This window comes from Primulina tabacum, chromosome 14 (assembly GCF_025594145.1).
Source record: "Primulina tabacum isolate GXHZ01 chromosome 14, ASM2559414v2, whole genome shotgun sequence".
NCBI classification, from domain to species: Eukaryota; Viridiplantae; Streptophyta; class Magnoliopsida; order Lamiales; family Gesneriaceae; genus Primulina; species Primulina tabacum.
The window spans coordinates 28471310-28542960 of record NC_134563.1 but is presented as its reverse complement, the minus strand read 5'-3'; the positions used below and the strand labels follow the sequence as shown (position 1 = coordinate 28542960).

Sequence of the window (71651 nt, the reverse complement as noted above, 5' to 3'; positions counted from 1 at the left end):
GTAAATATAATATAAAATGAAATGAACTCATACAATAATTATTAAATATAAATTTTAAACTATATATATGATTTTCAACATAAAAATTCGAAATATAACTAAAAAAATAAATTTTCAAAAAAAAGTTGTTATTTTTTGTTTTTGTTGAATTAGTTAGTTTGATTTCAAAATAATTAAATAAAGATATTAAAATATCATATGCCAAAGCTTTAATCAAGAAATTAAAATATCATATGCAAAAGCTTTAATATTGTTGTGATCGAGAAAGAGTTTAGAGAGGGGGTGAATGAACTCTTTCAAAAAAAGTTGTTTTAAAAACTTCAATAACTTGTTCTTGAAAATTGAACACCGATGAATTAAATCGAGTTTGGTTTTCAAATCAAGCGGAAGACAGTTGAAATAATCCTTCTTAGAACCAATTAAAGATTTTGTAAAGCATTTAAAATATATTGAAGTTGAATGAGTAAAAATATTTTAGTTGAAGCATTTTATCAAACACTTGGTATGCAATACTTTGGTATTTGAAGAACATATAAAATGCTTCAACAATGCATCTTTAAAACAATGAAAATAATAATTAAATGCAATAAATAAATAGACACAAATATGACTGTTTGAAAAGTTTCTGTACTGTTTCTGAAATTACAGCGGTCAAATTAGCTTTGCTGGAGCTTTTCCCGAGCTTAAACTGGTTGGTCAACGGTTGGTCAACGGTTCAAACTGGTCAGCTGATCAGCGGTTGAAAACTGATCAGCGTCTCAACCGCAGCTCCACTGGTGTGATGTGCAGAACCAGTAGCTTCATATCCATTTATCATCATCTTAAGCTTCGATTTAGACTTTGACTTCTAAATATGATTTGTAGATCATCGTCTTATCTTTCCAACGCATACTGAATCGCTTCATTCCAATAAGTGAGCCGAGAGATACGACCAAAATACCGCAGCTGTTCATTGTTGTTTTCGTGCAATCAGTTTGGTCATTCAGCAACCGGTTTGGCCTAGACACCATTCGATTTTTCCCAACTGGCATGAAATACGACTTGTTCCAAATTTGGTTTTCTGATCAGAGAAGTTGGCGGATTGTCATTTGAATGATACAACAGAGAGATATGGGCAAAATACTAACGCTGCTCGTTTTGAACCGTTTGTAGAATCCGAAATGTCTTGTCTGCACTTCAATCAGCGGTTTGACCTATATAACATTCGAATTGGTCTGACTGGCATAAAATATGACTGGTAGATAATTGAGTTGGCTTTCCGACCATTTTTGCTTAGGTCATTTTGATCTCTCTTTTGTAAGATATGCTCAAAATACTGGACCTCGCCAGAATTCAACCGTTTGAGAAATTGAAGTTCCATCTTCCACTTTGATGTTTCAACTTCACACTTGAGTAAATATGTTAGGAACACAATAACAAGTTTTTTATCGTCAAAATAAAGATTGCTAGTGTTTTTGCAACCAACTATCTCCCCTTTTTGATGATCACAAAACTTGGATAATACGAATTTTATCTAACTTATTTCTTCCCCTTTTTGTGTGAATCAAAAAGATTGATTTTAAAATTCGACATAAATATATATGATTTTCAATATAAAAATTCAAAATATAACTAAAAAAATTGTTATTTTTTGTTTTTGTTGAATTAGTTAGTTTGATTTCAAAATAATTAAATAAAGATATTAAAATATCATTTGCCAAAGCTTTAATCAAGATATTAAAATATCATATGCAAAAGCTTTAATATTGTTGGGATCGAGAAAGAGTTTAGAGAGGGGGGTGAATGAACTCTTTCAAAAAAAGTTGTTTTAAAAACTACAATAACTTGTTCTTGAAAATTGAACACCGATGAATTAAATCGAGTTTGGTTTTCAAATCAAGCGGAAGACAGTTGAAATAATCCTTCTTAGAACCGATTAAAGATTTTGTAAAGCATTTAAAATATATTGAAGTTGAATGAGTAAAAATATTTTAGTTGAAGCATTTTATCAAACACTTGGTATGCAATACTTTGGTATTTGAAGAACATATAAAATGCTTCAACAATGCATCTTTAAAACAATGAAAATAATAACTAAATGCAATAAATAAATAGACACAAATATGACTGTTTGAAAAGTTTCTGTACTGTTTCTGAAATTACAGCGGTCAAATTAGCTTTGCTGGACCTTTTCCCGAGCTTAAACTGGTTGGCCAACGGTTGGTCAATGGTTCAAACTGGTCAGCTGATCAGCGGTTCAACTGGTCTGTGGTTGAAAACTGGTCAGCGGTTCAAACTGATCAGCGGTTGAAAACTGATCAGCGTCTCAACCGCAACTCCACTGGTGTGATGTGCAGAACCAGTAGCTTCATATCCATTTATCATCATCTTAAGCTTCGATTTAGACTTTGACTTCTAAATATGATTTGTAGATCATCATCTTATCTTTCCAACGCATACTGAATCGCTTCATTCCAATAAGTGAGCCGAGAGATACGACCAAAATACCGCAGCTGCTCATTGTTGTTTTCGTGCAATCAGTTTGGTCATTCAGCAACCGGTTTGGCCTAGACACCATTCGATTTTTCCCAACTGACATGAAATACGACTTGTTCCAAATTTGGTTTTCTGATCTGAGAAGTTGGCGGATTGTCATTTGAATGATACAACAGAGAGATATGGGCAAAATACTAACGCTGCTCGTTTTGAACCGTTTGTAGAATCCGAAATGTCTTGTCTGCACTTCAATCAGCGGTTTGACCTAGATAACATTCGAATTGGTCCGACTGGCATAAAATATGACTGGTAGATAATTGAGTTGGCTTTCCGACCATTTTTGCTTAGGTCATTTTGATCTCTCTTTTGTAAGATATGCTCAAAATACTGGACCTCGCCAGAATTCAACCGTTTGAGAAATTGAAGTTCCATCTTCCACTTTGATGTTTCAACTTCACACTTGAGTAAATATGTTAGAAACACAATAACAAGTTTTTTATCGTCAAAATAAAGATTGCTAGTGTTTTTGCAACCAACTATCTCCCCTTTTTGATGATCACAAAACTTGGATAATACGAATTTTATCTAACTTATTTCTCCCCCTTTTTGTGTGAATCAAAAAGATTGATTTTAAAAATAAATTAAGCACAAACTTTGAAATTCAAACTCCCCCTTAAATTATAATTAGCTCTCTCCCTATATTTTTGAAAGTTCGAAATTGATAAAAATAGAGGGATGACTAACCAATGTAAATATTTTCAAATAATGATATTTAAAAATATGAAATGCACAAATTATCCAACACATAAATACATGAATCAATCATCTAGCTTCAACAAGAACAAGCAACTCAAACTCATTTCAAACAACAAAATCAACATATGTAATGGAATTGCTAACCAAGCTAGCATAATATAGAATATCTCATCTGCATTTTACTCGAAGAATAAATAAAATTTGGAGAGAGGGTACCGAGTTTTCTTGAAGAAGTGTGACTGAAATTTGAATGAAATTGCCTTTTTCTTGATGAGTGCAACATCCTTGAGCCCTTTTTTTTTTGGACAAAAACATCAACTTTGGCTCATGCCATGTTTTCTTCCGCAGCATACATGGTCTGCTTTTGACGAATAAACTGATTTTTCTCGTGCATGAACTGGTTGAAAATTTTATACCGTTGCAAACCCCTATGAGTCTACTTTCCAACGCAAAAAGCGGTTTGTCCTTTCAACTTGTACACATATGTTAGAAAAATCAGGAAATTCGAATTTTAAGCATAAAATTCGGTTTAAATGTTCTTTCAAGAACAACCTGCGCTGATACCACTTGTTGGGATTGAGAAAGAGTTTAGAGAGGGAGTGAATGAACTCTTTCAAAAAAAGTTGTTTTAAAAGATACAATAGCTAGTTCTTGAAAATTTGAACACCGATGAAATAAATTGAGTTTGGTTTTCAAATCAAACGGAAGACACTCGAAATAATCCTTCGTAGAAACCGATTAAAGATTTTGTAAAGCATTTAAAATATATTAAAGTTGAATGAGTAAAAATATTTTAATTGAAGTATTTTATCAAACACTTGGTATACAATATTTTGGTATTTGAATAACACATAAAATGCTTCAACAATGCATCTTTAAAACAATGAAAATGATAACTAAATGCAATAAATAAATAGACACAAATTTGTTTATGGATGTTAGGATATTAACAACTCCTACGTCACTCATTCTTCCCCTTGGAAAGGATTAACTAGAAGACTTTGATTTATAGAACACCTTGTACAAACCCATTTCAACTTAGGACTTATCTCTTGCCTAATTGAAACTCCTAGCACACTCTCGATTATAGACCGCAACCTCACAATCCGTATAATGTTTAACGTCTCTTATGCCAAGACTACAAACACAATCTTTAATGTCTTTGTGTGAAGAATCACTGAACTAAACTTTGAAGTTCAACTCTCTTGTATATGTGTGAGTGATTGTGTGTGAGGAATTATCCTTTATAGTGTACATCTCAAATGTATCCTCACACAAGGGCTTGTGATCTCAAATAGCAGATTTCTTCATGCTAGCTGCCCATGCTTTCAATCCCCTTCAAAAACTCTTGTTTGATCTTCAAGATGTTGTATTTATAGGCCCCAAAAATGATATATACATTAGACACAATAATATGATCGATTGAAAAGTTTCTGTATTGTTTATGAAATTGCAACGGTCAAATTAGCATTGCTGGACCTTTTCCCGAGCTTAAACTGGTTGTTCCACGGTTGGTCAACGGTTCAAACTGGTCAGCTGATCAGCGGTTGAACTGGTCAGCGGTTCAAACTATTCAGCGGTTGAAAATTGATCATCGTCTCAACCGCAGCTCCACTGGTGTGATGTGCAAAACCAGTAGTTTCATATTCATTTATCAACATCTTAAGCTTCGATTCAGGTTTTGACTTTTGAAGATGATTTGTAGATCATCGTCTTATCTTTTCAACGCATACTGAATTGCTTCATTCCAATAAGTGAGCTGAGAGATATGACCAAAGTACCGCAACTGCTCATTGTTGTTTTTCGTGCAATCAATTTGGTCATTCAGAAACCGGTTTGGCCTAGATACCGTTCGATTTTGCCCAACTGACATGAAATACAACTTGTTCCAAATTGAGTTTTCTGATTAAAGAAGTTGGTGGATTGTCATTTAAATGATACAACTGAGAGATATGGGCAAAATACTAACGCTGTTCGTTTTAAACCGTTTGTAGAATCCGAAATGTCTTGTCTGCACTTAAATCAGCGGTTTGACCTAGATAACATTCGAATTGGTCCGACTGGCCTGAGGTATGACTGGTAGATAATTGAGTTGGCTTTCCGACCGTTTTTTCCTTAGGTCATTTCGATCTCTCTTTGTAAGATATGATCAAAATACTGCATCTCGTCAGAATTCAACCGCTTGCTAAATTAAAGTTCCAACTTCCAGTTTGATATATTAACTTCACGCTTGAGTAAATATGTTAGAAACATAATAACAAGTTTTGTTATCATCAAAATCGAGATTGTCAGTGTTTCTGCAACAAACAAATACTTTTACAAATACTAATCAATGATCATTATAATTGATATTTATTATAAGGATTATGCCATATATTTTTTTTACAGTAGAAAAAAATTTCCGTGTTTTTTAATTACTCATTAATATGTCTTTTTCATGCATTACATATTTAAGCCTTTGATTTATGAAGATTTTTACGAATAGATGCATGTAACTTTTTGTTATACGATTTAATAAAATAATCATGTTTATATCATATACATTTGTAATAATTAATTTTTTTCAGATTTTTTCATTTTCATTATCTTTTAAAATCAAAATCAAAATTATATATGTATTACATAATAAAATTTTCATATGGATAATTATTATCTCACTTGAAAGAAAAATAGATGTCTATGCATAATTTTTTTACAATCAAGTAATTTTCATATAAATTAGTTAATGATTAATTTTTAAAAAAAGTATATAATTTATATTTTTCATCAAACCTTCATATATGAATAATTGTTATATATATACATACATATATGTATATGTATGTACAATATGTATATATATGTGTGTGTGCGCTCTTAGTGCTTATATAGGCCGACATAATTGAACATTTGAAATCATTTGTTTTTTAAGTTTTAGAGTTATATCATAGTCAAATTATATGATGTAAGGTCCAAAATGCGACAACGTAACCTAACTGCATGCGAATCTAGGGAAAAATGAAAAATCACAAAATTAAATGATTTTAATTGCATGAATTAAATATGATATGCATGATTACATGTTTAAATTAGGGATTTCTATTTGAATGCGTAAAACTGTGTTTTAAAAGTTATTCGAGACGCTATCGAAGAAAGGAGACCGGGGACCGTACGAGGGAAAATATTTTTATTAAATATTTATTTTTAATTGTTTAATATATGGTATATGTTATGTGGTAGTTTCGAAAATGAGGTGTTTTGAAGTGATTTTATATGCCGATACGTATTTTAAACCAGTAGTCGATTTTCGATGAAAATATGAACTTTTCGAGAACTCGGTTAATAATTTTTCAAACTTTCCTAAATAAAATATTTTAAATAATAACTAATGGGCTTAGTGGGTCTATTATACTTGGATAATTGACTCAAGCTTGCACCATGAGTTTTAATTAAAATAAAAGCTAACAAACCTTCCCCAAACCTCAAAATCACACATGCCTCTCACCCCCTAAGCATACTAGGACTCTCCCCTCCCCTTTGACACATGCATGCACGAGACTTGGAGAAGGCAAGTCCACGAAATTTTTTGAGGAAAAATTCAGCAAGGTCCCCTCCGTCGACGTCTCTCGCATCGCCAAGCCGTTTTTCGTGCGTAATAAATGCAAAGGCACGCCTTAATCTCTTTTTTCTCATCTATCACACCATATTATATGTTTGATACATGATTCTATGAAAAACATGATATACTTTTTATATTTTCGTTTTTATGACATGTCATGGACAAAACTTGTGTTTTTATGATCTAAAACTTATGTTAATAATGCACAAAGGGGCTGTCATGGTAGGTTTACTAGATGGGACATTTTTTCACATGTTTAAGGGTCATGAGATGCATGTTTAAGGGCTGAAAATGTTAGGGCAAGAGGATGAACGAAAATATGGGATTCTAGAGTCCTAGGGTTTCGAACTCTGGTTCTAGGTGGGCACAGCTGTTGTGGCAATTTGGGATGTGTTCAAGGGTCCCAAGGGAGTTTAGACATGGTCTTATATGGGCTGGACACAAGCTAGGAGAGGGCTGCGTGTTTTGGGGTTTGAGGGGAAGCTAGGGTTTCGGTTTTGGGTTCCTTGAATGATGGGGCTGCTGGCTGATGTAGGGTTATGTCTAGGGGCCCTAATAGGGTCTATTCATGGTCCTAGATGGCTTGAGGGAAGGCTGGTGCAAGGAGGAAGGGCTGTAGGGTGAAGGTTGGTCGTGTGAGTCCAAGGTTGCACGGGTTTGAGGGCTCTAGCATGAAAGGGCTGTAGGGCTGGTCCAATAGGCTCTAAGGGGTTTGGTTAGGGCCCCAGCAGGGTGAGTTAAAGCTGGATGGGTCGGTAGAAGCCTAGGAACGAAAAGGCATATGATTGGTTCAAGCTAAGTTTTCGGAAAAAAGAGCGTAGAAAATTCAGTAGTTGAGTTAGGCTGGTTGGGAGGTCTTAATTGGCTTGAATTTAGTTGAATATGGTTTAGCTAGGTGTTATTAAGCTTTGGTTCAAGTTTAGTTAAGTTTCGAATCAAAACGAGTCAATCGGTATGTACGTCTAAGTTTTAAAACGAATCGAGGAAATTATCAAAAAGCTAAATTTTAAGCCTAAAGAATATTTAAGGGAGTATTTTAATGTAATAGGTTAATTTTGAAATGATTTATGTCGTCTTTTTAAGTTATAAGGACAAATACGAAAAGTTACGGTTTCAGGGGCAAAACGGTCATTTTACACCTAAAAATGTTAGACGTCCTGACAATGCACTGAATGTTGTAATAAATGTTAAAACGTTTATTTTAAATGAATATAGAATTTTATGATGAAATATTATGCTAAAAGACATGTTGCATACTTGGTTTAAAAGAAAATTGATCTCTATATGCTTGAATTTTTATAATTGATGGAAATATGAAAAGTTGAAGCGGGTGAGGTGATTGCAACTAATACGATGATATGATGATTATGATGAAACGATGATATATAATATCAAGGTTCAGTTGACGGGTGAGAGTGTCGATGATGTCCCCACCGTCCAGTACTATAGTTACACGTAGATGGATCCATCGACCTTCAGTTGATACGAAAGTCACAATTAATTATCCAAATTCAATAAAAGAAAAATGTATATGTATATGATTAAAACGAGAAATGTATATGATGGAAGGAAAAATTTTTAAGCTATGCATTTCATGAAAAGTTATTTTAAGTAAAAATATTTTCGCTGTTACATGTGAATGTATATGTATTACTTGTTATCATGGTTAAGTGTTGCTGAGTCGTTAGATTCACTAGGTGTGATCGATGCAGGTGAGCTTGAATATGATGGAGGTCTTGATGGTTGAACTAGTTGGACTGAAGGTACACATAACCCGATGACCGTCGCTAGTTTTCTGCACTTATGTTTATGACTTATGCTAATGATTTAAGTTACTTTGAAGATTTTATTGCTTATGATGCTTTGAGGGGTTTTTGAGAGGATGTTAGAGTTAAGTTTATTTCTGAAACAATGTTAGTTTAGGTTGGTTGACGTTTTACGATTTATATTTTGCATTACGTTCTTTTGGATTTTCAAATAATAGTTGGTTGATTTATTTTTAAATATATTTGTATAAATGTGTACGGGTTCGGCCGAATAAAGGAATATAGAAAAGAAAAAAAATTCTAGTATATTTTTAAAAAAAACGAGTAGTTGACGTTTCATTTGCAAAATTTATGTCACTTACTTGGCAATGAAATTTTTTTTATTTTCTTAAAATTTCATAAATAATAAAAAAACATATATAAAAATTATAAATCAAAAGATCACATACTACCAAATTTTGTGTATTGAATTTATAAATTTGTCTGAGATATAAATATGTTAAAAATTGCTACTATTATATATTTTTAAATATCAAATAAAATAGTCATACAATATGTGATACAGTGAAAATAATTGTTTGAGAAATATGACTTAATTATATATAATATTAGAGCTGATTTTGGAACTGAAACAAATAAAATATTTTATTTCTGATTTTAGTTTCATTTTCTTGAAAATCATGGTCGGGTTTACTTTTAGATCTTTAATACCTAAATCTTAAATATTCTTATTAGATGTTTCAAATACTTTTATTGAATTTATAAATACGTCTTATATATAAATTTTTTTAAATGTTGTTAAAATATTTAAATTTCTAATTATAAATTAGCTCTCCGAATTCTTAAAATATATTCATATTTTATGATTTTATTAATATTTTAACATTCATAATTGATGATAAAAATTCTTAAAAATAATTTATTAAACTCTTTAATTTTAATTCTTAGTTTAAAAAACCTATAAAAAATGTTAGTATTAAACTTCATATTTATTATATATTTATAATATTATTATACTATTGCATATATAGTTATTTTTTTCATATATCTTCTGGTGATACTATAATTTATTACTTAATTAGAAACTGCACTAAAAATATAATTACAAAATTACATTAAAATTATAAAATGATATGTAGAGAAAAAATTAAAATAATAAAACATTTAAAGGTAATATAAATATAATTTATTTGAGAAAATTAATAGAAGAGTTACATTTTATTCTTGAAGAGATATAAATGACAACAATCAATGTATATTGTGGTGATAATTCATTAGCATTTGTTATATTATTAATTATATATTAGGTGGAATAATTAGAATGCTAATTAATTATATATTAGGTGAAATAAATATAAAATTTTGATATTTTATTTTTGTCCTTACGACAAATAAAATTTTACATATATATCCTTATTCAGTTTTTGGATTTATATTGATAAAAAGATCGTTTTTATCTCTTGACAATTTTAAAACATGGCCCTTGATCCACAATTTTATAAGTATATAGATATAGATATAAATATAGATAATATATATATATTTTTTATTATCAATCATATATTCATTTTTAGTGTATAATTATTATTATAAAAATTGTGTAAAAAATTTTCATACAATTAATCTAACAATACACAATTTAAGGAAATGGTAGAAAATTTACAATGAAAAAATGTCATTCTTTTTGCAATTCTACAAATATAATAGATAAATATATATTTTTTAGATATTTTTTCTTTTAATATTTTTAATGAAATTATTGTGCCTAAAAAATAATCCAAGAAGCCCACGAAAACTTGAAAGCCCATAAGCAAAAATCCAACAGATGAAAGCCCAAGAGAATTGCAGTTGACCTAGGAAAAGAACGATGAGACCAGTCAAGGCCACTACCCAACATGGAAGATCGTGGGATACATCCTAAAATAACATGCGGAGTTGAACAAAAATAGGAAGGAAGAATCAGAAAAAGGACAACAAACAGATCCAACAAAAAAAAATCTACAGCAAGCTCTGCAGAATCTTCTCAATTCTATGTTTGTTTATTTCAATTTCCAGCAGTCAATATTTGAATTTTTTACATATTCCTTCAACTTTCTTGTAAAAACGTTGATCAAGTTCATAGCAACATAATTATATTTGATGTTGTTAATGGATTCCTCCTATAATTTTGTCATATTCATCATTTTGTGTTTGCGTTTTTGAGCCATTTCGAAGGAGTTAGAACTTACAATCGAATCGAGATCTACAACGTTTGGTTAAAAAAGTCGGATCATTTCACATTTTGCATGATCACGTGCTTGGCACGCCCCGCAATTTTCGTGAGAAACAAATTGGCACATCCGGTAGGACCCAATGCCTCCAAAGCGTACTGAGAAGAACGAAGGAATTCCTCCATCACAGGGGAAAGGTCATCGCTCACAGGAAGAGATACTAATGCCGATGGAAGACGTTGTCGTTTCTAGTGGAGATGGGGCTTCAACTGTGGGGACCCGGACGCTAATCATCATCTTAATCATCTTTGGGATTTAATTATCAATTAAGATAAACAAGGTCTAAAAAATTTTTTCTTTAAAATGCGGAAGGTAATGGAGTCAATCTATTATACAAACCAGTATAATAATACAAATCTTGTACAACATGCTTCTAGTTCAAACTAATTTAAGGTTTAACTACTAAATTTCAAGTATTAAACCAAGTCTACATCCAAGTCCGGAATCACCACTCTAATCTCGATCTCTCATCATCTTCTTGACCCCGATCTTGTCCCACCTGTTGTCATGCACACATACAAACAAGACAACAGCCGGATACTCCGGTGAGAATAAATCCCAGTATAAATAATGTATACATGCAGTTAACTGAATTAACATAAAATCATGAATTATATCTTATCACATGTAGCATTATCAAACAACATGTATCAATACCAGTCTGTAAATAAAACATGAATCGTAATCTACGAAACATAAATCAATACGGATCTGTAAATCAAATTCTAGTCTCAATATCTAAGACTCGACTCATCTCTCATTCTAATCTAGTCTAGGGATTCCGGTGAATAAAAACGTAACAAGTCTCCCACCTACTACCACCAGTCGCAGTGGCGGTACGTTCTTATTTCTGGACTTTGGTCTAGCTGTATCGAATAATCTACAATAAGAACAATATATGTATCTTAAGCACATCGATACACCAAACGTCCAGTGCCTTGGCGTATCTACCAAGACTAAGCCTATTCTGACAATGTGCAATGGGTCAGTGACAAGTCTGTCAAAATCTAACCCCTCTGTCAGTGAATCTTACTTAATAGCTCTCTGTTTTCTACTTCTAATTCAATAGAATAAACATACTCATTAAGACACAAAGGTATAAAAACAATACCATACAAGTATGTGGTTTAGGGAAACTCGAGTTAAATCTAACTCAAGTCGATCTCCCAATTGACATCCATTTATACCTTTCTCTTCTCGGTCTGATGAAGACGAAGTCTTGTATTCCAATCTGTCCATATCCAAATCTGATAATGACAATCATATAAATACTATATCAGTATATAACTCAATTCAAGACATGTTCTGATCAATACTCAAATCGGTATATAATCTGATCCATATCTGAACAAGGTACAATCTAATTCATATCAATGATATCACGATACAATCGAAATCATTACTGAATCTGATCAATATCAATCTACTGATGTTTCGACGGCATAACAATACAGTCACGATAACTTCGTCTATCTCAACATCACAGATATAATACCAGAGTTCATAATCAATACCAGTACAACTCATATTTTCAATATCGGTATATTCAAAATCAGTAACAACACTACTCTGATTTCAAATCTCAATTAATATCTTTCAAAAATCATAACAATTGCATAACCAATCTATTCTTTAATCTGACATCAAATATATACTGATTAGTATATCCCGAACACATAATACTAATCAATTCTCAATTCATAGTCAATAACGATACGAATCTGATATCAAATTCCAACCAATATCTTTTGAAAATCATAATAATTCCATACTGTATTTGTTCTTCAGTCTGGTTTCGATTATACGATGTCTACTGTCTCGAGAACAACATATATGAATCACCTTCAATTCCATTAATATCATATTTTCAAGTCATCTCAAAACGTAATAAAACTTACGTCCAGTTGTAGCTGTCGCCGAGAGGATCGTAGAACTGTGCTCGGATTTAAATCCTGATAATTGATTGGTATAAAATCTCAAATCTAGCACCACATCAAACTTGGAAGATTTCTGAGGGAATTCTCGTTTCTTGCTTAAGGAAGAATGAGGATTTGGTATATATACATATATATAGATCACATTGCATGTAAGGCACATGGCAGAATGTGCTTACTGCACGTTTCACCGCGGGTGCGCTAGGCGTACTAATCATCATCCAAAATTTCAGAAACAGCGACCGCGGGTGCGCTCTGTCTTGCACCGCGGGTGCGCTGCCTCTACTGTAGTAGAACCGCGGGTGCGGTCTGTCTAGCACCGCGGGTGCGCTCAATCTCCAGTAGCAACTTTCATACCCTACTGGACATTAACCGCGGGTGCACTCCTTCTATACCGCGGGTGCGGTGACCGTACTGTAAAATTGGCCAACTTTCTGTCCATGCACCGCGGGTGCGGTATCAAAAGGGGCGCGGGTGCGGTCTCTTTCTTCAAGCAACACTTCATCTTTTCATTTAGTGCCTCTCATTACATGTCATGCATACTCATATCTTCCGAATATCACATCAATGAAGACTAATAAATCTCAAGCCTTACATCAACAAACTTCATGTTGACCATAGAGAGAAATATCCGCAGTGCTTTCAAAGAAATGACCAAAACTTTCCCTACTATCAGGATGGAATTTATGGCAGAAGTAAAGGAATGGAGAAAGTCTGCAAAAGGCGAGATTACTACACCAAAAAATGATAAACTTCAAGAAGCTGACACCAAATTGTTTAAAGATCAAGGCCAATGATCGGGGATTTCTCTAGCAGATGAAAATCGCCGCTTGGGCGAAGCACCGATTTCTGAATCTGCCAGGGAAGAAACATATACTCCTCCGCACAAAAGGGACAAGGAGTTGGGGTTAAAATACCAAAATTGCAGTAACAATAAACAAGTGGCTGATAATATATTTTTTGTGACGTCTCCTAACTTGCATCTGGGGATGTATTGTAAGGTCCAAAATTAAGACGACATAATCCAACTGGATGCGAATCTAGGGAAAATGAATAATAGTTTATTAATTGATTTTAATTGCTAAATTGATTATGTGATATGTTTATATGATGTTTTAGTAGTTTTTCTACTTAAGTGCATTAAAATGTACTTTTAAGGGTTATTCGAGTTGCGATCAAGGAACGGAGACCGATGGCTGAAAAATGAAAAATAATTTTATTATATAATTGTTCTTGATTACTTAAAATATGGTTGATGCTTGTTCTTATTTTTGAAAATAATGAGATTTGAGGTGATTTTGTACGTCGAGACGTAATTTTTATCGGTGTTGGGTTTTAAACAAAAATATGAACGTTTTGACAATCCGGCCAATAAATTCACAAACTTTTCTATTCAAAATATTTTAATTATGCACTAATAGGGCTTAATGGGCCTATTGTACCTTGTTAATGGGCCTAAGCTATCATTAGTATTTTAATTAGTATTTAAAACTCAAAATCACCCCCATAACCCCATAAACTCACGCCTCCCTCACCCAACAAAATTCAAGTCTCCTTGTTCTCCTTAAACTCGCGGCACACACCTTATTATCAAGAGGAAGTTTCGAATTTTAGCAAGGTTTTCAAGTCAACGCCCCTTCGTCGTCATTCTTCAATTCGTCAACGTAAAATCGTGCGTTAAAAATGTAAAGGCACGCCATATTCTACCTTTTACTCATCCAACACCATAGTATTTGTTTAAGTATTTTTTGCATGAAAAACAAGGGTTGCTTTTAAATATTTTTGTATATGCATCTTAGGTGATTTTTAAACATGTGTTTCGATCCAAAAATCATGAGTTACATGTTCTGAAGGGGCTGCCATGATTAGGGTATGATCAAGGGTGTCTTACACGATTACCAGAGTCCTAGAACACACATGAATCAAGCTACACACGTACATGAACAAAACTGGAACCACCGGGTGTGTTTTGAAGTCAAGGCCGCGGCTAAGGGCTTAGGCTTTGCATGGCTTGTATTGGATCACGGCTGGGGCTTGGCTTGAGTCAGGAAAGGAGGCCTAGCCACGCTAGGACTCGAGACAAGGGGCTGGGGAGGAGTCCTAGCAAGCTAGGACTCCACCCGCACACAAGCGCATGCGCGCATGGGTGCGCAACAACGCGCAGGGGAAGGGGCTCGGCCAGGGGGCTCTGTGTTGGGCTAGGTCGAGTTACTAGGGTCCTAAGAGGGTGCACAAGGGTCTGGTTCAGGGGCTGGTCCGGTGGCTAGGTCCTAGGCGCGATTTCAAGGAGTCCATGTTGTGGCTTTCGGTTGGGGCTAGGGTCAAGTCCTATATAAGGGTCCAGTAGGGTCCATAGGGGGTCTGGCTCAAAGATGGTCCAGCATGGTTCGAGCATGGCTCGATGAAAAATCAAGTTGGCTCGTGGGGTTAGTGCTTGGTTCGGTTAGGGTTTTCTTTCTTGGTTTTAAATTCGAAACATGGCTCACGGGGTCGATTCATGGTTCACGAGGGCTAAATTAAATATAAAAAGTCTAAGTTTTAATTTTTGGAATTTTATATTAAAATTTGATTTAATCCGGGATTAAAACACAGTAATATGTTATAATTAAATATTAAATTAAAATTCATCGATTTAAGCTAAATAAAAATACAATAAAATTAATGTAAGCTTAAATAATTATTTGGGATGGTCTAGAATCGACGAAATTAAGAAAATGTCAAAATTGTGAAATTTTACGTCTAGGGGTAAAACGGTAATTTTACATCCAAAAATTAGTAAACGTCATGTCAGTGCTCTAAATTTTGTTTTATATGTTAATATGATTATTTTACATGTTTATGGAATTTTATGATGAAACGATAACGTTAAAATACATGTTGAATGCTTGGTTTACAAGAAAAACGTTATATGCATGTTTAATTTTTATTAAGTGATGAGAATACGAAACATTGAAGGAAGTGAAGTAATCGTGACTGATACGATGATATGATTGGAGATGTCGTGAGGAAAAAGTCCCTAGAGGGAGCCCGTTTATGGGAGAAGGCCCTAGAGGGAGCCCGACGATCATATTTCCGATGACATGATATGTTAATACGTAGGCCAAGGCTCAGTTGACGGGTGAGAGTGTCGCTGATGTCCCTGCTGCCCAGTACTGTGATTACATGTAGATGGATCCCTCGCCCAATACGAATAAGAATACGAATACGAATACGAAGGTCACAATTAACGATCTGAATTCAACGTTTAATATGAATATGAATACGAATATGAATATGAATATGATGAATATGGATATGTTTATGTTAATATGAAAATGTTATTGTTTAAAGTTTATGCATCTTCATGAAAATGTTATTTTACGTACAAGTATTTTCACTGTTGCATGTGAACTGTATATGTAGTACTTGTTATCAAGATTATGGTGTATTGAGTCTTTAGATTCACTAGGTGTGATTGATGCAGGTGATTATGATAATAATGATAATGGAGGTTTTGATGGTTGACTTTGCTGGACTGAAGGTGCACATAACCCGAGGACCAGCGCTAGTTTTCCGCACTAGTTATGATGTATTATTTTAAGTTGATGATAAAGATACTTTTACGACTTTTATTATCATTTGGGTGGTTTTTTTAGAGGTTGTTAGTATTAACAATTTTGCTAAGTTAGGATATACAAACGATTGACGATTTTACGATTTAAACTATTTCCTTTGATTTTTATATGTTAGTTGGATGTTTATAATAAAAATGGTGCAAAATATTTTATAAATAAATATGAGTATTTCGGCCGAATTAATGGAGGGTAAAGAAATTCTAGTACTTTTTAAGAAAACAAGTAGTGGACGTTTCATGTATGGTGATGGGGGAATGCGCGGGTATGCAGTACCAAATTCGTGGAATAACACCCAAGGGGAAATTTATCCCCCACACCAGTTATGACAAACTCCAGTATTGGATTTGAGACGGTACGTGATGTTATTCGAGAGTTGTATGGCCTAGGAGTGAGGCCAATCAACCGACCAGAGTTTCACAAACCGTATCCTAACATCGTTGATCGTGACAACCATTATCCACAAGGATACCGCATACCAGACTTCACTTTATACTCTGGGAAAGATGGTCAATCTAGCGTGGAACATGTAGCAAGATTTACAATCCAATGTGGGAAGTTAGCAAATTTGGAGAATTTTTTAAATTAAAAATTACGATTATTCTCCAATTCTTTGACTAGCACTTCTTTAACGTGGTATGTGACGCTGCCTCGAAATTCTATTATGACTTGACATGATATGGAACGCCAATTTCATACACAATTCTTACGAACAGTACCTGATATTAGTATAGCGGAATTGTCAATAGGTGGTCCAAAAACCGAGGGAATCCGCTAATGATTTCATTTGTAAATTCATGAAAGTGAGAAGTCGATGACAAGTGTTCTTTCCTGAATCAGAGTATATGAAGATGGCACAGAGAGGGCTTGATTTTGAACTTAGAAAAAGTTCCAAGGGATGGAATTCCGCGATTTTTATGAGATTTCTGCCAAAGTATCATAATATGAAGAATTATTGCAGGAGGAGAGTCATAAAAAGAAATCTACATAATGCTCTTACTTCCAAGAAGTTGAGGAAGTCGCTTTGGCGGAAGTGGCAAATTCCGTATCACGCACCGTCCCTTTCTTGAGACGCAAGAGCGAATAACTTTCCAAGAAAAACATACCTCCAGTTCAAATGTCATATACTTTCGATGCGTCAAAGACAGAAGAAATATTTGATCACTTGGTGAAGGAAAGTTTATAACATTTCCCCCAGATCATAAGCTACCTACCAGGGAGGAGATGAAAGACAGAGATTACTGTAAGTATCACAATTCCTTCAACCATGGTACTAATGCTCGTTGGGCTTTCAAAAATATCTTGCGGGAAAGAATCAACAAGGGTGTCCTAAAATTTTCCGAGAAAAAAGAAACAATGATAGTGGATGAAGATCATTTTTCCCCGATAGTCAATGTGAGTATGAGCAGTACTGACTTGCGTTTCTCGATCAATGAGAGAAGGAGTGAAGGTGAGGATAAGTCCATTAGGCCGGGATTTACTTTATTTATTTTAAAGAAGTGATGGGTGCCTCGAAAAATGATATTTGAGGTAAAGGAGAAGAAAACATAAATTTTTCATGAAAAAAACCGCTATTACAACGGGGTTGGTTTGCATTATAGTGGAAGGAATATGAGGTATGATAGGGAATCTATGGCTAAAACACCAGAGAACCAGTACCTCAGAATGTGCTTGTTTCCTGGGTTGTTGAATGGCGAGAGAAGAAATAACCCATAGGTATTCCAGAAGATAATACAGAGGCCAACACCTCTAGGCTCTGATGGAAAATATGAAAGGAAACCCCGTTTTGTTGTCCCTCCCAGAGTAACCCTCGACAGCGTATGGAAGCGGGTAGAACATCCAAAGTTCCCAAAACCTCTTTCTCGGACCCAAAAACGACATTTGTCGAGAGAAAAAGACGATGATCGCAGGTCTAAGATGGAAGAGTCATTCAAAGAGAGAAAAAAATTTGGGAGGAAGGCTACTGAAGATAATGAGGAAGAACGTGACGATTTGTTATCAGAGGAAGACCGTGAACTAGTCAAAAAGATTACTTTCAAGGTGTACAGATTCTCGTTTCATTCAAGTGTATCACTGGCTCGTTAATGTTGTCAAGGAGTTTAAATGCAAAAAGATGTTCGAACCCGATGTATCCACTGGAAACCAAAGTGTTACACCAATATTTTGAATGATTGCATTGGTGTTCTTGTAGATGAAGAAAAAATTGTGTTGATGAAGCGACCTACCAATGGGATGACTAAACATATCAAACCACTCTATATCATAGCGCATGTTAATGGAAAGTCGTTGTCTAGGGTATTGATAGATAATGGGTATGCTGTGAATATTTTGCCACATAGAATCCTTCAGAAGTTGGGGGAGAATGTAAAAGACTTGATTTCTACCGAAGTCTCTATGGTGGTTTTTACTGGGGAATCTACAAAAACTTTTGGAGTGTTGCCAGCAAATGTTACTGTGGGGTCTCGATCCTCGCTGTCAGCTTTTTTCATGGTCAATTCCAGTGCTAGCTTCTATGCTTTGTTAGGGAGGGATTGGATTCACTCCAATCATTGTGTGACATCCTCCATGCACCAATTATTGTTGATGTGGAAAGGGGATGAGGTGGAAGTGGTACAGGCTGATTCGTAGCCGTATCAATCTAATTCCAATGCTGTAGAAGCTAGATATTATGATGGAGCTTTTGGTCCAATTAAGTTTCGTAACTACAAGGTGCATGGACAACCAGGAGCAGTGTACATGGACACTCAAAAGGTTAAAGAAGAAGTTGAAAAGGTTCTCAAACCTACTGCAATGGTCTCTCCTAGACCCATGGTCCGACCTATTATCGAGGAGGTCAATGACTAAGTTTACTAAAAAAGAGATGGAAGTCGCTGCAACTTCCGAGTGGAAAGCCAAAATGCAGCAGCTGCTGAACGAAGTGCAGTCTCAAGAGTTGTGGGATATCGATGGAGCTGAAGTAATATTTGAGGAGGAATGTGGAGGTAGCGAGGAAGAAGAGTTACAAATAGAGGATTAAATATTAGCTCTGACTCAGATGAAAGATTGACAGCCTGAGATAGACGGTTCATAAAGATGAAATAGATGAGAAGTATTGTACAAAGTAGGCTAGATGGCCACTTTAGTAAGTTTTGTCATATTGACTCATAAGAATTTTCTATAAATATGTGAGGAATAGGCTTTTAAGTCATTCTTTGCTGAAATTGTTTGTAAATAATGATGAAGCATTGTGAATAAATAAAATGATTGTTCATGGAATCCGATGTAGTTGATATATTTTGATAGGAATATTTGTTGTGTTGGTTGGTCAAATTGATAAAAAAAATGAAGTTTGTTTATGACATATCTTAAAACCTTGGGGAGTATTGTTTGAAAAATGTTGTTTAACAGTTGATTGGCAACAAGCAGTATTGACCCGCCATGTTTGCGTCAATGTTGAAAAAAACAGGCTTTTTGCCGTTTGTTTAATTTTTAGAAAATTTTGATAGAGTTTCCCTTGTAAATATGAAAATCCAAAAATACAAATACATGTAAACAAATCCCAAGCAACATGTATAATGTAAACAACATGTTTCCAATAACAAAGTAAGCCACTTTTTCAAGTCTACACATTGAAAAAGACACTTGTCAAACAATGACAAACAAGTGCAAAAGGTAACACCTACTGTCCCTAGCCTACATATTTTATTTCTTTTCAATGTATATGACATTCCATACATATATGCTCAGTCAGTTGCAAAGATATTCATCCAAGCTTGAAAATTTAATTTGGGTTGGCCGGCGGCACTCCCAAGAGGCAAGATTTTCCATCTCCATTGGTATTTAAGATACTGCTTTCATTGGCTTTTGAGATAAATTCTCGATTTCTCCAACTATGTTCTTGTGAAATAAATGGTACCACATGAGAAATAATGGAGTGTTTATCAACAAAACTATGCTTTGTGTGTGCTATATATTGTCATTGATGTGGCACACGTCACTTCTTTGTGAGATGGAATGAATCTTGTCATTTTTGAATTTATGACTTGCCAAAATTCTAGAAAATGGGACCTCATCCTCAATGAATTTGGTGGAGCATCTCAATTCCTTGTACTGGTGCATTTCTTGTAAGCATATGGAAGATTACATAAGTTGCACAAGCCATAGACCAAGCTCCGAATATGCACACCAAGGGAGCCACTCTGTTGAGGTGCAAGCAGTGGGTGTTTCAAGGTGTTACTCATCAAAAACTCATTCAGACATATGCACAAACACCTTGAGTGCAGCATGAAATGTGACATATTCTATAATGTTTTTGTGATGGAGGATTGAGAAAAATGGTGAAATATACCTACCGTGAGAAGGTGTGGCTTGATGTAAAGGAGATTGTGATGGCAATTTTCAGAAACTTGGATAGCATCACAAACGCGATGTAATTGGCAGTTTCTATTGGAAGATCGGTGGGTGCCGATGGAGATTTGGGGGAAAGAAATGAGGAAGAAAGAGATAAGGATGTGGTTCAGGGAATGCACACTCGGATTTAACCTGTTGGAGGAAGAACGTACGCTTCAGCTGTCAATTTTTCTTTAAGTCCGTAGAACCATTCCTTTCAACCATGTGATTATACGCTGAGCTCTGAATAGTTAGAAGACTGAACAAAGCAAATACATAGCCAACTTGGCCCACTGGGCCGAATTGGTCAAATTAACCAAAATGAGCCAAACTGGCCATTGGCCCAAATTGGCTAGAGGGCAATTGTTATGCCTAATAATAATCCGAGAAGCCCACGAAAACTTGAAAGCTCATAAGCAAAAGTCAAACAGATGAAAGCCCAAGAGAATTGCAGTTGGCCCAGGAAAAGAACGATACGACTAGTTAAGGCCACTACCCAACATGGAAGATCGTGGAGAGATCGTAGAATACAGCCTAAACTAACATGCGGAGTTGAACAAAAACAGGAATGAAGAATTAGAAAAAGGACAACAAACAGATCCAACAAAAAAAATCTACAACAAGCTCTGCAGAATTCTCTCAATTCTATGTCATTTATTTCAATTTCCATCAGTTAAGTATTTGAATTTTTTACATATTCTTTCAACTTTCTTGTAAAAATGTTGATCAAGTTCATAGCAAAATAATTATATTTGATGTTGTTAATGGATTCCTCCTGTAATTTTATCATATTCCTCATTTTGTGTTTGTGTTTTTGAGCCATTTCAAAGAAGTTAGAATTTACGATCGAATCGAGACCTACAACGTTTGGTTAAAGGAGTCGGATCATTTCACATTTGACACGATTTAGTGTCTGACACGTCTCGCAATTTTCGTGAGAAACAGAAATATATAAGTTTTATTCAAAAATTTATTCTTTTAATATTTTTCTAAGAATTATGTATCAATAAATTCGAATATCTATTCAATTTTTACGTAACATTATTGTAGAAGTTTTTTATATTGTAATTTTCTATTAAAAAAATAAAAAATACTATTATGATGCTAATGTGTTTAATGAGTTCAAAAAAATAAATACACAAATTAAATGAATAAGCAATACACTGACTTCTATAAATTCAATATCCTAAATTTGACCCCAAATTTTATTTATTTTTTCTACCAATGCCCATGCAATTAATCCAAATAATACATAAGTTTTTGACAATATAATAAAATCACAATATAAAAACTTTACTCATCATCTGTAATTTTTAAAGATAGATATAGATTACAAAAAAGTTCAAAATAAAACCATCTGTCACATACGTCGGTTCTCATCACTGCCAACTTATTTCATTTCTATGGGATGCTTGTCGTCGTCACCGCCGCCAAACATTGAATTTTACTATTAATTTTGTTGCTTCATGAAGCTTCTGGCTGAGCTATTTAACATCCTCGCAACACGGTTATTTTATGTACATGAATGATTGGGAAAAGAATACTCTTCATTTTACCAGTACCATTATTCAATTAGGCAAGGCACCAATTTCTTAATTTAAATCACTATTTAGCATTTATTTTGACTGACGAAACTGGCAAAAGATGCATTAGAATATGATTCAAGAGCAAAAATGAAATATTTTGAATAAAATATAATTTGACTAGCATTTATTCGTTCTGAGGACTTTTTGGGCCCTCGGCAAGGGAAATATAACAACTATAAACTGGCATTTACCAATTAGTCAGTCATATGTGCTATTGCAGTTGCTCGTTTTCGAAGGCCACATATTATACACTCAAAATAAAATGCTACAACCTTATTAGTAAACAGAATGTCATTACATGTTTGGCCAGATGCACACTAAACCATCGCCTATACCCTACTTAACGAGAATATCTACAGAGAAAGGTTACAATGGAAGGAACCGCATCTAGGAGTCGGGTTGCTCGGATTTCAAAGAAACGTTACCATTCTTAAGGTAAAGGCTATTGGCAACCATGGAGTCGGTAACCAATCCAACATCTACATCAACCTTGTCAAAATTAAGTGTTCCTCTGAGCTTCCGAGTTCTGAAAATTGCACAAAAACACGGCGTTGATCAAATATGTGTACAGATGTATATTAAAGATTCAATGAAGTTTTGTTTTAGTCGACTTTACCCGTTCAAATGCTTGTTGATGGCAGTAAGGTCTTTTGAAGGACTCTGGTAAGCATGCGTACTTTCTCCAACACAAGCATAATAGCTTTTAGAGCTATGTGAAATTAATGCATCCATCTGTCAACATAATCAGGCATTTATTAAAAAAAGAAATAAGTCCATTCCGCTACTTCTTTTGTTCTTTTGAAGCTAAGCAAAGAGTCTGTGCATGTTGATGCAAAATGCAATCCTAACTAAACATCCTCTAATATATACTACCATTGAAGCATGGAAATCCTAACCATGTTCTTTCGGACGATATCCACGAAGACATATTCGGAGAGTAATGAAGCAAGTTTAATAGGTTTTTCTACCGCATAAGTTTCCAGCTTCCCAACTCCTTAGAAAGACCACACTAACTCCAAGCCACTGGCCATGAAGTCTACCCACACCCTCAAATTAACGACTCTCTCGACTGTTAGAAAACCAACATCAGCTTTCACCCTAATCGAGGATATTAAAACTAACCAAAGAAAAAAATAATATGTAGCTTTGCCGTAATCACTGTTCACAGCCTCTAGGGCCATCTCAAGCAGTCTATAAATTACAGCTCGTGTGCTGCTCTTCCAGAAATTTTTACCTCTTAGATAAAGAGCAGAATAAACCCAAACTGTGAAGTAAAGATCTCAAAAGTGTTTAAAAAAGAATCTTACATCGAAGTACCATGCCATGCATCTCAAAAGTGTAGTCACAAATATTAACTTCAAGGAATAATACTTGATTATTTTGCTGATATCGGGGTGCTTAGTCATCATTCTCACAAAAACGTATGGGCAATTGGCCAAAATGGTTCAACTATCCTAACTTTCCGAATTATAGGTCGTAGAGATTGGCAGCTCAATGCCTCACCTTCTGTAATTTAAACAGGATTGGCTTAACATGAAGAAGACTCAAAAATTACTTAAACCATGATTAGACTAATGTGAGAAAAGGTGTTGGAACTTTTCAAGTTCGCAATCTTGATTTTGACGTTAACAAAACTTGTTATTATGTTTCTAACATATTTACTCAAGTGTGAAGTTGTTAACACAAGAAGCAAGCTGAAACTGAATTCTGCACAAACTGAATTTCTGGCGAGCTTCGGTGTTGTGAAGATATCTCTCAACTGGATAATCCAAATGACAATCCACCAACTGAACTGATTAGAAAACTCAATTTGGAACAAGTCGTTTTTCACGTCAGTTGGGCAAAATCGGATATTATCTAGGTCAAACTGATCGCAACTGATCGTAACTGATCACACGAAAACAACAATCAGTTGGGTTTGAGTAGCTGCGGTATTTTGGTCATATCTCTCAGCTCGGTTATCGAAATAAAGCGATTCAGTATGCATTGGAAAGATAAGACGATGATCTACAAATCATCTTGTAGATCATCTTCAGAAGTCAAAGTCTGAATCGAAGCTTAAGATGCTGATAAATGACGATGAAGTTACTGGTTCTGCACAAACTGAAATCAGCCTGGTTCAGTTCAGTTGGTCTTGTTCAGTTTCAGTTGGTGTGCTGAAATCAGCCTAGCTGATTTCAGCACACCAACTGAAACTGAACAAGACCAACTGAACTGAACCAGTTGCTGATCAACTGAACCAGACCAACTGAACCAGCTTGAACTGAACGACCAGTTGAGTTGACCAGAGTTGACCAGTCGGGAAAATGTCTAGCAAGGCGAATTTGATCGTTGCAATTCCAGAAACAGTACAGAAACTTTTCAAACGGTCATATTCTTATGCCTAACGTATATATCATTGTTGGAGCTTATAAATACAATATCTTGAAGATCAAACAAGAGCTTTTGAAGTGGTTTCAAAGCATGGGCAGTTAGCATGAATATATTAGCTAGTTGAGAGAACAAACCCTCGTGTGAGGATACATTTAAGATGTACACTGTAAAGAAAATTCCTCAAACACAATCACACATACATATACAAGAGAGTTGAACTTCAAAGTTTAGTTGAGTGAGTCTTGCACAAAGACAATAAACTTGTGTATGTAGTCTTTGCATATGAGACATTAAACAATATGCTGATTGTGAGGTGATGCCTACAATCAGTAGTTCAGTTTAGGCAGTGGGTAAGTCCTACCTGAACGGGTTTGTACAAAGAGTTGTATAAATCAAAGTCTTCTAGTGAATCCTTCCCAAGGGTAAGAAGGGGTGACGTAGGAGCATTTGAAGTCTCCGAACATCCATAAACAAATTCGTGTCTATTTGTTTATTGCATTTACTTATCATTTTCATCGTTTTAAAGATGCATTGTTGAAGCATTTTATATGTTCTTCAAATACCAAAATATTGCATACCAAGTGTTAGATAAAATGCTTCCACCAAAACATTTTCACTCATTCAACTTGCATAATTTTTAAATGCTTTACAAAATATTTAATCGGTTTCTACGAAGGATTATTTCGAGTGTTTTCCGCTTGGTTTGAACACCAAACTCGATTTAATTCATCGGTGTTCAATATTTCAAGAACCGAGCTATTGTAGCTCAACGGTGATCCCCCTAACCGATCCTGTCAAAAGGAATATAAGTGGAAACTTCATACCTTTGAGGATTGCAAAGGAGAAACGTAGACGTTATGTGCCGAGGATACTTTCCTCGGTGACATGTCTGGTATACTTGGAAAAGAAGACGGCTTTGGTGATGCAGGACATGGACCTGATTGGAAATAAAAATAAAAGACATGTTTCTGACAAATAAAGTTGTCGTATAAAAGAATAGGGATCCGAAAGAAAACCATGAAAACCTGAACCATTGCCCTGATGGGTCATTCATAACAAATGAAACAAAACCAATAACACTAACCATAATTATTATTCCTGGCCTCTTGGGCACAACTACTACTTTGTGCTGATCCAGTAGACGCAAACTCAACTAAAAGAGGCTTGACAGCAGGTACAAATATTTCATTGTAAAATGTGATGATATCAATGTGATCCGGACCACTTTTCTGTTTCATGGAAGAAACAAAATACGATTAGGTTCCTTTCCATTTCATAAAAAAAAAAAACTAATGCTTACAGGTAGTTACAAACAATAAAGAAAGATTAATACCCCATTGAGGCGCACCGCTGTCCAATCAACATAGACACTACGAAAAACTTGTGGTTTGCATTGAGGCTGCTTTCTGTAATTGAAAATGATTTCTTTGAAGGTTAAGTTCCGCTGGGAAATCTGCATATATAATAATCAGATGTCAGCGAACCGCCAATACTTGGCGAATATCTACCTCAAAATCAGTTAGGCGGACCTTGGTAACTCCATAAAAGCAACAGAGAATAATTTGGTCAATATGTCTGTTAAAGAATAGAGAAGTCCTTTGACCAATAATCTTCTGAAACAGACAGTAGATGGACTCCCTTAACTGATGTGACAGCTGTAGCCTCTCAACCATGCCATTAATTCTGACAGCGGCTAACTTTATAGTCTGAATAGAGCCACCCCACGTGAAAATATGTGAAATCACTAAATGTTAAATAAGTGCGTTAAGGAACAAATCTTCAATAAGACAGACCATCCAGCATGTACGAAAAAAATTTGCCACAGAAAATATGATTTATGAGATAGCTCATAGTCCTGATGAGAAACAGAAAAAGATTTTTAAAAAAACGTAACCACTTTTTACACAATCATTGAGCAAAATTACAGCCCAGACAAAATCTATGGCAATAATGAATTGGGAAACAAAATATATTCACAACATGACTAGACCGAGCCCATGACTAACAAGGGAAATCGCATTGAATATACCATACCTTGTTAAAAAACACATTAATTGCTGTTTCTGCAATAGTTTCACCTCCGTCACCTGGATTTGGTCTTGTTGGACTGAAAAATATGCATGAAGAAAACCGCTTAGCACGATGCAAAAACAAATCAAGTTTCCTGTCTCCTGGGCTGTTCACGAAATACCTTGCGAAAACAGACTGTAGAGCAGGGGGTGGAAATTTTGACTTCGTATTATTAAGAGCCATGAGGCGATCCTTCACAGGAGAAGTGAAAGAATTCCGTTCAACTAATACACTTCGGTACTCAGAGGATGCTTTTTTTGGGGAACGGATATCTCCATTCTGACCTGAGGCGATTATTTTCAAGCATGTTGGAGCACAAGAAATATATACCATTCCAAAGCATAAACAATAATTAAAGAATGATAATACTGAATATTAGTTAGTCTTCTATTAACATCTTAAAAAGAAATGACTTTCACTATGAAATATCTTGCAGCCAAAATGCAAAATGCAAAATCAAATAAATAAGTACCATGTTTTTCTTGCTTTGGCACAGCGGGAGGGACTCCACAAGACATATCAATGTGTGTGGCAATAGCATCAAGAGATGGCATAGGCTCAGCCAACAAGCCTAGTCGGCTAATTTCTGCAGAAAGGGCTGGTCTTGCAACAATCAAGGTGTTGTACATTGATGAACCTTTTTCCCAGACCATGCTCTCCAAGAGTCGTTCTTCTAATGAGTTTAAATGCCTTCTAAGCTCCCTAGGAAGACTTTCTTCATGCCTGATGAAACTTTCTATAACCTTACTGAGATCAAAAGCAGTAATTCCAGTTCTCTCCAACACAGTTGGAAATAACATTGTCACAGTTTTATGCGTAGCGAGAACGAGTTCAGCTGAGCAGGCAAGCATACATCTGTGAAACCTCTCATTGGTCAGCAAAGATGTTAAATTGATTGCGTGCAAAATCTGAGATTCCGCTGTGCACATTGCTTGCAGAACCCTGTAGTAAAGCTTCATTGCTTCCAGTCGACGTTGTTCAGCCCATATGTTATCCATCAAACTTGCACTTTGCCCTAGTCCACTGCTTGGAAAGATGGCCTCAAGTATTATGTGAGCTCTTCTAATAACATCAGTTGTCACATCCCTATCACAAGATGATAGGAATCTCTCCAGTTCTGCTGGAGGTTTTGATGGAAGAGGAGCTACAACAGTTCGTAGCCATTTAGCAGTAGTCATAGCTGTGCTGACAGGTGTAGCAACCATTCTGTACAAGCCAACAGTAGGAATTTCGTACGAATGACTTAGAGGAGATGTGTGGCAAGAAAGTGGACTTGTGACCGTCTTTGTCGGGGATGATACTAAGTCGAATTTTCTCTAAGCATGAGAAAAAGTAAAATTTGTAGACAAAGAAGATTGAAGTTTATGGAAACAGAGGAATAATTAATTAGAAAGTAACCTTGGTTCCATTTCCTCTAATATTTATTGCATCCCCAGATAGACTGCTCGAACCTAGCAAGCTGTCATCTTCATCGATGAATATTCTCTCATCCAGTTCACCCTTATTGAGAATCATATCATAATCCTTTTCTAATAACATCATATTCGTAGACAAAGATGATTCATTCATCAAATCTTCAAAATAGATCAACCCATCTGCACTTAGACATAACAACATTAAATACTACACAGTTCAAAGGACAGTATCCTTGGAAGAAAGCTGTTGAAATGCCAACTAAATAGACCAACCTGTGACAATATTTTCCAAATTTTGGGGTGTGCATTCAGCAGCCAAGTAAGACTTTTTCTTCAATATAGTAGTTATCAAGCTATTTGCTTTTTCCAGCATTTTCTTCAACTCATCTTCCGAGGTCTCATACATTTTGCAAAGTGATGCAAGTATGTCAGCCTTGCCATTTGTCATAACTGTATACAAAGGAACAAATGGAAAGATGCCTTAACCTACAAAGTAATTCCATTTAGTTCTAGCTTTTAGGTGAAATACGCCAAAGAAAGATTACCAAAGCGTTCTGAGTCATAAATATCAAATTTTCTGAACTTTACAGGTACATGTATAACAAGTAATGCCTGCCAAAAAATTCACATGAAGCATTGTAAAACTACCAGATTCAACAAAAAAATTAAGATAAGAAGACTACACTGTCCCCAGAGGTTAGGGCCAAAGCACACAAATTTGTTAATCAACGTCTACTAATACATATTACAGTTCTTGTTTGTATGAGTAAAAGAACCAACAGAATTGGAATTAAGTAAATTTCACAAAATTAAACATTAAACTCTACCAACCACTACTGAGACTAGACCATTGGTGCATGTTACAAGGTCCTTGAAACGGCCGAGCATATGCTCACGCAGCGCTAGGAAAAGCAACCATCCAAAGCGATAATAGTCTGAGACGCAGCCAGGGTTGTTGTCACCAGCTGAATGCTTGTCATCACTAGCATCAACTGTCAAGAAAAATTGCTGATATGCACGCTTGTAATGCCTGGAATCATAGTACAAATATTGAATCAACTCAGGGCATCTAACTAACAAAGCTAAATGTGTGATATTGTCTGTGAAAAAGAGTATTGATTTAACAAAAGAGTATAACACCCAGTCTCTATGATAATATGGTCCTAATTCGCGATTATTTTACTTTTTAACTTTGTTTGGAATTTTATTCTCTTGGGAAAGGGCAGGGGTTGTGCAGGGAAAACACCAAAGCTTCCAATGCTGCTGATGATTGAGAAGCAGTACCATATAAGGAAAGAAATTTTAGCTTATTTAATTTATGTCAAATAACTAATAAGTTATAATGCAATGTTTAAATGATATCGACTTCATTTTATAAAATATTTAGAAGACAAATGTAAGACTAAAATAATAAAGGAAACAATAAGGAATACTTTTGAAGATAATGAAATCATTCTCCGGAAACATGTAGAAAAATAATTCAACCAGACAATGCAACCAACTGAAACTTTGAAAATTGCCATAAATGCAAAAGAAAAGAAATATAACATACTAAATGAAAACTCACTTGCTCAAAAGGATCAAGTGCACAAAATTGGTTTGTATTTCCTTTGCCTAATACCATAAAGCAGGAATGAGTCATTAAAACATAGTACCATAATTATAAGGTGAGGGTGTGAAACACGTTAAACAAATAGAATAACTAGGTAAAAAAGGTAAGACAATCTGAGATACAAGACAAGTACCTCAATTCTCTTCTCCCAATCCCCACCATACAGGTTACTTAAAATTGATCCGACCTTGATCAAGAATTGAGGAAGTTCTTTAAAGAAGTCAACGATGCTGCAGGCAAAGAAATAAATGTTTCCTATTATCTAAAACTTCTAATTTCCACAACACAAAAAAAAATATCAAGCAAGTAAAAGAAAAATGAAAAATACTTGAGCCTGGCCTTTCGCAGTATCTGGCATAAAGTAGGTGCCTTTTCTGTGATCCCACCATTGTTCGTCAGTCTTCTAACCGTGAAAAGCACAAATGCAAACCAATACCGTTCTGCTTCTTCCGGCTAATAATGTAAAAACATCATTCAACTATTAGTGTGTTAATCTGACAGTAAATCACCCATTCATGATAAGGCGTAATCCATTAAGTTTTCATGCAATCAGTGGCGATAATGAGACAAGCAAAACGGCTAAGGTCGCTGCATACCAGCCCAGTCCCAACAGCGGATATATTGGCCAACAAAATACTCTTGGTCTCGGCAAACAGCTTGGTGGCTTGTGTCATAAAAATTTCCTCGTTCAACTGTAAATCATTCTGTTTATAGGATAGGGGCATATGTGAATCAACAAATCATTCAAAATCGAATGCATGTAAATTCAAATCTATTAACATGTAATGTCAAAAGAAAAGAATCTGATTTACATTGAGTAATTGCAGCAAAACAAAACGAAAATCCTATTATTTAGCAAGTAATAAAACAGACAAAACCTGAACAGCACAGCCCGTGGCATGGGCTATTACTGATTTACAGCATGCTTGTTGAAATAATTAATAATTTTATCTAAGAGCAGATCAGCAGTAAATAATAGTATAAAATCAAAAGCTTTTAAACCGTACACAACTTCATTAAAACGGAAAAAAAGAAAGAAAGAAACCGAAATTAAGCTCGTTGTCAATAACAAGAAAGAATGACAGCAGCAGCGGTGAAACAAAAGATAAAATGGCAAAGGAAAACAGCGCAGCGTCAGAAATTGAAAGGAGAAAGAAAAAAAAGTAAAACCTTGAAAAAAAAATCGAATCGAGCTTCAATTGTGGTCTCCGACACATCTTCGGGATGGAAATTCTTCCGCTCGTCCATATCTTTCAGATCCCCGATTTAACGAATCGACAGGTCTCAGAAGAATCGGGATGGGGAAAAATCAAATCAAGAAGCTCCCGACAGTAGACGAGGTTGAATATTACAAAATTACACAAGCGAGAGCTGGCCGTGTCACTGCCAGTCGGCGGTCGCCCACTCACTCAGGCGAGAAGGCGGTGGGTGGGGGACGACTCGGTAATTGTTTTAAAGTACAGGTAGTATTATTATTATTATTCGGATGGTTTTTTGTTTTGCGGGAAAATAAACCCTCTCCTGCTTGCGCGGGAAAACACATGGCAATGGCACGCCGCATCTTCACACATACATGCATGGAAACCAATGACCGTTCGCCACGTGTTCAGATGGGTCTTCATGCTGCTGCTTTGCACTTGCAACGCATTTCTGTTGTCGTTTCATACAACAAACCATCGATCGACGTACAAATTACATGATCATCTATCGTCCGAGAGTTTATCTAATACACATCTTAATTTAGAGATTATAAAAAAAATACGACGACTGACGAGAAAATTATCATTATTATTCGTATTGGAGAACTCTTCACCGTAAAACATATAGTCTCTATATGAAACTGTGATTCAAACGTTATACAATAGACTTATGTAAAATTTCCATGTGTCCGTACGCACGAGATTCATTCGACTATGCAACACAATTGGCCTGATTTTGTTTTCATGTGGTGGGATAACACATGGTCCCATGCTTTATAATTTATTTTGCTAAATATTTTAAATAGAAATTTTGATTGTACGGGGCCACGTGGAAAAGTGTTATTGGATATATTTGACAGGCGTGTCAGCGGAGTATTGTTCCGCTTGTTAATGTTTATTTTACTAGTTTAGTGGTTAGTTACCACTACCTCCTTTTATTTTGGGTTTTGTTATTTGTTGACTTGGTATTTTCAGCATTGTTGGTCTGTTTAGACGTTAGCTATTTTCAAGTTTGTTCAGTTATTTCTATTTGCTTTGTAAGGCTATATAATAGCCAAGTTTGTGATTCAATAAATGTGGATTTCCTCCTGATTCATCTGTACTCTCTCTTCTGCTTTTGTTTTCCAACATTTGGTATCAGAGCTCCATTATAGGGGCCTGATTAGCTAGAAGCAGCAGTCTTCTACGTGTGTTTTACTTCAATAATGACAACAGAGAGTTCGTTTGTCCAGCCAGCTGTTCCGAAGTTTGATGGCTACTATGATCATTGGGCAATGCTCATGGAAAACATCTTGCGTGCAAAGGAATATTGGGGACTTGTAGAGAATGGAGTTCCGGCAATGGCTGAAGGTGCTGTTCTAACAAAGGCACAGAGAAAGCAGATTGAAGATCAGCAGTTAAAGGATTTGAAGGCTAAGAACTATCTGTTTCAGGCATTAGATCGTTCTATCCTAGAAACAATCCTAAACAAAACAACTGCGAAAGACATATGGGATTCTATGAAGCGGAAATATCAGGGTACCACACGGGTGAAGCGTGGAAATTTGCAAGCTCTGAGGAAGGAATTTGAAATTCTTCACATGAAGCAGGGAGAATCTGTGAACGAATATTTCTCTCGTACTCTTGCTATTGCCAACAAAATGAAAGTCAATGGTGAAGATAAAGGAAATACTGCAATTGTTGAAAAGATTTTACGATCTATGACTTCCAAATTTGATTATGTTGTCTGCTCTATTGAAGAGTCTAACGATTTAGACACTCTAACCATAGATGAGTTACAGAGTAGTCTTCTGGTACAGGAACAACGCATGAACTCTCATGTGTTAGAAGAAGAACAAGCCTTGAAAGTTACTCATGGAGATCACTCTGGAAGCAGAGGTCGTGGTCGTGGAAATTATAGAGGACGAGGAAGAGGACGTAGCAGGAGATCTTTTGATAAAGCCACAGTGGAGTGCTATAATTGTCACAAGCTAGGGCATTTTGAATGGGAATGTCCAACCCGAGAGACAGAGGCAAACTATGCAGGAAATCAAGAGGAGATGTTGTTAATGACGTATGTGGATCTGAGTAACACCAATAGAGAAGATACGCGGTTTCTTGACTCTGGATGCAACAATCATATGTGTGGAAAAAAGGATTATTTCTCAGAATTCAATGAAAATTTTCGAGATTCAGTGAAGCTTGGGAACAACACAAAAATGTCCGTATTAGGAAAGGGGAATGTAAGGCTGAAAACAAATGAAATGACACAGATCATCACTGGAGTCTTTTATGTTCCTGAGTTGAGGAATAATCTGCTGAGTATTGGACTATTACAAGAAAAAGGGCTTACCATTTTGTTTCAACATGGCAAGTGTAAGGTGTTTCATTCACAAAAAGGTTTGATTATGGACACCAAAATTTCAGCAAATCGGATGTTCGTGTTGCATGCTCTATCCCAACCTATTTCATCTACTTGTTTTAACACAATCACAGAAGACATTTTGCAGCTTTGGCACTGTCGATATGGCCACTTGAGCTAACGGCTTAAAGACTCTTCAACAGAGGAAGATGGTGAATGGATTACCAAAATTTCAGCCTCCCTCTAAACTATGCAAAGATTGTTTGGTAGGAAAACAACACAGGGCTTCAATTCCAAAGAAAAGCAATTGGCGAGCTGCTGAAATTTTACAGTTAGTACATGCAGACATTTGTGGACCGATTAATCCAATCTCAAACAACAGGAAAAGGTACTTGCTCACTTTCACTGATGATTTTAGTCGAAAAACATGGGTCTATTTTTTGGTTGAAAAATCAGAAGCGCTTGCTGTTTTCAAAAGATTTAAGATTCATGTTGAGAAGGAAACAAACTCATTTATTAAAAGTTTGCGTACTAATCGAGGAGGTGAGTTCACATCCCAAGAATTTGCAAATTTCTGTGATGTTCATGGCATACGACGACAGTTAACAGCTGCATACACGCCACAACAGAATGGAGTTGCAGAACGCAAGAATAGAACCATTATGAATATGGTTCGTAGTATGCTATCAGAAAAAAAGATTCCAAAGAACTTCTGGCCTGAAGCTGTAAATTAGACCGTGCATATCTTGAATCGAAGTCCAACTTTTGTAGTACAAAACAAAACTCCAGAAGAAGCTTGGGGTAAACTCAAACCTTCAGTTGACTATTTTAGAGTTTTTGGATGCATTTCACATGCTCATGTGCCTGACAGCAAAAGAACAAAGCTTGATGATAAATGTTTCAGTTGTGTATTGTTGGGAGTTAGTGAAGAATCAAAGGCTTACAGACTCTATGGCCCCATTTCACAAAAGATCATAATCAATAGGGATGTTGTGTTTGAAGAAGAGAAGAATTGGGATTGGGATAAGAAGTATGAAGAAGCTATTGTTTGTGATCTAGAATGGGGTGATGATGGGATAGAAGCAATTGAACATGAAGAAGAAAGTGATAATGATGCCATTGAACATGAAGAAGAAAGTGATGTTGCAGCCACTGAATCTGATTTAGCCACTGAATCAGATTTATTGATACAAAACAGAGACAATACTTCCCCTTCAAATGCAGTAGCCAGAAATAGAAGACCACCTGTTTGGATGAGAAATTATGAGACAGGTGAAGGACTTTCTGAGGAGGAGCATGAAGCCCAACTTGCTATGTTTGCAGCTGCCGATCCAGTTTATTTTGAAGAAGCTGTTAAAAGTAAGAGATGGAGAACAGCTATGGATACTGAAATGGAATCAATAAAGAAAAATGGTACATGGGAATTGACAGAATTACCAAAGGGAGGAAAAACAATTGGAGTAAAGTGGGTCTACAAGGACTAAGTTTAATGAAAATGGAGAAGTAGAAAAACACAAAGCTCGGCTTGTGGCAAAGGGTTACACACAGCAATATGGGATAGATTATACTGAGGTTTTTGCACCTGTGGCACGTATGGAAACAATTCGGTTGGTAGTCGCACTTGCAGCTCAAAGAGGGTGGTCCATTCATCAGTTAGACATGAAATCTGCATTCTTACATGGCGAATTGAATGAAGAAGTCTTTGTCGAACAACCTTGTGGTTATGTGCAAAAAGGAAATGAGCAAAAAGTTTATAAGTTAAAGAAAGCCCTCTACGGGCTCAAGCAAGCACCACGTGCTTGGTACAGTCGTATAGAAGCATATTTCATGAAGGAAGCTTTTGAAAAATGTGACTATGAGCATACTTTGTTCATCAAAACTAACAAGGAAGGTAAAGTTTTGATTGTGAGTTTATATGTTGATGATCTAATCTTTACAGGAAATGATGAAACAATGTCTGCTGAGTTTAAACATTCCATGAAGCATGAGTTTGATATGACTGATCTTGGAAGGATGAGGTATTTTCTTGGACTTGAAGTTTTGCAAAAATCTAATGGTATTTTTATAAGTCAAAAAAAATATGCCTTAGAGGTACTCAACAGATTTGGAATGGATAAAAGTAATTATGTTCTTAATCCTATTGTTCCTGGTTGTAAGCTTGTGAAAGATGAAGGGGGAGCTAAAGTAGACAAGACTTACTATAAACAGGTAGTAGGGAGTCTCATGTATCTCACAGCTACTCGACCAGATCTAATGTTTGTAGTAAGTATAATTAGCAGACATATGGAGAATCATACTGAGTTACATTTACAAGCAGCAAAAAGAGTGCTACGGTATCTAAAAGGAACAACTGATTTTGGGATATTCTACAATAAGGGAGGAGAAGATGAACTTGTTGCTTACACTGACAGTGATTATGCAGGAGACTTGGAAGATCGAAAGAGCACCTCAGGTTATGTTTTTTTATTAAGTTCAGGGGCAATTTCTTGGTCATCAAAGAAACAACCAGTAGTGAGTTTATCCACCACAGAGGCAGAATTCATTGCAGCAACTTCATGTGCATGTAAGGCAGTATGGTTAAAAGGGGTGTTGGGAAAGCTAGATCACAATCAAAGCAGGTCATGTATTATTCAATGTGACAGTAGCTCTGCAATCAAACTTTCAAAGACTCCAGTAATGCATGGTCGAAGTAAGCACATAGATGTGCGTTTTCATTTTCTTCGAGATCTTACAAAGGATGGTATTGTGGAATTAGTATATTGTGATACACAAGAACAACTAGCTGACATAATGACTAAGCCGCTCAAGTTGAATACTTTTGTCAAACTACGAGAACAATTGGGAATCTGCTCTGAAAATGATGTAAACTGAAGCTTGTACTCTTCAGTTTAAGGGAGGAAATGTTAATGTTTATTTTACTAGTTTAGTGGTTAGTTACCACTACTTCCTTTTATTTTGGGTTTTGTTATTTGTTGACTTTGTATTTTCAGCATTGTTGGTCTGTTTAGACGTTAGCTATTTTCAAGTTTGTTCAGTTATTTCTATTTGCTTTGTAAGGCTATATAATAGCCAAGTTTGTGATTCAATAAATGTGGATTTCCTCCTGATTCATCTGTACTCTCTCTTCTGCTTTTGTTTTCCAACACCGCTGAGGTAGAGAACAATGATGAGTTGCGTGTGCAAGCCGCCGCCGCCTCTTTATCTTCGATTGTCCAATTTCAGCTGTACCCTTCGTTTCAGTCAACCGCATCGTCTTCCCCGTTTCCCACTCGCGTTTATCGGTATCCTTTGTTCTGCTCGTGGAACCAGTAGACTGCGAAGCAACTCCGACCTGAACAATCAGACAGAAACAGTGGGAATTCAGCTTTACCGAGATAACGACGGGTTCGATACTTTATTTTTTGGTGTTTTTTTCTTCTATTGTTGTTTGAATGTTGAAGCTTATTTTAATTCTTTTTTTTTCTTAGCTTCATTCTTTCCTTTTCTTTTTCTGGCAGCATAGATATGGGGAAATTTAGGGAAATGGGGCTGTACTGTGACTAATTTTAGAAAAAAGATCTAAAAGTCAATTTACATAAATATAATGCATCATTAATTTAACTCTTTTAACATTAAATACATCAATCTCATTCCGGGTGATTCCAAACCAAGTTTCTCTTCACTCGACCCTGTTTCATTTCTTTTCCGACGACAATTCTCAATGCAAATCGTCTTTCTCTTCCCGGCAATTCTCCACGCATATCCTGCAATCTAAGCAAACTCAATCGGACAAATGACTGACAAAAATCTGGTAATGTTAAAGTTTATTTCGATTTATTGCTTATGTTTTTTCGACTCGCTTGGAGAAGAAAGAGTATCGACACAAGCTTGTGTTGACCAAAAAATGTGTTGACCCAACCGGTCGAGCCAAGTGCTTGGTTCGACCCAATATTTTTTGGTCGACCCACAAGCTACCGAGCGCTTGATCGACCCAACTTTTGGGTCTACCAACCAAGACTTGGGTCTTGGTAGACCCAACTTTTGGGTCTACTTGGGTCTACCAACCAATATTTGGGTCGACGCAATGTTTTTTGATTGAACCCAATGCTTGGTAGCTTGGGCGACCCATGCTTGGGTCGACCCAATGTCCATCACGAAGAATTCTCATCCTTGTCCACACAGATGAGCGCTGGTTTTTGCTAAAACTCGTGGCAGTGGTCAGTCAATAAGTGCATTATATTTGACTTGCAGCGAAGACATGACCCTAACTACAAAGCTCTGATGACCGTGTCGACCATGATGATTTCTGGATCGATCATGTTGCTTCTGGGTCGACCGTGTTGATCCATGTCTGGGTCGACCCATGTTGATTCTGGGTCGACCAAGGTTGTTTTTGGGTCGACCCTTTTTCTAACACACGAATCCATGGATTTGACAAATATGACCGATAATTACTTAATTTTGACGGATAATTACACAATTTTGACCAATGTTGCATGTTTTTAACATATGAATCACATAATTTCACAAGTATGCTCTATAATGTTACATGATTATGTTATATATTTTGACATATGAATCACAATTTCACAATTATGTTACATGTTTTAACATATGAATCACAATTTCACAATTTTGTTACATGTTTTAACACATGAATCACAATTTCACTTTCACAAGTATGTTATAAATTATTACATGTTTTAACATATAAATCACATATTTAGCTAGGTCGACACAAAGTAGCATTTATGTAGCAAACAAGGGTCGACCAAGGACTTTGTTGTTTTTGGGTCGACCAAGGGCTTTGTTGTTTTTGGGTCGACCCAAAGGCTGAAACTTTGGGTCGACCCTTGTTGCTTTGCTTTTGGGTCGACCAAAAGTAATATCCTACAAAATTCAACAAAAATTAAGAGAAATGAGAACATACAAAAATTAATTAAAAAAAACAAACGTGTCACACAAGATAATTATGGTCGACCAAGAAGAATTCTTCTCGGTCAACCAAAATTATGATGGTCGACCAAGAAGAATTTCTTCTTGGTCGACCAACAAAATTTTGGTCAACCAAGAAAATTAATCTTGGTCGACCCATAATAATTGGTCGACCAACTTAATTTTGGTCGACTAATTCTTCTAGGTAGACTCTTACTTTTTCTCAAAATAGATTCTGGGTCGACAGATCACGATTTGGGAAAAAAGAGGTAGATGACTCGTAAATTTTAATTAGGGGAAGATGTGTGTCGACCGAGAAGAGGAGAATTAATTAAGTTAAAAAGTTTAATTATAGATAATGTAATAATCAAAAGTCAACTCCTTGTTACTTTACTTTCTGTCTCACTCCTACTTTTTTAATTAGCCCCGTAGATATGGATATAGCACAAAGACTCTTTAGAATCTGCATGATACTTCATTCACCAGTCTTGTTAAATAAGCTATTTTCCCCGTAATATTCAGATTACTTACAGAGACCGTGAAACAATCTCGAGGTGGTTGGGGTGCTTCAGGAGACTGGAGTGAAATTGAGGTATACACGAGTTGTGCAGCTCGTCTATCTTATGAATTTATTATTCTTATATAAAGAGTTGTCAGCTGTTCTTTAGACTGGGCTATATTTTGGGTCTTTTAGATTTCTTTTGCTAGCCCCTTAAAAACGCTAAAACTACTTGGTGGAGCACCTATGTTGTTGAACGAATGGAGGAATTTTTAATGTGCAAAGACAGAGATTGATGATAATATTTCTATGTAATATTCAGGGAGCTTGGGTACTGAGACCAAAAACTTCTAAGGTTACATCTATTGTACATTTTGTCGGTGGTATATTTGTCGGGGCTGCCCCACAGCTTACTTATCGCTTGTTCTTGAAACGCCTTGCAGATAGGTGAGGTTTTTTTACTTCTGAAAATGTTTACTGATTCTTTAATTTAACCAGTTCTTACATGTGTGATATTCATTTCCATTAACTACTGCTTTAAATATGGAATATTTTACTACTACGCCTTTGACCTTCATTCATCTTCTTTATTTGTTGTTAACTGTTATCAACTCTTTCTAGGAGAAGCTGGACCATTTTTTCGAGCATCACTTTTTCGAAGCTCCCTCTGTCTATTTAGGATTTTCCTTTTCTTTTTCCTTTCATTATTTTTTTATTTGTCTTTTGGGCTTTGGTTGGGGGAAGGCGGGCCTGGAAGAAGAGGGGAGACTAGAATAAATAATCTTGTTCTAGCATCATTGAAAACTTGAATACATGACTTGTATCTTTTGCCCTGTTTGATTCAGGGGTATATTATTTATAGCCACACCTTTTGCCAGTGGTTTTGACCACTTCCTCATAGCTGATGAATTGCAGTTTAAATTTGAGAGGTGTCTTCGCTGTCTCCAAGACACAGCAAGTTTTAGCTTAGAACGTGTAGAAGTAGCTAGCTTCCTATACTAGTAGTTGTTTGTTGTTGAGTTGTTTACTTGCACAGGTGGAAGATATCCCTACTTTTGGCATTGGGCATTCATTGGGATCTGTGGTTCATCTTCTCATAGGTTGACATATTATGCACCTGTTTATTAGTTTTGTATTGTAATCTTGACGAAGACTGCTATCAGTTGATTTGGCGTTGCTGATCATCAGGCTCAAGGTATGCTGTGCAAAGGAACGGGAATATACTGATGGCATTTAACAACAAGGTAAGATGAATCAGATTATCTTATGTTTGTCTCTGAATTTGTGAAATGGAAAACTTCTTTGATTGCCCTATTCATGGGTTTTGAGGGGCCAATATACAAACAGTGAGATCAAGTTATTGCTGGCTATTCCACATTCCTTCTTCTTATAAAATTTTGCCATTTTGGGACTCCAACTGCTTTTAACCAGTTTGTAAGTTGATGTCCACGTGTCTTAGTAGAAGAAGGGCAATTTAACTATTCATGTTCGAAATGTAAAATTTAGTTACAAGTCATCCAGACTTGAGAACTTGGCAATTTCATCAAGCCACAAATCCAACTTACTTTTCTTCAGGTAAAATGGAAGCTTTCTTTTAAAAACTGAATACCATTTGATAACTCTTTTCATTTGAAGGTTTGAAAAATAATTAAAACCGCTGAAAGGATTTTGCACATAACAGATTCCTAAGTGCTAGAATTACATCCCTAAAGCTTTTTTATTATTATTAAAACAGATTCCTTTGTTTACTTAATAGGATGCACGTTCATTATGCCCCAGTTCTTCTGATATTCCTAAAGTTGTTTTTGAAGGAAGAGTTGGGACAAATGGAAGAGTGAGAAACACCATTTAATAAGGTGCACATACGTGTGTGTTGTGCAAACAGTTGCACATTTTAACACACAAATCTGACGCTAGCAAGGAAAATGACAATTTCTTATGCTTTTTCACTTATATTGCTTTCACCAATAGTAATATGTGTTATTCTCTGGCGCTTTCGTATAATGGATATATGGCTTGGACTAAATTTAAAAGACAAATGTTGTTACTCGCTTAGTGGGCTTGGATTGGATACTCATTCTTGTTCAACTAGAGCACGTTCATGCACGTATGAAAATTACACAATTTCTCTTACTTAATATATATAAAGTACGTGGGATTTTTTGTAATTTGGAATGATAATCATCTAATGGCAGTGCACATAAGTTCCTCAAGTTTCACTTAATCTCTTGGTTGTCCCTTTTTGGCATGTGTTTTTTGACTAAGTTATTTACATACTAATATATGATTAATTGACATTGAACTAAGGAAAAAGTGTGATTGCATGTATTTAAAGTTAGGTTCTTTACGTGTTTATTCTACTTTCAGGAAGCAAGCCTGGCCATTCCTTTACTTTCACCTGTTCTTGTTCCAATGGCTCAGAGCATTGGGCCATTTTTGTCACAAATAGTATCATCACCAACAATTCGGCTTGGGGTGAGTTTAACTTCCATCTTATGCATTTTCAGATGTTAGTTTACTATAGCAGGCAGCTGCTTTGTTAGCTTCATAATTTATGATGAACGAAGATTGCAATCTTGGAAAATTAACTAGCTTTATGTCCTATCAATACTTGTTCCTTTATGGCTTTTTTACTTTGCAATTGAGCATCATTGGTGAAGATTTAGCATTTCTCCTACTTAACTAATCCGAGAGTATAATGTGATTGTGCGCCTTCTATCAACACTTCTATTTTTCTGCAATCACTCAGGTGATGTTTAGTAACAGTTCCTAAATATTATGGAAATTATTTTGGGATAAATGTGTTCTGGAAGATTGTTGGACAATGTGATGTCTGTTTGATATTTATTTCAAAATAGGCATATTTTACCATAACTGACATGTTATATAAGATTTTGGTAGGTTAATGAATCACATGTATTTAGTTATTTTATTGTTGGGTTAGAGGTATTTTAAAAGTTTTGAGTTAAAATATGGTATTATAAAAGTCTCTTTTTGGAGAATGATCTTCCATCAGCCACCAACCCATATCTCCAGGCAACTCCTTGTATAAGTATGACCCAGTCATATGGTCTGATGCTCCCGTGTCAATTATCCAGCATTTGTTTGATAATGATTATGATTTTGATGAAAAGTGAGTGGTTGTATCACCGTTGGTCCATTAAAAATTATCATAATCAGCGCCATGAGGATAGGAGACACTATTCATGCCAGCTGAAATCCAATTGAAGGCTCACTTGAGATCTTTTAATGATTTAACCACCTTTGTAACAGACCCACCATTTGCTTAATTTGAGAAATTCAGCCCACTCTCCATCACAATTTCATTTTCTGCTATGAGATCTCTGCAATTTTGCCCATTTTCTTCTTTTTTTTTTTTAATGAGACAGAGTTCCCATCATGTTTCTTGGAGTTCCATGGTTTGACATAAAATCCTGGGCTCCTACTTCTATGAGTATGTTATAATACCGGTTGACAGTCATGACCTTGGTTGGTGTTTTTGATTTTTTACCAGACTATATGAAATTGTGATTTGTGATCTTGGCCATGATCCATATATCTTTAACCTTTGAGTGGAATCTGTTTGTTCTTCAGATACTTGGCTCCATAGAATAGATGACCAAGCCATTACAATGACATTCTCAGCCTCCACGCAGAATAACCTGTGATGTCTCTGGTGTTCCTTTCCTTGTTTTAGGCAAAATATTATCTTTAATGGATCCTCTCTCTCTATGGGTGGGGCACGCAACTCTTTTTTCATGTTAGATTTACATTCGAATTTGTATTAGTTCTTGCTATTATTTACTGCTAAAATTTCAGACTTGCAAACTATATTTGAAACTTGCAAGCGGATATGACCAGGAAGCAATTTGAGAACCTCAGTCCTGCCATTTTGAAGCAAGTTCTTCCTTTGGTTGAGCAGCTTCCTCCGTTGTACATGGACTTGGCTAAAGGGAGGTTAAATTTCTCACCGAAGCCAGAAGAAACTCAACGTCTGGTAAACCAAGTTTCCTGTTGGTAGAGTCCGAGTTTTTATTATTCTTTCCAATATCATGGCGGTAAACATTAATAATCATGAGATGCTACCTTTCTATTATTGCTGGTGTGTTGTATTAATTTCAGGTGCTGTGAGGGTTAAATATTATTAAATCTAGTTTATTCTCGTCGGAAATTAGTTTGGGTTGGATTCTGGCTGGGTATTGTGAAATTTGGGGGAAAATTATAGATAAAAAGTTTTCAGATCAAAATTCATTATTTGGTTGCAAACTAACACCCGATAATCATGGCAAGGTTAATGACTACAAGTTTTTTCATTTGGTTGTGTAAATGACAGATCAGGTCTTACTATGGCATCTCAAGGAATCTACTAATAAACTTCAAAGATGGTACCATTGATGAGACTTCAGTACTACCCCAGGTTCTTAGTGCAGAGTCTGCTATCAGTTTGATGCTGGACATGTCTATCCGCTTGTTACCCTGGGATCACAGGATGCATCTGCAACAGGTGAACCATGATTTAAAATGTTCATGATATGTAGGAGTAAGAGTTATGCTTTCTTTTATTATTTTGGTGCATAATTTTTGGAGAAGGCATGTTCCCGGGTAAGATGTTGAAAACCAAACTCTATGTTTTGATATCTCCAATTTCAGGCTCTCGATGTTCCCCCAGCAATGGCAGATGCTGTCAGCCGGAGTGGAGAGTTTTTGGTGACACTAACCGCTGGTACACCCTGGGAGGCCGTAGCCAAAGAAGTGGGCAACACATTCAGCAGAGACTCAAAATTCCAAGGAAATTGATGGGCTTGTCGATGTGATTGCAACATGGATTGCCTCCAATCCTTGTCCAACGAGACTTTTAAGGCCATAGGGGAGTGAGAGAGATAGATGAACAGAGAGAACGTAAACAAGAATAATAGCCTGTATATGTTGTATCTAGTACAAATTGTATGTAATATTTGTTGTAGTTTGTGTACGAAACAAGATTATCAACTGCTTCTGTTTTTTTTTTTTTTTTTTTTTTTTCCATTTGTGAAATAAGGGTTAGGCCCATTGAAAATTGATGATTATGGTTCAAATGGGAAGTGAAACTAAAATCTAACAGTTTGGGGATGCTTTGACTCCCTTTTGGTTTGAATATGGCTCGAAAATATTAAAGTCAAAGTCTACTCTTTTAGTGTAAGTTATACAAATTAAGATGTTTACATATCGGACTTGGAAAATTAAGGACTGGCAATTTTTACTACAGTTTCACATAATTTTATTTCAAGTTCTCTATTTCTATAAACCTGAAACAAATTGTTAGTCATCTATTTCACTTATGGTTCTGAAAACAAGGCTCGATTCTCGTACTTTCGAGTCACAGTTCGAACCGAACCGAACCGTAATCAGGTCTAGTCTAAGCCTAGTTAGCATGCAAAAGCAGGTCGTCATTGTTCTTGTCATCTGTCATGCAGCCCACGCCTTCATCAATAGCAAGGTTTTATAAATTGTGACTATGATGAATGATGAACCTTGGGAATTTGTTTATTATCCAATATCACGTAGATCAAAACCTTGTAAAAACACAAGTTTCTACAAGCAGAGTTCAAAATCAGGACAGAACATAAATAGCACCAATATGTACATTATATTAAAAGGAACAAAACATACATGACCTGTGAGATCTTCCGTCACCGATTAAAGTTTCTATCTAAACATCGTGATAAAGATATAAGCCAAGCCCAAACCGAGCACAAGCTCTGCAAAAAGCTATTTCCTCCGCTTTGGCAACAACATCTGTTGAACTGCCATCGTCCGCTGATACGGTCCCAGTCGATTCCCGATGTGCCTGCATCGTCCAACACATTTACTCACTTTCCAAACATCATAAGACAAGCATAACCATAAATATACCTCTCCATCCGAACCTCGTACAGTGACACGGTAAACCACTGTGACGCTTCCATTCTCCGAAAATATAACATCGCGAATTTCTCCACACCAACCTACGGAAAGAAATATCAGTAATAACCTTTTTGGCGCTCGAACTGACGAAGCGATACACAAATCCAAGTTCTTGGGCAACACTTGGGATATATATTAATCGCATTATTTGACATTTGTCTATTTTTCCAAAATATAACCCACAAATTATTTATTTTACCACAATATATTTCCAAAAACCTTCACCCAAAATGCTAGCATTTCGGACATGGTCAACAATTATATTTTGACTGTATCTAACACGGTTGTGATCGTTCTCTCTTGGATTTTCCTTTGCTACGTCGAGAAATCTCCTCCAGACGCAAAGTCGTGTAGCAGTTGGCAGAAAACAGAAGTGAGTCAACAAAGGGAACTTTCATGTAAATTTCTCTAACTTCAATATACTGTAAAGAACAATCACAAAGCACAACTCTACAGACATTCGTTTGATTCCCAAATGCAAGAAGGAAAGGAACATTCGAAAAACAGCCGATCATTTAAAGAAATAGTCGAGCAAAATAATCTTGTACAAAAAAAGAAGAAGAAGCTTTAAGCAAAAGGATAGGAGACAATTAAAATTTAAATTTTATTATAAACACGGGATCTGAAAACATTAACTTCCAATTGGGGCAAAACCCATTGACAAGAAATATAATCAAAATCAGGCAAGAGCCAGAGAGGGGAGAATTAATCAGCATAAATCACCTGGAGCATAAAAACTGAGCATACGATTCGCCTGGTACCTGGGCGTAGACAGTTAGGAATTGGAAGAGTTTAAAAAAACTCGAAATTGGTTTCAAACAAGAGATTTTTGACAGTAAATTAGTTACCAGGGGATGAAGGTGGATTGATGATCCTGAGTGTTGATGATATTGTCGGGGATCCTCTTGTTGAGGTCACGTAGAATCTCGGCGAGGGGGCGAGTGATGCTGGAAGACTTGTCCAGAGGCACAACGTAATTTGAACTCGGGGCGGGGGCGGCACTCCCCTTCTTACCGCTGCTGCTATTTCCGCCGGAGACGGCTGAAATGCGAAAATTGAGGTGGGTGGGGACGTGGCGGAGCAGCATCGGCAGCTCCGACGGGAGGAGAAAGAGTTTATGGGTTGGGAGGGCCATCCGGACAGGGTTGTTTGATGATGTCCGTGCGATATAGAGAGAGAGTGGAATGGTAGTTGGGTTGCTCATTATGTATTTGCTATTTGGGTCCTTTCTTACGTATATTCAAACGTCTTTTATTTTCTATCACATCAGGTCTTTAGTGAAATTATTTCACGGATTTTTATACGTGAAATGGATCAAACCACCGATATTCATAATAAAAAGTAATATTCTTAATATAAAAGGTAATATTTTTTCATGAATGATACAAATAAGATATATTGCTCATAAAATACGACCCGTAAAACCGTCTCACACAAATTTTTGTCTTTTATTATTACTAGTAAATTACACATGTAAAATAAATAAATATTAAATATTATATGTGCTTATTAAATTAAAATATTAAAAAATAATTTCTATGTAAAAGTTGTTAATTATTTTTTTAAAAAAATAAGAAATCAATCTCAAACAATCATACATGGGTAAGAGTTATTTTTAAAAATTATAAATAAATTTAAAATATGACGGGTGAAATATTGGGAAAATTATATGAAAAATAAATTGAAATTACTAAATTACATGTTTGATCTGATATTTAATTGATTGGATAGGGTGATTTTTGGAACTTCATATAAAATACCAAAAGTCATTACTATGTCACCCTTTTGTTTTATGAAATAATAATATATTATGAATTATAATACTAGCTGATATTGTATAATTACAAGATAATTTATTTGTTTAAAGAATTGATAATAAAATATATGAATCGTGGGTTGATATATAAGAATATAGATTAATAAGTGATAATTTGTACACAAATTTTGAGAAACTAAAAGTTTAAAAGTAAAAAATAATAATAAAAGAAATAGTTTTATTTATTAAAAATATATATATCACTTTGGTCAAGCATTTATCCTCTCCCATTTATAATAAGTTGCTAAAAAAACCATTTCTAGGAAGTAGACTATGTACAATAAATTATAAATTATTATGTGCACACAAATCACGTGTCTAGCGTATCTAGCTGTAATATATCTCCTATGAGATGATTTCACGATTTTATAATCGTCAGACAGGTCGATCATGTTTATATATTGAGTTAAAAGTATTTTTTTGCATAAAAAATAATGTTTTTCATGGATCAAGTCGGGTAAAAAACTTATCTCACAAAAGTAATCCGTAAAACGATCTCATCTGAAGTATCATGTACTTGGATCCATGAACTCAATTAATCGAGGGATGAAAATAATTTTTTCTTAAAAAAATAATCATGTAAAAATTTAAAACTATGTTAATACATAATAAAAATTAATAAAAATTTAATTATTTTAATTCAATTAATTATATATAAATTAGAATCACAAAAATCAGAGTTTTTGATTTTTTTAAAAAAACTAATATTAATAATAAATGAAGTGTGATCATCAAAATGTACAATAAAATAAAATAAATCTTGGAACTACAAAGAATCCATTTGATCTAAAATTAATAAATAAATTATAATATACCGGTTTAAAATTTATATATAAATTATTATTTTTATCTTTAATTTTCATATATTATTTAAATTAAAAAATATATTATCACCCCTCCCCCACCCATCCCAAGCTCAAAAGTTTGTTCTTGTTCAGCTACCTGATACATCCTTGTAGTTGTACCTATCAAAATCAATTCGTGTGTGTATTATAAATTTTGAGGCAATTATCCCTTTGACATTCATATTTAGGAAAAAATATAATAATGTTTAAAAATATTAATATATATATATATATTCCTTGAGTATTGTGAAATTTAGATAGCACTTTGTAATGCATTTTTTTTTTTTATTACAACACACGCGGAGAAGAGGATTGAATCCGAAGAATCGACTAATCAGACAGGAGATGAGACCATTGGTCTACAAGCCCGGTCTCTTGGAATGCACTTTTATTATCTCACTTTGAATTACATTTTACTGTTCAAGAATAGCAGTTTTCGTATTTAAAAATATCCAACAAATGTTGCATCGTTTTACATAAATAAATAAATTCCTGGTAATTGATTTTTCTCTCTCTCAAAAATTAAGTTGGTTTCACGTTAGAATCGTTTGTCAACTCCAAAATTTAATTGTTTTACGAAGAAAAAGCAACACATACAGGTCGTAATAAAATTCAGAATCAAATTCTTAAAATTATCATTAACAGTTTAGGTATTATTATTACATTTTAATCTTATGATATCATCAAGAGGTTAAATATTGGTACTTTAAGATAATCACTGAAATATTTTAGTAAATTCCAGCTATTTATATAGCATATTTTGTGTTTTATGTCATGTAGACATGGCCACGTTAGGTTCGGTTCGGTTCGGTTCGGTTCTGAATCGAGCTTAACCAGTCTATTTGTGGCCGGTTATGGTCTGGTCGTGAACCTGGCTGTTCGAGTCCCGGTCCAAGCTCGGTTAACCGCTCGTTCGAGTCCAGTTATGCCCTTATTTTTTTAAAAAAAATTATTGTTTGTTAATAAACATTTTAATAATAAAAAAATATAAATTAATAAAAGAGGGTTTGTACTTATAAAAACTCTTGTTTGCTACCTACATTGAGTTTCTTCCGAGATTGGTTAGAAGGGACACACCCACTTTCGAAAGGTGGAAATGGAAGCCAATGAGTTTAGGGTGCCTTCGTGATAACCACACCTTCTTGGTGTCTTTTCGTCATCTCAACCTCGTACCTAAGCATCACGTTCTTAGGGACAGAGTCCCTAAATCTCTAAGGCTCTCATAGTAATGCCATCAAATATTTTTTTACAAAAATATATCTCAATAAAAAAACTCTCCAAAAATCTTCAGTGAATCAAATCATAATCAGGACTCTTAAAATATGGTATTATCACAAATCTCGAGCTCAAATCATCATAATTTTCACTAATCTTTGACATCTGCAGTCACAGGACGTACCTACACCTAGTGCCTACACCTTACTACAAGACTTTTTTTGTTTTGTTTATTCTTTCAAGGCTTCATCTTGCTCAATCACTTGGATTTCCTCCTGTCGTTCCGGATGTTCCCTCAGTTTCTTCTTGGTCTTCTTTATCATTTTTAATATGTTTTGCTTGGCTTGCGGCTTTTGACCAATCATTGAACACACACTGGGCTTCCAAATTTTTCGGCCTTAAGCTAGAACATCTTTCATCCATTGTATTTTCTTCGATACTAAAAGTTTTTTCCATTGCAGCCGTTCAAACCTGGCAAGCTAGAATTTTTTTTGTCATTATAGAAAAATTTTGAAATATTTATTTTTTTGAAACCACCATCGCAAAATATATGAAGTTACCTCAACTTGCATCACTAAAATCAAAAGTATAATTCTCAAGTTCCAGACTGAAGGAGTTGTTAGCAGTTGTACATTGCCTATGAGTATAGAGGCATTATCTCTTGGAAGGATGATAGATGAAATCGTTTCCGTACTAGAGCGAGCCTAAATAATGTTAACATTTTTTATAAACCGTCAAATTTAAATCTAGCAACTAAAATAAAAGTACATAAAAATATTTTTTCCATTTTTCTTTCATGACATAAATACATACATTGAACTAAAGCATCACTATATGTAATATGTTCATTAAAAATACATGCAATGTAGCAACAATATGTTAGAACTAAATTAAAAGTAGGATAACAAATACCGGATAATTGTTCATTAACATCGTTAAATTTTATTAAAATTTCATAAATATTAATGCATATGTTCCATTGATTCAAAAACAAGTAAATATCACGAGCTTGACATGTTGATGAAAAATATATATAATAAATATTTATATTCAAAAGACGATAATAACAATTTATTTATTGAATTTCAATGAGTTGGAACGTCTTGTGCAAACCGTTTGAGATTCATACCATTTATTTTGTTAAATTTGTATCATTATTTCATAACTTTGGGACAAGTCCATAGATGAATTACGCTCCTAATTGGTCGAATATATGATTCTAAATTTTTAGTTCATCTGGAACATACAAATTTAAAATATGACGTGTGCACCTAATATTAAAAAATTTACTACCTAGTGGTCATTTAAATATTTAAATAATCTTACTGACACTAGAAGTATTTGTACTAACATTATCAAAAGAAATTGAAAAACTTAAGAAGTGAGAATATATTTTTGTAAAATAATAAATATAAGTTGAGAAATATTTTGAGTTGTATGTGATTCATTAAAACAATATGCAATCAATATTTTTTTAATGTTTCAAGAACTATCAATCCAATGAAATGTAATAGCCACATATGAACAATATTGTCAATGATCACTTCAAATATTCGAACACAAAAAAAAGTTATTATTTAAACTAGGAAATTCTTTAATTAATATTTTTGTTCAAGAGTTAATTTTTTAAGTATGTGTTTGAATGTATTTCATGTGATATGTCTGATAAAATGATTTGTATTTGTAGAAAACCAATTTTCAAAAAATGATTTATCAATAAAACTAAAAGAAAGTTGTTTAACCACACAGAATTTAGTAAATAAATTTAATTTCGAAATTTTTTAAAAGTTGAGATTTGTTACCCAATTGAGAAGGGAATATCAAAATTTGAGTTTGAGAACTATCAATAACAATTTTCATCAAATTATTTTTCTCGATACGTCGCGTTAAAGTTCCATAATCACCTTCTTGTTGAAATTTATAACTTTTTTTTAACAATATTTGCATTTGATTTGCAAATCACCGGATGGAAGCGTCACCTTTTCGAAATGTTTGGTGAACATATCAGATGTCAGGCAAAGCACCGCTCGAGTTTTACTTTTAGATACTGTCGGATTGCTCATACTTTTATGACTTTGATGATGATGTGTTTATTGAGTCTCTTGTTCTCGTTTTTTATATTCATCACGAGAAAAATAAAGATCATAGTCGTTGACATTGAATGAAGGAAAATCGCGATACTCGAACTGGGGTTGCATGATGCCCTTTCTCTTTCCTTTGCCACCCCTACGATTTGATCTGGCTCCGACGATTTGTATAAATATGAAATTTAAGTAATTATGAAAACACATCAACAATTGTCAATAAATCAATAATCAAAACATGATATTTTGATAATCAAGAAAGAAATTGAAAACTAGATATTGAGAGAAAATTGTGTGAAAAAACTGAAAGAGATGACGAGTATATATAAGGGAAAGTTGGGCAAATAAATTTTTAATCAGTCAACTTGCCAGACCGCCTTTGGACGGTTCCCGTCACCATTCCAAGTCAAACCCATTGACCCGCTTAACCCAGCCCGTTGACCATGAGTTGGTATCGGTTTGCGTCGGAGTCAGCCCTGCGCACGGCTAGGTCTGGTGTCATGAGTACTTGCCTAACTGTTTTTTTGATAGATACTTTAGTTACATCCCGTTGCATATCACTTTTTTTTTTTTTTTTTATATATAACACATATTTACTTTCGGATTGTCATAACCTTTGACTGAATTCCAACTCTATAAAAATGATTCAATGACAACCCGCATCTCCAATTATTTACCAGAATTAATTTTCCAATACACAATGGGAAACTCTTTAGCCAAAGCTCTCTTATTTTTTGTCTTTGTGTTGACAAGCCATCTCCCAACCTTTTCCTTCAGGGAAGCCCGTATTTGTGTTTTCACCGAGTGATTATACTGTTTACGCCACAAATAAACTACCTCCAAACTCGGATCCATGACAGATTCATTGTGCGTCGAGGAACAACAAATTGGGTTACCACAACCTGACCACAAATCAACATTTCCATCGGAGTTTCTCCACATCAGCTTTCGACCGTAATCTATACTTGTGTCATTTATGTTAGGGTACAAAAGACGGAAGTTTTGATTTTCTTAAAGATTCGTGGGCTAAAAGGGCAGTGGTGATGAATGTTATCGGGCAGCACAAAGTGACAGTATTTATTTATCAGGTTATAAAAGACATAGCTGGAATCAAAATTGACAGCGATTATGTCTTCGCTTATAAAATTTCAAAGAACCAGTTTGGACACATCTCCTTGTAAATTCACAGTTACAAATTACTTGTAAGCATTACAACTTTCTCAGTCCTGCAAATCAAGTAGGAAATTATTTCATACCGTCCTGCGCGTATTTTCATTATCTAAAAATTTCTAATTTTATAGGAACCGATTTAACTTTTTATCATCATTTGTAACATTTTATAAGCTCGTTTCAGAAAAAAAGAGAGCTGATTTAACAAATAAAACAATGAACTCCAAAAACATTTTATATTTTTCAGAAAAGTACTCAGCATCTTACCATTCATCTCATCCAAATATCATTGTAGGTTGAATCAACAGAATGACTGAAACAATACAGCTCCAAGTCTCCAACTCATTAACTAACAAGTACGGTACTTCACAACAGCGCCTTATTTAAGAAAACTACAATTTGATCGCAATAAACTCTACCAAAAATTTGAACTAGCCTATTGCTTCATCTAACGTAATCTCAGCAAATGATCTGCAACTACTACACCAGCATATTCATAGAATAATAATACCCGGGAACTCAAATACAAAGAAAAAAATAATAAGCTTACGTACCTAGCACGGCTGTGCTACGCCTCCTCTTTTGGTCTTGAAACAGATAAGGCCTCCAATATATCATAATGACCATAGCCATGAAACAAAACATTAATGGGATTTTCTTCATCTTTCTTATATTGTTCACCGTAATCTGCAATTTTGATCAAGTCACCGGTGCTTTTCTCTGCCATGAAGACTGAAATGGGCTTCCTGTAATCCGAAAAGTTTGACTGATTATAACAGCAAATCAACCTAGAGGCGTGGGGAATGCATAGTTAAAAGCAGACAAGGCAAGTAAGTTGGAAGGATAGCTTAAACGCTTGAAGCATGCTGTTCATGGTCTCATCTCTACATGATAATATATTTTATATTTCATCGAACTTTCATATGTTTACTATACATTTAAGTTTTCAAATATTAAGACATATACCGTGCGACTGACCGAGGGGCAAGGCATCCTCAAGCCTTAGCGTGTCTTGCCCTCTTGATCACTAGAGTTAACATATAAAGTCATCATAAATAATCAATAATTGTTATGACAGATTTCACTTAATATGCCATGACATGTGAAAAACGTATCACAATTGAGTATGAACATGTCACACACATTCTACTGCACTCGAATTCACACATTTAAAAGGCCAAGTAAATCAAATTGGAAATGAAACTCAAAATGAAATAGATATCCATTTATGAACCTTTTAGTATTTTGTGAAGAAAACTTTTTCGTTCCCTAAAATATCAAGGCTGCAAAGCTATTTAGAACCAGGATTATAATGCATATCTCCTCTTGAATCTTGATTATATATGAATATAATCCCACCATAAAATTTTACAAGGGAAACGTACCAACTTGCTGCATTCAAGTACGGAACAAGGCGAGGGGAAATCCCAAAAAATCGCAATGCTTTATACACAGAAAACATTCAGTCACGAGAGGTTAAAACTCTAATGTTGCCCTGATTTGCTTGAAATAAATGCACTCATGCCCAAAAGGCACTCATGCCCAAAAGGCACAACAAACGAATAAATATAATTCATTGAGAAGTTTCTGAAACAAAAACTAGCAGAACAAAAAACAAATTAGAACTAAGATTTCTTTCAACTACCTAAGCACATGTGAAGACATGAGCAACTCGGGTTCTCCACCCCACACATAAGGCTGCTGAATTCTTTTTACATACACATCAAAATCTTCTTCGATGAACCTGTACCAGTAATAATGCTAATAAACAAACATGTATCTACTAAACCAAATTTGTCAATGCAAATGTGAATAAACAAATGTAAATGTGAATAAAACATAAAAATCACCACTGCACTTCTTTTCTTCTCTTTAACAGCTCTTCAACAACCTGTAAATTCTCATATAATTCTGGATTAAGAAAATAATTGCACCAAGAAGCGAGTAATTTCAATTTTTTTAAAAAAGGAATTATGAAAAATTGGAAAAGATAGATTCAGTACTTGTGCTCTTAATTCATCAGCAAGCTCCGTTTGACGATTTTCATCAGGAATATTTTCTCCATCTATCAAGCATGACATGTGTGCAATTGCTCTAAACAAACACCTCCCATCAGCCACCACTCCTACACATTTTCATAAATTTTTCTTTTATCAATCAAATGTCCATACTAATGATTAGGACATAAACACGACTTGAGAATCATCTTAAAGGAATGATCATTACAATCTAATACTGGAAGTGCTTCTTGAGCTTAAACCCTAGCAGAAGGATTATATGCGGTACATGTAAAATTGTCAGAAGCTGCTACTTCCGTCTGCCAACAATGGAAGTTTGGTGTCCGTAAATCTTACTCTAGCATGGACACTAACTGCATCATCAACATCACTGAACTGATACGAGAATTCATCTAAAAGAATAGTCTATGAGGTGCGATTACGAAAAAACTACTACTTTTTATAGCTTCGAAACCACCTTTTTAAATCAGACACTGCTGTAATCAAACAATTCCAATGTGAAGCATATATGGACATTGATTGGCACTCAAACCATAATTATTCCTTGGGAGCCTTAAACCAATCAGAGCATAAATACTACCCCACGCTACCAATACCACAGCAGCTCTTTACAAATCGTCATTTCCACAATCGATAGAAAAGTATATTGTGCAATACAAAACATTAACGTCACATCACATCTACTTATAAAACCTTTGAAAACAATTTACCATTAAAAGTTGAGACAAGTACAATTTCACCTGTGACCCTGTAATTAGAACGCCCGCATTCAGGTGTATCAGAAACCACTACACCATCGTCGAAGTCAGCGATTGAATCTGAATCTGCGGTCGAATCTGGCAGGGGCGTGGCTAAGCCGGTGCAGACACCGAAAATGAGCCAGACCAAGTCTGGATGGTGGAGCCACCTCGCAGGCCTAGCGTCCCACGCGACGTTCCACGACCCCTCGCACCTCCTCAGAGCCTCGTTCTCGTACCCATCGAATGCCGCCGTTCTCCGCCTCCTCTGCCTCCATACAGATGGGATGATCGCATGCCATACCGAAGAGGCGCCACAGCGGTGGGGGTGGGTGTTGATCGAGTGGTCTATCCGATCGGGAAACGGCTGCGCAGGAGTCCTATCATACGCCGAGCCGTGGGCGTATGATAAGGAGAGTGACGTCAGCTGCCAATGCCTGGGGCGTACGCAGAGTTCACTGAGCATTACTTGCTGGAATTGTTGTGTGTGACTGATTGTGTGTGTATTTTGACGACGGCGATTGCTTTTTTGCTTTAAACACCAATCTGCCTATTCGAATATTCCTTTTACTTGTAATATTATTAATTAAATTAAATTATTCAAATACATTATTTTTTAAAAAAATACCCCATAAAATATTAAGTTGTTAATTGCTTAATTTATGAAACAAGCAAGTCTTCTATAAAACATGACCCCTTCAAAATTTTATATATAAAAAAAGTTGCAAATGAGACTTAAACGATTTTATTTTGCTCGTACATAGGAGAAAATGGGATTTTGTTCGTGTTATCCACATGAGTAATGTCTTTATCCACTCAACATATTATACGTGTCTTGAGTTGATAAATTATAATCATTCATTCAATCATAATTTATAAATAAATGACAAAAACTTGTGTGATACGGTTTCGCGAGTCGTATTTTGTGAGACGGATATCTTATTTGGATCGTTCATGAAAAAATATTAATTTTTATGCTACAAGTATTACTTTTTATTGTGAACATCGATAGAGTTGACCCATCTCACAAATAAAAATTCGTGAGATCGTATCATAAAAAAACTTACGTTAAATAAATTATCATGAATCATCGCTCAGTACACACACGTATCACTTGCCTTCGTGAGTATCAGAAAATGGATATCTTGTCACGCTCTCAATTAAAGCGAATTTCACAGTGTGTTTAAATGGGAAAAGTATTTGGTAACGTACCCAACTTTAATATTAATATTGAAATAGAACAGACTCTATACTGCAAATGGGTTGCCGGTGGATCAATGTGGCACACAAGTGTGGGTTAAATGGCCTACATACGTGTCAGAAAAATTGTTGCTTTGTGCCATGCTACTCTTGTCAGTATAGACTCGTGAAAAAAAATGATTCCAATTTTATCATGTAATATAAAAAGAATATATCTTTTGTGAGATGGTCTCACGAATATTTATTTATGACATGAGTCAATCCTATCAATATTCACAATAAAAAATAATACTCTTAGCATAAAAAAGTAATACTTTTTCATGGATGACCCAATAAGAGATCTTATCACAAAATACGACTCGTGAGATCGTCTCACACAAGTTTTTGTCATATAAAAATATCTTTAAAATAAATAAGTTTCAACACCATGTCAAATATTTATTTTCGATCATAAACATATTTGAATTTTTCAAACTGAACTCGAATCCGAGTTTTGATTCGAATTGAACTTGAACCGAAAATTTAATAAAATTCGAACTTCAAATCGAGCTCGAGCTCGAATATATCTATTTTGAACAAAATGCAAAACTTAAAAATTTTTATCGTATTAGACTCAATTCGATTTGTTTACATACCTACTCTTAACACCACCACAAATAAAGATGTAAATGAATCAAACCAGTTGTTAGCTATTCGAAAATCATTTTGAAAAAAAAATCGATTAAATAAATGCCCGTTAAAATTAACAGGATCAAACTCAAACTTTATAACATTCGATTGTCAGTTAATGAACATAGTTCTTGGTAGGGTAATGAATTAGCTCTTAAATAAAAATAATAATATTTGATATTGATTTATTGATTTTACCCTTTATGAAAAGCTAGGTATGGATACCTCAATTCTTGAGGTGTCCTATCTAGATTTACTAGTATAACATTTGAATATTTATAGTTTTTTTCAGAGTAAATAATCATGTGTTTATATTTGTGTAGGTCTTATTTAATAATATAAATTTAAAAGCTATAACTATCATGAACATAGTATTGTTTTTATGTTCTTCCTATATCCGTACTCAAATGATTAATATTTCAAGTTGATACTCAGTTTAACAAAGTGATAAATATGAAAAAAAGAATTTATAAAAGTGAAAATAGTTAGGAAAAAGATTGAATTGAGGTTCAAGTAGAAGAAATTTAATAACAAGTTGTAAATTGAATATAATGTATTGCTTTATCTTAAAATATAATGAGAGATCTACTCCATAAATAAGTTATTATAAATTCGAAAATAGAGTATCCGTATTTTGACATTAGTTGTAAGGGTGCTATATTTAATGATGTTGTTGACCCTAATGAATATATGAATGTGGTAACTTTAACTTAAATATAAGTTGTAATAATGAGCTAGTAAACAATCGATAAGAGCCCAAAAAATTTTAGGGTGATCAAAGAAATTTGAAAAAATGTTAATGTAGACATGATTTCAATATGTTTAACCTTTTTTTTTTTAGAATTTAGTTGACGGATTTATGAATTTTGTAACCTATGGTTTTTTTATGACATATAAACATGAGAGTTAGTATTAATTCATAAGACAGCCTGAATAAAAGATAACAATGATGGCCAAATAAAAGAATTAAAATATATAAATAAAAATTGTTTGGAGCTCGTATTAATCTAAAGTTTATAATTAATTTACGCACATGTACAACAACTAAACATTTTCGATGGCGTAAGATAAAAATTTTATTTTTCATTTAATGTACATTGTTGTTTTGATGGAGTTCGTTGGTTTTTAAGATTGCCTCAATGTTTATTGTATAGTTTAGTAGGAGCAATAGTTTTGATTTCATGTTAGGCATGATTCGCAAGATGATGTCCCATATTGGGCTGGAGTAAAATCTTACTATTAGTTCGTTCACATCTTTCTGAAATAGATAGTTATATTGATAGTGTTCACATCAAACACATGTATAATAAGGATTGTTTTCCATTGAATTTGATTCATATACTGAATTTGTAGTTAGCAAATGATGGCTAATGAAAATTTATACCATAACAAGTATGATAAACGTTAGATAATTAATCATATAAGTATGTATGTGGTAAGAGGAATTAGAAACAAAAGTTGTTGTGAAGATTACATGCACCAAAGTTGGACATGTTTGCGTGCAATAGATGTAAGTGCTAAACGTTTTAATTTCATATTTAAAGTACCATTATTATAGCTTTAATTAGCAGAGCATCTTTAATTTTTTCTCAAAACGACAAAAATGTAGGCATATCACACAATATTTTGTAAAGTAACGTAACCGCATCATAATTCACACAAAATTACATTATGTTTTCCAAAAGCATAGTTGAACCCTTGTAGCTAACTGTTGATTCGAACCTGAGGAAAAAAGCCAAATACCATATAAAAACAAGCTAACGTGTAGTGTATGATGTGTCACCAAATATAGGAATTTAAGCAATTGTAAAGAGAATCATATAACCTTAATTCATTGCAAGACAAACAAAAAAATAATAATTAAAAAAAACAATTCACAACATTTAGCTCTTTTATTCTAATTAATAAGCAGAAATTAATGCTTGCAGCTGAGCATATGATTGTCAAGACTTGTGGATCCAATACACAATCTACTAAATATTATTGACCACATTTGAAAAGAAAATGTCGGTTGTTTTGGCAGCCCAGTAATTCTGCGGAAAAATAGCGAGACATCTTCTGTTGGTAGATCAACATTCGTAATTTAAAATGAGACAAACTATAACACTGGGTTTAATTTATTTGTTTGACTCCTAAATATAGGTGAGAGAGACATTAAAAGCGCTTAGAGTTTGAATGAGATGAACTTAATGATTCGTAACACTAAATGAATTTTAACATGAGCACTTCTTGTTTGTTTAAGTATATATTCCAAATTTTTTAAATATCGTATTACTATAACGTAACCCACAACATTAAAAAATTTACTATTTCCATCCTAGTTCATTTACTTTTCCTAAGTTATCCATAAAATTTTTAAGAATCTATGAGCTTTTTTTAGTTTATCAACAACTGATCTAGCATCCCTAGTGTTATTCTGGCTAACCTAGCTTAAATATCCATAATATCTCCAGGTAATATAATCAGACAACAATTGAACTTATGAGGCCTTACGTCAGTTAAAGTTTAAAAAAAAAAAATGATTCAGTCAGCTAACCAAGAGAAGACATGTTATTTCCACTAAATTCTGTGAGGTTGTGTTTGTTATAAGGTAAGTAGTAGATGCATTTTATATATACAAACCAATTTTTTTGATTCATTCCACTTTCCGCAGAGCCTGGACATGTAACTTATACACAATTCTTGTAAACAAGCATTCTTCCTTTTATGAAGCTTTGTGGTCGTATTGATTTCCGAGATATGTTCGTTAATTTTACAGGGCATTAGCACCGAACCGAGTGATGAAACAACAAGAAAATAGTAAAACCTAAACATGGATAAGTTTACTCAGGACCAAAGATACAAAATAAAGCACATTGCTACGAGGAAACAAGTTGAGCTGTTGGATATTTACAATGGCTAAACAAGAAACTGTATGGCAAAACAAGCCGACATAGACATGCCTAAATTACTCATGTACAAAACTATAAAGTGTAGCACATGGTAAAACGAAACAAATTTTAATAGTCTAGTGTTGCTAAGCTTAGGTTGAAGCTGAACGAAACATGGAGTTACAAAATAACAAGTATTAAAGAAGTTGTAATAAACAGACGGACCTGTATGGTTAGCGAGCCGAAGCGTTACACATTTTTTAGCAATATATGCGGTGCAGCTGCAACACGTACATGCTGATATAGTGGAGCCCTATGCGGACGAAGATGGAAACGATATAGACATGCAACAAAATAAAAATCAATATCCAGTGAGATGAGCCCGTTTAAAATTTGAGACAACAAACGTAAAAAAAAATTAGTTAGTGGGAGTTTTGGATTTGGAACATTTTCCTTTCGAAGCAATTTAATTTTGTGGTTGTCAGCACATAGGGTACATATACAAATAAATATGCAACACTAATCAGACAAAGTGTATGCACAACCCAGTTGTCTCTCGGACAACCAAAACATATCTTAATGTCATCGACAAATAGTAAACCTTTGTTTTGTGCAGTAGCCGTTGCTGGATTAGTTTGTTGAGGGTTTTGCACTTTGCTTTCTTATTTCGGACCACACGTTAACGGTTTTGTTACGTTATATTGGGTGGTGCATCGAGTCTTAAAAATAACAATTATACTCTTACGTTTATATATTAAGTTGTGTAACTCCACTAAGTAAAAAAATTGAATATGCAAAAAGCAGCCGACTATTTCATAAAATTTAAATAAGCATTTTATTAAAAAGAAAATTAAGGGAAGAAAGAACAAGGAAGCAAGCAAACCGAAACCAAGGTGGCTGTGTTAGGCAGACATGTCGAACAAGAGCAAAGGAGGAGCAAACACAAAAGTTTAGGGTAAACTGAGGAAAACGTGGGAACATAGTGGGCACAGTAGAAGCTTACCAACGGGAAGAAGAGGGAAGGCACGCAGCAGATGCAGAATTGAGAAACCGAAAGAAGAGGCGGGACACCGACAACGCACCGAACGAATCTTTTTGTTGGGCGCCTCTCGCGGCAAGGCGGAGGAGACGAAAACCAAGGCAAGCTGAGGGGCAAAAGAAGTATGTCAAAGAGAGCAAAATAAACGATGCGGAAGGAGGACAAAGAAGCTGGCCAACCGAAGAAGAAGCAGCTCTGAAACACAGGCGCACAAGACAGGAGGAGAAGAGAGCAGACCAAAGAGACGTAAGAAGCCTACCGATCTGTAGAAGTAGAGAAGAAGCGCAGCAAAGACGACACCGAAGAGCTGGAGAAAAGAGGACGCAAACAACGTGACAAGCGGGGCGTTTTGTCGACGCTGCTCTCTGAAATGGGGGAAAGACAAAAGCCAAGGCAAGAGGAAAAAGGAGGAGGAGGGAATTGAAGAGATGCAGACAGCTATTGCAACCGGAAGCTCAAGGGTGAGGTGGAAAAAAGAGCGTATCGCACGTGGTTTTGGCAATATGCGATGATGTTTTGGAGGAGACACCTGTAGGGGCATAACCTGGAACCGGAAGAAAACTGACCATTTTGAGAGGATGCACACTTTAATACAAGTAGATATAAAAAAATTTATTAAATTTATTATTTGAATAAAAATTACAAATTTTAATAAGAATAATATTTTTTTATATGGATAAATTAGTTTTTAATAAATTTAATGAATATTTAAATTTATAACTTATATTTATTAAATTCGTTTAAGATCAGAGTGATAAATATATTCGTTAAACAAAACTCAAGTTCGGCGGGTTTTTTTTAAAAATAATTCAAATTTTAAAATTTATTTCAAAACTAATTTGAAAAAAAAAGATTTACAAAAGTAATGCAATCCGCGCTTGGTAAGCGCGGACGCTGCCGACGTGGAGCAGCGCGGACGCTCCCACGGGGAGCAGCGTCCGCGCTTGGTAAGCGCGGACGCTCCCACGTGGAGCGCCACGTGTCCCTCCATTCATCAAATCCTTATCCTACCGCGCCTACGTGTCCCTACTCCATTCATCCAATCCTTATCTTACCCGGATTCCTTCTTCGTTCCTTCCCTCCTATTCTTTCCTCCTCTTATCTTTACTCTCTCATTCTCTCGTTCATCGGTTTCTCAATTCCTCACCGAAATTTTTTTGACAAAGTTGAGAAGATTTAGAGCATAGTTCAGAATGGCAGATAATCGAAATCCAGAAGATCCCAGTGTTCTCTATTTACAAGCGACACATATGTCATCAAGCGTGTCTTCGTTAACAGTTGATGATATTGTCAAAGTGAAGAGGTCAGACCATTTGATTTGGAAGTTGTATACTGATAATTATTTACACAGACGTGTACTCGCATATTTAAATCATATGGGTTTTTATGGAGTTTTAGAATGTGGCTCTCAAGTTCTTGATAATCATTTGATTACTGCGCTTGTTGAACGTTGGCGACGCGAGACACATACGTTTCATTTTACATGTGGTGAAACAACAGTGACATTACAAGATGTTTCAATAATTTGGGGTCTACCAATTGATGGTGAAGCAGTAACTGGAGTAGATGTGTCACATAAAGTTGAGGAATGGCAACACATATGTTTGGATATGTTGGGATTTTTGCCAGCTTCAAATTATTTGAAAGGTGGTCATCTATCTATGACTGCACTACACGATCATTGTATATATAACCTTGTTAATGATGAAACTTCAGAAGTAGATGTTGTGAAATTTACTCGTTGTGTTGCGTTAATGATTATTGGAGGAATAATGTTCCCTGACTACCAAGGAGGGTCAGCTAGACTTATATTTTTGCAACTGCTACGAGATATTGATAACGTGAAGTCTTATAGTTGGGGTAGTGCAGTTTTAGCATTTCTATACCGTGAGTTGTGTAACGCATCACGTATAGAGAAGAGTACAATGGCTGGACCTTTATATATCCTGCATGTATCATTAATGTGATGTGAATATTTAACATAATATTTTGAATAAATTTTTTAATTTTTTTAATTATTATAAATAGGTATGGGCATGGAGCAGGATTAAATGTGTTAACCCCGATCGAAATATGTTAACATTAGTTGTACCTCCCGTTGATCCGGATGCTTTCATTCCAGTTTCTCCATATGGTGCACGGTAATCTTTAAAATTTATGGTGGTAATATCATATATATTTTGTCTATTTTGTTGATATGTATTTGTTTTTTTTTTTATAATTGTAGGTGGAAATATGGATTTAGTTACACACATTCGCCAACACATTCTGTGAGAATTATAAGGGATTCTCTAGATCTTATGAATAATAATGAGGTATTATAAAATGTTAATACGTAATATTGATGACACGAAGACTATTTTGTTTTGATTTATCACCTCTATCCGGATTGTAATAGCTTGATTGCACTCCACAAGGAACATCGACATAATCATGAGGCTCTTCACCAAAATATTTATTGAAAAATGATGGCATCTCAGAAGTGTTTGACAGAAATGGTACGGTCTGCCTCTGTAATGTGTCACGTGGTGGTTGTCGAGATGATGTACCCTCATCAGGATTTGTAAAAGTATTCACTTCATCATCAACATTCACTTCTTCTTCTTCAGACTCGCTGTATGACATATCGGGTTCGGAATCAGTCCTCCAAATATCATCATTGTTGACCTGATCCGGACAACGAGCGCTCGTATCTAATGTTGGATTCGGCCAATATGGAGCATTATTTTGTTCCGACGAGACATTTATATATTGATCCCAAGGCCCACTTACATCATCGAAACTCATATTACCGAGTCCTTCAGTAACCAGTGGAACATAAGATTCTTGCTCCTGGAAACCACCATATGTAGACGTACCGGGTTGGTTATAAATACCTGAATCGGATGCATGTGGAACGTAAGATTCAGGATCATCAAATCCAACATTATGCTCAATTGAATTTGCTTCCACGTACAGATGCAAAACATGCATGTTGTCACATTGCATTATGAACTGTAAAGCATCGTCATCAACGAGATTGACTTCAATTTCATGCCAAGATGCTCTCTCCATGCATGAATACTTTGTTGACATCTTCAGAGAAAAATTCGTTGGATCGATTGCTAACATTTTATGCACAACTTCAACTAACTCCATCAAATTAGTAGATCGTAATACTCGTATCGGTCTAACAAATGGAATGCTATATTCAATCGATCCATTATCGCTAATTACATGACCACCAAAATATAATAGTACGTTGATGTTAGACATTTTGTCAATAAAAATTGAGAAAAAATTTAAGAGAAAGTTGATACCTCATTCCTCGAATTTTTCATCAATTATATAGGAGAATAAAATGTGAAGACTGTATAGCTTCGAGTCTTATTTGAATTATTGGTCTTCACGTGATTTTTCAGAATCTCATCTTTCACGTGAAGTTGTCAGGTATCGACTTAATGAACGTCTTTCACGTGAAGTTGTCAGGCATGATAATGAATGAACGGATATTAAAAATCGAAAAAATATATAAAAAAAAATACAAAATACACCATCCGCGCTTACAGCTCCACGTGGGAGCGTCCGCGCTTCGTCCTACCTCCTACGTTGAGCACCGTCCGCGCTAAGCGCGGATGCTCCCACATGGAGCGGCGTCCGCGCATGGTAAGCGCGGACGCTGCCAAGCACGGATTGCATTACTTTTGCAACACCTTTTTTTTTTTTAAATTAGTTTTGAAATAAATTTTAAAATTTGAATTATTTTTTAAAAAAAACCCCAAGTTCGGCTGAATTATGAATCGTCTTAGCTCCATTACATCTCTGACCACAAAGACACATTCAAGAGTGTCATCATATTAAGAACGTGGGAGTAAGTTGACGACGGAATGTTGGCAAAGTGAGCAAAATAATGAGAGACCACGAAAAACAGATTTAAAGAGGGCCTTTTAAGTTCCCATTTTTTCTTCGACTGTTGAACATAACAACAAGCCCAATAAAAAGCATACAGATTATAAATCATTGACAATCATTCTGTACAAGAACCAACGCCTAGACAGGCTCCATTTATTTTCTCCATAGGCTAGAAACCAGAAGATCACAAGTCTTTACATAGCAGGGTACCCACACTTCAGCTTTTTTGAGCCTGTTCTTCAGCATTCTGGTAAAAGACGAGTAAACTAACTAAATTGACTTTGTAAACATGGAGGTTAGAAATAAGTCAACAAGGCAGCAATTTAAGCAATCAACACGCATCGGGTTCATGTCGGAAGAAGCAAATCGGTAATTCTGGCTGACTAATGTTCATGATGCAGATAAAACAAACATCACTGCTTGAAACACGTTGATCTACTACACAGCATTTGCTCAAGTCATCGCATCATTTCTCCTTTCAAAGTATCTTTTAATGCTATATGGTCAATAAATCTAATTCCCTATCTGGCAAGTGGGTAAAATGTTCTTTATCATTTATACAATCTTATTTTACTCGGAGAACAACCCTCAGCTCCTACTACTACAGGAACTAAGCTTTAAAATTGCCAATTTTGTCGAATTTTCACCAAATAACTAACAGCCTCATTTTATTGTTGATTCATGGTATGATTGTTACATATTTATGAGTGGTTTTACTATTCGATTTATGATTTGTGATTATATTTTACACTGATTAACCGAGTAATCATGTTTCACAAAGCTCAATATAGACATATCAGAGTTCATTTTTATACAACCTGTGATGACGTTATCTCTTTATATTCTCCAAAAAAATACCATGTTTGGACAAGAGATCATTAATTAGTTCCTAGTCTCTCCACATGCATATATATGGTCTGAAAGGCCAGATACGAGGTAATGATGTTTTAAAGTCACCAAACCTCAACATCAAGAGGTGATCATGGGTTTAAAACTACGATTCACAATTTTATGATATTTGAGATTCATAATTCCAACCCAAAATTTACAGATTTACGATTTTACAAGTACAACTTAAACTATATCAAAACCATGACTCAAAGACTCCTGAAAACGAGCACATCATACCTAGTCTCAAAGACTCTATCAGTAATCACATGAATGATACTGGATCTGAAAATAGAGAGTCTACAAACATCTTTCAAAAATAACAAAAAACAATGGCAGAAATACCACATTTAAAAAGTTAAAATTTGTTTTCAAGGGCCATTGCAGATAATCTAGAACAAATCTACGGGGCATCGATGCCAGAAATGAAATTAACACAAGGATGTCCATGCTATGTTCACAACGTTTCAAGATGAGGAACAATCAAAAACCTAAAACTAATAACGTTGATTCACTTCCATCCCATGATTTGTGAGCGTCACAATACACAACAACACAATGAAAAAAAATCATTGTCATGTAACAAATCCTAGCGCAAATTTGATCTTAAATTATATTTCAAAAATCTAAATGGTCTCAAATCATAGTGATAGACACATATGCTCTTCAATTCACGTCGCAGGAACACATTACAGCTACAAATCAATCTGCAGCTAGGAGGTAAGCAGGAATAGTTTATCTGGGAACTTGATGCATTGCGGGCGAAATTAACAATATTTCAGAAACGAAACAAACAATTTTTAATAAAATACACAAAATCTCGATCGCCCGTACAATCATCCTTATCCACAAAAAATGGGATATAAACTGTGAAAAGAATCAGAACATAGCATCCTTCACAAAACTTTACAGATTAATTACCTTGCCAGCTTTCTCCTTCTCAGCTTTCTCAAGCTCAGCCTTCCTCTTCAACTTTTCCGCTCTCTCCCTCTCCATTCTCTTTCACATAAAACCCAACAACATAAATGTCGTTTCAAAAGTCTGCTACATGAACTGTGAAAAGAAAAGAAAAATAACCTGAATGTAGACGGTCTCCTGGGCGCGTTCTTCCTCACTGAGTACACGGCCTTTTCCATCACTGAAATAGCGGCCCGAGAGCCCATGTTCCCCGGCTGCCTTCCATTAAACCACGAACTCCACTGCGTGTAATCACAGATCTCATCGCCATCAACACAACCCACTAATTAACCCTAAGTTACTGAAATAGCTCTAGCTTAACCCTAATCAACCAGCATGAATTATACATAGACCACAAAAATGAGAAAATGATGAAACAGGGGCTCCCAGAAGTGTTTATTAAAAAGAGAGAGATGTAATTTACTCTTTTTTTTTTTCAATCTTTTATTTAAATTTATTTAAAACTTAATTTTTTAAGGGCAATTTTACAATAAATCCGCATTTTTACTCCTCATCTCCTCAAATCTTTATTTTAACTCCCCAATTTTTTAAAATTGCCAAAGATATCCTTAATCTTCAAATTATAGTACGTGTAATTGTTTTACATATCGAGCATGTTCTTAAAGGCATATATCCTAAAAACATGCAACTACGCAAGGTTTCCAACCTGTATATCGTGTTCAAATAATCGATTTTTTTTAATAAATGGCCCATCATGCTTCCGTATAATAAATTGTACAGTTTACCTCTTTGACCGGAGTGTCGTCGGGTTATATCTAGGGGTGGGCGCAGGTCGGATTTTCGGGTTCGGGTACCTGAGATTTCGGGTACACGACAAGTCGGGTAGTAAATTTTACTACCCGACACCAACCCGATCATGTCAGGTACCCGAATTTAGGGTACCCGAAAAAAAAAAGATTTTTTTAATTTTTTTTAAATTGTTTTTGAAAAATATATGTATTTTTCACATTTCACAAAAAATCATGTCATTATATCATATTATGGCTAGTAAATTAAAAAACTTATGTATTTTTCACATTTAACAAACCCATAAAAAAAGTAAAAAAACAAAAAAACAAAAAAATTTGGGTACCCGATACCCGATCGGGTATCGGTCAAATTACCCGAACCCGAACCCAATAATGTCGGGTACCCGACAAACCCAATTTTTATTAAAAATACCCAAACCCGATCGGGTCGGATTGGGTACCCGATACCCGAGAATAAATGCCCACCCCTAGTTATATCCACCGGGTTTTAATCATCGTACATATGTGTTGAGTCTTTAGACTCACTAGACGTGTGTGATGCAGGTGATCATGATTTTGAGGGGGAGTGGAGGGGCGAACTCTGAGTAGGCAGGCCTGAATGTGTGCAAGACCCGAGGACCACACTTTTCCGCATATCATGATTTTAGGAGAGATGAGAGGACTTGGATATTTTAGTCACTGTTTTCGATATATTGACGATTACTAGTATCTTTATTTGATCATGCTTGCAATTAGCTACTTGGAGGAGTCCGATCATTTTAAATTGTAGCATGTCTTTTAATTTTTAAATGATTACGATTATTTTTAAATGGTATTTTTCTTTAGTAGGGTTGCATGAGAAAATTATTTCAGTGTTTTGTTGCGTATTTTCACTACCGCAAGTATACGGTGTCAAGTTTTAGTACTGGTTTGAGTACAAAGTATCGATCCCACGAAGAGTAATTATTTAAAATTGTAAATTAATTACCATAATTGACATAACTCAACTTTATTTAGACAAATCAAATGGTTGGTTTATAATCAATTCACAGAAAATAACAATTTTCCTGTAATTCTAGCACGCAGTAGAGATTCACTGAGTAAATAAATCTAGAGATATGATTTCGTCTGGTTTCCCCTATGATAAATTAAAATTGACTAACATTTAATTAAATTGCACCATATTTATTAACCAAGAACTCACAATATTTTATATTCTATTTTTCAAGTGATAAATAGAACTGTATTACCTATTACCGATTTTAATATGTCTATTCAAAATCGTGTAACAAGTAATAAATGCAAACAAGGTTCTTTTATGAACTCGCCAAAGTTATACGTCTTTTGCATGTTATAAACATCTGACGATGCGATTTCCCCTGTCCTAATTTCGATCACCTCTCTCGAGTATTAGATCTCAAGTATTAGATCATTCGAATTATGGCCAGTAATCCAAAAGCATTAATGACAAGAAATCACTAATAAACACGATAAATTGATTAGATGAAAAGTCAAAACGTCAATAACATAGGGTAACCCAAGACTACATCAATCTCTAGAAAATGGAATTAGTTCACACTCGAATTTAAATCAATACAAAACCTGTTTGTAATCATTAAAAACGTAAAAGTAAAGAACCGAATTAGGAACGTGTTTAGGAGAGATGAAAGTGCGTCTCCGTGTCCGGATTCAGCATCTTCTATCTCTGTTCTTTGCGTCTCGTGCTCCGTGCTCTAACTTTTTCCAATGATATGTCGGCTGCCCTAGAATATTTTCGTAACCCCTTTCTAAACCCACGTCGTAACCTATTTAATTCTGAGATTCGCGTCGCGCGCGCCCTTAACTCGCGCATATGCGCGGGTTCTTCAGTACGTGAGTTTCTTCTTGCTGCGCGCACCTGCGCGGAGCCTTCTGCCTTAGTGGCGCATGTGCGCGATAATCAGTCGCGCATATGCGCTGGTCTTACTGCCCAGCATGCTTGCTTTTCTCACACTTCTTCTCCTAAGCGCCATTTTAGTTCATTTTCACGCCCATGTCGTAGTCGTGCCTAAATTCCTGCAATCACAACAAAAATAACATAAACGCATAATTCTGTCCAAGAAAATAAACAATCTATATGAATTGTAAGGATAATTTAAGTGCACAAAATGCACTTATCAAACCCCCCCAAACTTAAAGTTTTGCTAGTCCCGAGCAAAATAAAATAAAACATTAACTAAACTAGACTCAACATATTCTAAAGAAAATAACTGAACGAAGAAGAATTGTGGAATAAAATGATAACCACTAGCCTCAGATATTATAGTCCCCATCATATTGAATCAAACACATGCCACATTACTTACATTTCACGTGTGTGTGTGTTCTGCTATTCTCGTTTACCCACTCCAAACACCAAGATAAGTTCATAACTTGTCATCTCATAAAATTTTGTACTCCTCAACACACATGTAATTAGCAAAATCATTAAGACACACATTCACCTTCACAAATCAACATGACTTATAGGGTAACATTTGGCTAAACAAAGTGGTAATATGAGGACAATCATTAACCAAACAAAGTCCAATATCATGAGATGCGCACATGTACACAATCAAATTCTATGTCTATCGACGGCATTTCTCAAGTGTCCATAGGCTTAACTTTGGCAACTCTTCTCCACTAGTATATTGGGTACGCGTGACTCGGTTAATAGGTCTTTTAAGCTTATAACGTTAGGCTATGGCTAATGGCTACAAATGAGGATAGGGAATCAAAAGTGAGAGAAAACAAACCAATTTATTTTTCAACATGCGTCTCCTTCCTTTTGTTTCACTTCCACTTGCCTTGCCACAACATATTCACCATTTTGTCTTCTTTTTCACATCACATGTCATACTCTTTTACTCTTTATTCAACTTTTTTTTTCCTTCTCCCCCTTTTTTTCAACATATCTTTTTTTTTTCATAGAAATTTATTTCTTTCTTTTCATCTTTTTCCTCTTTTTTCGATGATAATATTATACGCACACAAGGGAGAAGAACTTTTGTAGTGATACATAGGTTCGTTTTCTCTCAGTTTTCGGTAGGTACTAGTGTATATGCTCAAAAGTTGGTAGTTGATGTAGGAGTTTAGAATTGATACGAATGGGGGCTTTTGTGTGCCTTGGCACACTCCACTCGATTTTCATTAAGCTCAAGCATGAGACACTAGGGTATATATGATGTTATGGGTAGGCTTGAAAGGCTCAAACGTTCCAAAAATCGCCTAAATCATCCCTAAGTCACACAATACCCGTATCTCGCCTCGAAGAGTGCCAAACCAAGCTCTAGACTACTTTCAATTTACCAATCAACAAACACAGATAGATCATGTTTTCGGGTTTTTTTTTAACAGAACAAATCACACATCTCATTCTCATTCAGGCTCAAAGGGCTAACAATTGACAAATTATTCAAGGAAAAACAGGCCCAACATAAATAAAGACTGCCTGAATCATTTTTGTGTTAGTGAACATGTAACTCAACAACAAGTAATCAACATGCAGGTTTTGGAGTCCATCCATACATTTCAAATCACAAATTACATGAACACTCTCTTGACATCGGATGTATCAACAATCATAGCAATCGTGAGTTAATGTGTAAACGGTTAAGTAAAGATAGCATGCATTCGGATTCGTAATCATGGGACAACATGTGTTTCGGGTCAACTCTCATCATTGTTGGTTATTACCTTAATTCCACAATTCTAAACAAAAAATTTAACAACTAAGAATGGACATAAAGACCAAATTAAATATTTATTATTTTTATTTTTTTTAATAATAAACGTCAAAATTAAAACACTAAAGCATCAAATCAAATCCCCCCCCCCCCCCCCCAAACTTAAAATATGCATTGTCCTCAATGTATAAACAAGAAAGAACGGGACAATCATACCTCCCACGACGAGCGTCAGTGCTCGCCGTCATCATCATCGATATCTTCATCCATGTGCTGGGGTGGGGCCTGTGGAGGCTGTGCTGGATACTGTGGTGGCCATACAGGTGGCTGGGAAAACATGGGATCCTCTGGACCTAAAGGTGGGAACCGCTGAGCAAGCACGGAGGTGAAGTCCATCATGTATCCCATGAAATGGTCGTGCGGTGCTGAAGTGAATCCAGCACCTGGCGCTGCTCAACTAGTAGCCTCCTCTGGTCCTCCATCTCTATCTCAAGTCTACGAAATCGGTCTCCCCTGCGCTGTCGGGCTGCCCCAAGTTGTGGTGGTGGTGGAAGCTGTGCCTGTGGTAGCTCCTCGTCATCTGGATTCTCGTGGGGCATATAAGAGGCAGCGCCAAAGGAGGCAACAATGGGAGCCTTCGGCTTAAGCACTTGCTCATCAGGCGACCAGGAGACGCCGGCCTGTCTGCATAGCTCGGTAACAATGTGAGGGCATGGAAGGGTGACCGTGGCTAATCCTGTGCCGGCTCTCATGATCGATCCATATATTATTTTTCCCAAGTCAACAGATTTTCCCATCAAAATAGCAAAGACAAGTGCAACTTTGTCTTTGGTTACATTGTGGTAGTGCGAGGATGGGAGAACTCGAGCCAACACGAACGATGTCCACGCACTTGCATTGGGGCTCATATCGGATTTCTTCAGAGAGATTGGACCACTCGAGCTCATTTTCCATACGGCACCTGCCTGACACACGGTCCGAATGACCTCTGAATAATTAACCCCCTCTTCTAGAAATTCACTGTACTCGTCTTCTTCGAGGCTTGGCATCTGATAGATCATGTTTA

The 71651-nt window shown here is 35.3% G+C and overlaps 5 protein-coding genes and 2 long non-coding RNA genes across 12 annotated transcripts; 1 reads left to right on the top strand and 6 right to left on the bottom strand.

Moving 5' to 3' along the window:
* Positions 1-22442: 22442 nt before the first annotated feature.
* Positions 22443-31318, bottom strand: LOC142524246 (retinoblastoma-related protein-like). Its single transcript, XM_075628134.1, has 18 exons — positions 31005-31318; positions 30431-30538; positions 30163-30287; positions 29968-30064; positions 29790-29836; positions 29054-29252; positions 28768-28834; positions 28496-28672; positions 28206-28402; positions 27280-28123; positions 26929-27091; positions 26772-26844; positions 26267-26443; positions 26071-26190; positions 25822-25966; positions 25562-25674; positions 22981-23096; positions 22443-22890 (listed from the first exon to the last, which is right to left on the bottom strand). Exons 1-18 carry the CDS (start codon positions 31080-31082, stop codon positions 22752-22754), a joined length of 2985 nt encoding a protein of 994 aa, XP_075484249.1. The 5' UTR covers positions 31083-31318; the 3' UTR covers positions 22443-22751.
* Positions 31319-31828: 510 nt separating this feature from the next.
* On the top strand, positions 31829-43778 carry LOC142524050 (uncharacterized). Of its 6 annotated transcripts, XM_075627779.1 has the most exons (12): positions 31829-31926; positions 36532-36758; positions 38811-38880; positions 39110-39234; positions 39633-39716; positions 39824-39887; positions 39976-40031; positions 40544-40643; positions 41155-41262; positions 42649-42784; positions 43126-43291; positions 43438-43778. In XM_075627779.1, exons 2-6 carry the CDS (start codon positions 36538-36540, stop codon positions 39885-39887), a joined length of 564 nt encoding a protein of 187 aa, XP_075483894.1. In that variant the 5' UTR covers positions 31829-31926; positions 36532-36537; the 3' UTR covers positions 39976-40031; positions 40544-40643; positions 41155-41262; positions 42649-42784; positions 43126-43291; positions 43438-43778. The 6 variants fall into 6 exon arrangements, with proteins under 6 accessions (XP_075483894.1, XP_075483895.1, XP_075483896.1 ...); XM_075627780.1 differs by lacking the exons at positions 40544-40643; positions 41155-41262; XM_075627781.1 differs by lacking the exons at positions 39633-39716; positions 40544-40643; positions 41155-41262.
* On the bottom strand, positions 40955-42768 carry LOC142524052 (uncharacterized). The gene is made up of 2 exons (XR_012814817.1): positions 42629-42768; positions 40955-41256 (listed from the first exon to the last, which is right to left on the bottom strand). It is a non-coding gene; the product is annotated as an uncharacterized LOC142524052 (long non-coding RNA).
* A 511-nt stretch (positions 43779-44289) lies between the features above and the next one.
* Positions 44290-45948, bottom strand: LOC142524049 (DNA repair RAD52-like protein 2, chloroplastic). The gene is made up of 4 exons (XM_075627776.1): positions 45579-45948; positions 45454-45491; positions 44680-44771; positions 44290-44614 (listed from the first exon to the last, which is right to left on the bottom strand). Exons 1-4 carry the CDS (start codon positions 45932-45934, stop codon positions 44477-44479), a joined length of 624 nt encoding a protein of 207 aa, XP_075483891.1. The 5' UTR covers positions 45935-45948; the 3' UTR covers positions 44290-44476.
* Positions 45949-52135: 6187 nt separating this feature from the next.
* LOC142525260 (uncharacterized) lies at positions 52136-55145 on the bottom strand. Its single transcript, XM_075629491.1, has 5 exons — positions 54619-55145; positions 53864-53985; positions 53711-53751; positions 53506-53604; positions 52136-52606 (listed from the first exon to the last, which is right to left on the bottom strand). The coding sequence occupies exons 1-5, from the start codon at positions 55079-55081 to the stop codon at positions 52429-52431; spliced, it is 903 nt and encodes a 300-aa protein (XP_075485606.1). The 5' UTR covers positions 55082-55145; the 3' UTR covers positions 52136-52428.
* Positions 55146-58021: 2876 nt separating this feature from the next.
* LOC142523906 (uncharacterized) lies at positions 58022-60934 on the bottom strand. Its single transcript, XM_075627638.1, has 4 exons — positions 60573-60934; positions 60358-60499; positions 59580-59667; positions 58022-58206 (listed from the first exon to the last, which is right to left on the bottom strand). The coding sequence occupies exons 1-4, from the start codon at positions 60932-60934 to the stop codon at positions 58154-58156; spliced, it is 645 nt and encodes a 214-aa protein (XP_075483753.1). The 3' UTR covers positions 58022-58153.
* Positions 60935-64298: 3364 nt separating this feature from the next.
* LOC142525510 (uncharacterized) lies at positions 64299-66496 on the bottom strand. Its single transcript, XR_012815082.1, has 3 exons — positions 66250-66496; positions 66094-66171; positions 64299-64531 (listed from the first exon to the last, which is right to left on the bottom strand). It is a non-coding gene; the product is annotated as an uncharacterized LOC142525510 (long non-coding RNA).
* Between the last annotated feature and the right edge of the window lie 5155 nt (positions 66497-71651).

What these genes read in the sequence shown, in the direction of transcription:
- LOC142523906 (XM_075627638.1), bottom strand. Translation starts at nt 60,934, where the DNA reads ATGCCCCTACAGGTGTCTCCTCCAAAACATCATCGCATATTGCCAAAA. An exon ending in CTTCCCTCTTCTTCCCGTTG is followed by an intron (nt 59,668 to 60,357) that starts GTAAGCTTCTAC and finishes TCGTCCGCATAG; the next exon opens with GGCTCCACTATATCAGCATG. An exon ending in TCGGCTCGCTAACCATACAG is followed by an intron (nt 58,207 to 59,579) that starts GTCCGTCTGTTT and finishes TTTTTTCCTCAG; the next exon opens with GTTCGAATCAACAGTTAGCT.
- LOC142524049 (XM_075627776.1), bottom strand. Translation starts at nt 45,934, where the DNA reads ATGAGCAACCCAACTACCATTCCACTCTCTCTCTATATCGCACGGACA. An exon ending in CAATCCACCTTCATCCCCTG is followed by an intron (nt 45,492 to 45,578) that starts GTAACTAATTTA and finishes GTCTACGCCCAG; the next exon opens with GTACCAGGCGAATCGTATGC. An exon ending in GCTCAGTTTTTATGCTCCAG is followed by an intron (nt 44,772 to 45,453) that starts GTGATTTATGCT and finishes TTCTTTCCGTAG; the next exon opens with GTTGGTGTGGAGAAATTCGC.
- LOC142525260 (XM_075629491.1), bottom strand. Translation starts at nt 55,081, where the DNA reads ATGCTCAGTGAACTCTGCGTACGCCCCAGGCATTGGCAGCTGACGTCA. An exon ending in CTGATGAATTAAGAGCACAA is followed by an intron (nt 53,752 to 53,863) that starts GTACTGAATCTA and finishes GAGAATTTACAG; the next exon opens with GTTGTTGAAGAGCTGTTAAA. An exon ending in AGAAGAAAAGAAGTGCAGTG is followed by an intron (nt 53,605 to 53,710) that starts GTGATTTTTATG and finishes TTACTGGTACAG; the next exon opens with GTTCATCGAAGAAGATTTTG.
- LOC142524050 (XM_075627778.1), top strand. Translation starts at nt 36,538, where the DNA reads ATGATGAGTTGCGTGTGCAAGCCGCCGCCGCCTCTTTATCTTCGATTG. An exon ending in CTTTACCGAGATAACGACGG is followed by an intron (nt 36,759 to 38,810) that starts GTTCGATACTTT and finishes CGTAATATTCAG; the next exon opens with ATTACTTACAGAGACCGTGA. An exon ending in GAGACTGGAGTGAAATTGAG is followed by an intron (nt 38,881 to 39,109) that starts GTATACACGAGT and finishes TGTAATATTCAG; the next exon opens with GGAGCTTGGGTACTGAGACC.
- LOC142524246 (XM_075628134.1), bottom strand. Translation starts at nt 31,082, where the DNA reads ATGGACGAGCGGAAGAATTTCCATCCCGAAGATGTGTCGGAGACCACA. An exon ending in ATGGTCTAGTCTCAGTAGTG is followed by an intron (nt 28,835 to 29,053) that starts GTTGGTAGAGTT and finishes ATTTTTTGGCAG; the next exon opens with GCATTACTTGTTATACATGT. An exon ending in CTACAGTCTGTTTTCGCAAG is followed by an intron (nt 26,845 to 26,928) that starts GTATTTCGTGAA and finishes CATATTTTTCAG; the next exon opens with TCCAACAAGACCAAATCCAG.